Source organism: Mus caroli, unplaced genomic scaffold (assembly GCF_978045245.1).
Source record: "Mus caroli unplaced genomic scaffold, Mus_caroli_1 scaffold_18, whole genome shotgun sequence".
Lineage (NCBI taxonomy): Eukaryota > Metazoa > Chordata > Mammalia > Rodentia > Muridae > Mus > Mus caroli.
In genome coordinates, this window is record NW_028227273.1 from 78,897,421 (window position 1) to 78,968,140 (window position 70,720).

The window sequence follows — 70,720 nt, forward strand, 5'->3', positions numbered from 1 at the left end:
TACCAATGTTACAAATTTTTAATCATAACTAATAACTTATGAGCCACTAATCTATAACCAAGACATATAAAAACATATTTATACTTTTGAAACTATTTAGAAACAAAAATGAAATGGCCGCATACATTTGCTCATTTAAACCAACCAAAATTCTTAATTTTTCTAGCTGTAACTTCAAGAGAGGAGCACCTTGTCACCTGATGAATCTAATTATCACAAGCACAGAGATTTTTGTAGAACTTGAGAAGCTGCTGGTCCCTATAAGAGCAGCATTTATAATCAGCTCCTAGCAGGACTTCTCTAGCCACACTAGATTCCTAACTACAGGTGCAGGGCTCCAAAGACCAATTAATACTGTTTATTTTATTTTATTTTTTACCAAATTATCCCCAGATAGTCGGAGAGTACTGCTTTTCTCAAAACCCATTCTCTCACATCTCAGGTGTAAACTATCTCTAGTCAGGGTATAAAGCACCTATGAGAATTACCTTTGCTTTTCTAGATTTTCACATAGCTCTAAACACATACACAAAAACACATAAAACAGAAACCAACAGATCCAGACACATTCGACCCTTTCTTGTCCTCTACAAGCAGGCAAGAGAATTAGACGATTTTGGAGGGGGAAGCTTCCGCTTCAACAGAACTCGGTCCCTCTGACCGATCCGGAGACGGCCAGGCGTCCCTGGCTCTCCTTACCTCCCAGGGCGTCCCCCAGGGCCACAGCCTGTGGTCCTCCTAGCACGTCTGCCGACCACAGTCCTCCGGTCCTTACGGCCCAAAAGGACAGCTGCAAATACCGACCGCGCGCGCATTTCAGACCCCATCACCCCATCGTCTACAAACACCAGCATCCATTTCTACCTAGACGACCAAAACCAGAGAAGCACACTTGTTCCTCACTCTGCCAGGTGTAAAACCAAGGCACAAGGTGGGACTCGAACCCACGATCTCGCAACCCGAAAACCAAGACACAAATTTCACTCTGCCAGGTGTAAAACCAAGGCACGAGGTGGGACTCGAACCCACGATCTCGCAACCCGAAAACCAAGACACAAATTTCACTCTGCCAGGTGTAAAACCAAGGCACGAGGTGGGACTCGAACCCACAATCTCGCAACCCGAAAACCAAGACACAAATTTAATAAACTCAGATGGATCCGAACTCAGACTTCGCCATGCTTCAGAAACATAGGACAAGACACAAACAACCCAACACAACAAGCACATGTTCCAATGTTCGTTTCAGAAAACAGACACTCAAAACAGAGACACCGGCCGGCACACACACAAGAGGGGATCCCCATACCTCCAAGTCGGTTCTTGGGTGTGAGGGGTGGTCGCGTTTCCCGGCCAATGCACCAAATGAAAGACCCACAACGTGAGGACTCCCTCACGTTCTGACTCAGGAGAGGCGACACCCCAAAATCACCCACAAGAAACGATCTTGCTGCAACTGCAAGAGGATTTTTATTCGAGAGCGTTCTCGGGCCCATGGTCATACACCATGCAGGGGTAGAGGACCATGGCGCGCTGAGTAGCTGAGTAAGGGGGTATTTAAAGGAAGAAACCACAATTCATGGAGGTGGGGAGGGCGTTGTTGGAAAATACCAAAAATACCAGTTAAGAGTCACAAGGAAGTATAAAGTCACAAGTGTCAGGTTATCTCTCAAGACAGTTTCTAAGAGCCCCTAACAATCTAAGAGCCCCTAAAGATAGCACATTTGCATTGCAGGTTCCAGTAATGGTCAGGGTGCCATTCTTTGAATTGAACCCAGGAAGCGGGTAGGTGGAGGAATGTCGCTATCTGTTTTATGACCAGTACCTGGAGCACTAAGCCACAAAGGCTACACTCCCAAGCCTGGGCCCAAAAGCCTCGAATTTTGTTTTTACTTTGCTATACTTTTTTAATACTTCTTCAGATTCTAACAACATAGAATGTAGTGTCTGCCCAGCTCGTGTTGTTTAAGGCTTACTGTAAATATAAAGGTAGTGTGTGTCTTTCATCCAGGAACTTAAATAGCAAAGATGAGGTAGAAACCTTAGGCTTAGGTGATGCATTCATTTGATCTTAGCACTTAGAAGGCAGAGGCTGGCTGATCTCTGTAAGTTCAAGGCCAGTCTGGACTATACTGAGTTTCAGGCCAGCCAGGGCTACAAAGTAGCTTGGTGGGGAGGGGATTCAAGTTCTTTTGTGTTGCTTCTGGTCTGCCACCCACAGTGGAACTACTGCCAAAATGCAGTTTCATTAAATACTTGTATACGGAAGATCAGCATGCTTGGGATAGAATCTTGAAACACTATAGGAAAATATAAGGGCCAAGATGTTGGATAAGGAAGGAGTTCTTCCTAGTTGGTAAAGTTGATCTTTGTAACTGGAAAATGAATACACTTTGACTACACCTTTCAAAAGGAGCTCACTCTTCATCTTGTGGTGAGACTTTGTGGCGGTGCTGAGAAAGGAAAGAAGCTGCATACTACTAAGGAGAGTGAGAGGAAGTTAAAATGGCTATACTGAAATACTGTCAGGTGGATGAAATGGAAAATTCACTGCCTTCATGGACAATGCTCTTCAGATGAATGCGGCTATGGTTCCCCACTTGGAGAAAATTGTTGTGGCCAAGTGTTGTATGAGTTACTGCAATTACAAAAGACAATTGAGCATGAATTAATAAAAAGCCACCAACACCCCCCGAGAGGATCTCAGATGGGTATGACACAAAAGCTTGTGTACAGCCTTTAACGTTTTCTCTTTCTCTTTCTCCTTCTCCTTCTGTGAGGTCTAGACTGTGAAGCCATGGAAATAGGGTCACTGGAAACCTACAGGTTGAAAAATGCAGGGACTTATAAGACAGTGCAACATGCTTTATTTACTGGGACAAAGGTATTTATTTACCTTTGGTCTCTGGTAGTGTGGTGGTCTGAATGAAAATAGCCCCCACATACTCAGGAGTGGCATGATTGGAGGTTTGGCATGGTTGGAGTGGGTGTGGCCTTGTTGAAGGAAGTGTATCATTGGAGTGAGAAATTTGAGAGTTTTAAAGCCCTAGCTAGGCCTAGTGGCTGTCTCTTCCTGCTGCCTAAAGATCCAGATGTAGAACTCTCAGCTACCTCTTCAGCACCATGTCTGCCTGAATGCCGCCATGCTTCCTGCTATGACGGCAATGAACTAAATCTCTGAACTGTGAGCACACCCCAATTAAATGTTTTCCTTTGTAAGAGTGCCATGGTAATGGTGTGTATTGGGCCATGGTGTCAAGAAGGATCTTTAAAAAGCACATATTGAGCTGGGCAGTGGTGGTGCACACCTTTAATCCCAGCACTTGGGAGGCAGAGGCAGGTGGATTTCTGAGTTTGAGGCCAGCCTGGTCTACAGAGTGAGTTCCAGGACAGACAGAGAAACCCTGTCTCGACCCCCACCCCCCCAAAAGAAAGCACATGCTGCATAGGAAAATATACAACTCAGCAACAGTGGGAAATGCGCCGAACCTGGTGGCAGCTGATGACATAAGTTGTTGGCCCTGAGTTGCTGAAGGCTGGGTGGGAGAGTGGTCTCCTTTGTCTTCAGCTAAGATTTTAAGATGTAAGCTGAGCATACCAGGAGTTATACATACAGTCTAGAGATCTTGATCAGGCCTATTTTCTCTGCTAGTAAAGAATTAAAAGGCAGGAAGAATCTCACGTGTAATGAATCTCAATCAGGACAGTAGACAGAAGAATCAGCAGTTGAAGAGAGCAGTTTTATTATGGGTGAGGAAACACACACATACAGTAGGTACACAGAGGACAAACTCTGTAAAACGTAGAGAGGGGGACTTTAGGAACCAAACAACCCTGTCTCCTCCTCCTCCTCCTCCCCCTCCTCTTCTTCTTCTTTTTAAAGATTTATTTATTTTATGTATGTGAATATACTGAAACTGTCGTCAGACTCACCAGATGAGAACATCATATCCTATTACAGATGGTTGTGAGCCACCTAGTGGTTGCTGGGACTTGAACTCAGGACCTCTCTAAGAGCAGTCACTGCTAAGCCATCTCTAGAGCCCCCCAGTATCTTTTTGAAGTCTGCTGCTGCTGCTGTTTCTCCTTCTCCTCCTCCTTCTCCCTCCCCCGCTCCCTGTCTCTCTGTCCTTTGGAGCTTCCCCACACCCACAAACAATTGTTGTGTGGACTAATCTTGATCTGGCTTCAAATTTGTTAAACCAGCCCATTAGCAGGGAGCCTACTAGCAGAAGAAAAAAATGCTTACAAAGCCTTTGCTTTAAGCTGCCAGGCTTTTGACTCAGGTCAGGAGGGTGAAGCTGGCCATCTTGAAGTTTGATACCTTTATTGGTTAGCTATGGTCCCTCTCCGTATCTGCCTGCCTACCAGGGTGGTTGTCTAACTTGCAATCCCTCAGAAGCATTACAAGACATCACCTTTTCTTGTTTTTGTTTTTGAGACAGGATTTCTCTTTGTTGCCTGGCTGTCCTGAAACTCACTCTGTAGATGAGGCTTTGAACTCAGATATCCACTCCTTCTGCCTCTCGGGTGCAGACATTAAAGGTGTGCATCCCCACACCTGGCCTTAACCTTTTACTTTTCACCTGTCCTCCAGGACTTTGAGCTGAGCATGGCTCCCTCCACCCTCCCACCGAGGTCAAAGGTATTTATACCTTTCTTTTTAAACTTTATGTAAATAGATGTTTTGTCTGCATGCATATTTGTATATTACTTGTATACCTGGTGCCCAAGAAGGCCAGAAGAGGGTGTTGCATCTCCTGGAACAAATTAGAGGTTGTGAGGCACCATGCAGGTTGAACCAGGTCCTCCAAAACAACTAGTGCTCTTCACTGCTGAACCATCTCTTCAGCTCCTAGCTTTTCTTATTAAAGGCAGGGTATCGTGGCCACGTCTTTATGTCCTATTTATGTATGTTTTGCTTCTATACACTCATATCAGCAGAACACCTCCCTCTTGGTAAGAAACAGACAATTACAAAATAACTGTTCTAACCTCATAGTTTCTGCTTCTGTAAATATGGTTGCTCATGGGCCTTAGTCATGTAGCTAAAATTCAATCCCATCTCACCTCACCCATTGCCTTTAGTCACAGGCTAAACTCACCCATAACTCAGAAGGTAGAAAATAATGCTGGGCTATCTATAAATGTAAACTCTGCACCAGGGCTGAGCTCCTCAGAGCAGTAGATTTATGTGTCTGCCAGGTAGACCTGCCAACATAATAAAGACAAATTCTCCAACTTTCCAAGTGTGGTTTGGTTTCAAGGTCTGACTTATACAACACGTGGAAACACTGTGTCTGAAAGAAAAAGGGAAGTGGAGGAGGGTTTAAAGTTACCTTAAATTGAGCAAGATCAGAAGTGTGCTCTTTAACTCAGCAAGTTCAGAAATAGGCGGACCCCTCTGAACTCCTCAGGAATGAAGCCTCCTATTTCACATAAATAAAATCTACTTGATTGTGTTGTTCAGCAAGGCCACTGCTGTGCTCACTCTTCTGTCTTGGGTGGGCTTTATTTGGCTCTGCACGAACCAAGATGGGAACCCACTTCATTCAGTTCCATTACGAATGTTGATGCAAAAACTACAGCTCTCACCTCAAAGGGAGTTAAAAGTTCATTCGAAGCCAAATTTGAATGATCATAGCCGGGGAACATATATTCATGTCTTCCCACGTACAGTGTTCCAATGTGGAAGCACTTTCATGGAGTTTTTATAGTAACAGAACAAAGGAAATTTGAAATCAAGGTATTTTAACAATGAATGCATTTGTGGAAACATTAAGTGGTCAGTTACAGAGGAATCTCAGTCAAGACCTCAGACACCATTTGGTAGCATTGTTAGCCTTTTGATTGGTGGAGAATAGCATTTTGTTAATACAGTCTTTATCTGTTTATCAAGGTGTAAGGTCTGACACAAAAGTGGCCACTAAGGGATCTTTAAGGGGCTAAAGACAACACAAGAGAAATAGTACCATTTCTAAAGATTCTAAGCTCTTCAAAGTCAAAAAGTTTTATTAGTTGACCAGACTTTGTAGACAGCTCCTTTCCGGGAATTCTTGTTTACACTAGCCAATAAAACACTTTTGTTTTGTCTTTTCATCTTGCTTTCTGTCTAAATCCAACACACAGGGCCCCGAGTATGGGAGCACCCAACTGTGTGAGGCAGAGCGCTATGATTTACGTTTGTTTCAAGTGCTCCTCCTTCATGGTATCCATTCATCTCTCTCCTCCAGCCCAGTTTTTTTTTGTTGTTGTTGTTGTTGTTGTTTTGTTTTGTTTCGAGACAGGGTTTCTCTGTATAGCTCTGGCTGTCCTGGAACTCACTTTGTAGAACAGGCTGGCCTCGAACTCAGAAATCCGCCTGCCTCTGCCTCCCAAGAGCTGGGAATAAAGGCGTGTGCCACCACCATGACCGGCTCCACCCCAGTTTTGAACATCCTTTAACTGCATGAGGACAGGTTTCAAGGGTCTGTGTGGGTTCGCCCCCAACCTCAATTCTTCCACAGGAGAGCAGACCCTCCCTTTGAAAGAGAAGGTGAAAATAGCAAACTTCAACATTAATTGTGATTGGCGACATTACTTAGGATGTATTCAGTTTCATAAAACTAAGATAAGAGAATAAGAAACTGTCTCTGTTCTGAGACAACAGAATAAACTAAACTGCTAACTTCTGCTTTGGGAAGCCTACTTGCCCCTTTCTCTTCCAAAGGGAGCACGCATTTGTTCTCCCTTAAGAAGTGACCACCACTTAGCAAGTTCCATTTGCTAAAGATAAAACTGTCATAATAAAAATCTGAAAATTCAGCTTCTGTAAAACTTGCTCAGCTCCGGGAAAAACCTCTTTTGAAGCAGAGATTTTAAAAGACCACTCTAAGATAATCACAAAGATTATGACAATATCTAATGGCATAAACCATGAAATGTTTCTGATCCGGGCTGAGTCTCTTACCCAATAGCGAAAGGCTACAGCTGCGAACTAATTAAAGTTTGTCTTTTGTCCCCGAGTGCTGAGAATGCCCCCACTCCCCTCACTCCAGCCTGAGGATCTACAACTGACACCCTAATCTCAGAGGTCTGAAGAGCTTCAGGCCTTCGGATCCCCAGAAACAGTGACAGTTCGATGGAGGTAGTTTTGCTCACCAGCGTCCTTTATTCACTTTTGCTTCCTGCCTATAGGGTTACCTCCAGTCGGGTCCCAGCTCGAGATCTGACCCCGCCTCCCGCCTTCCGGCCCAACACGTGACCGCCCTCTTCCGGCCTGGTGGCAGAGTCCTGCTGCGAGCATGGCTGCAGCCGCCCCTGTTCCGGTGGAGTTGGGCTTCGCCGAGGAGGCACCGGCCTGGAGGCTGCGCAGCGAGCAGTTTCCCAGCAAAGTGGGCGGGCGGCCCGCGTGGTTGGGCTTGGCGGAGCTGCCGGGGCCCGGGGCGCTGGCGTGTGCGCGCTGCGGCCGCCCGCTCGCCTTCCTGCTGCAGGTGTACGCACCGCTGCCGGGCCGGGACGACGCCTTCCACCGCAGCCTCTTTCTCTTCTGCTGTCGCGAGCCGCCGTGCTGCGCGGGCCTGCGAGGTGAGCGGCCGCCGGGACAGGACCCGGGCGAGGGTTGCCACGGGGGCTGAACCCTGGACGTAGGACGATCGGTTGGCGCGAGTGGTTGTATTCAGGTACCGGAATTGTCTTAGAATCGTGTCCCTTTCATCCTGGGCACGGACTCCTTAGAGCCAGTTTCTCTTGTCAGACGGAACTCTTCCCGGGTTTAAAAGCTCTTTAGCTTTTATTTTTTATTCCCTTTCATATAAAAACCGCCCCCCCGAAAGCAAAAACGTTAGTTTTTCCTTAAATGAGGTTTTATGAGGTGAAGCACCGAAAACGGTTCAAATGTTTCAATTATTTTGTTTCACTGAAAGATACTCTCCCGTACCCCTTTCTCCTCTTCATTTCAGTTTTTCGTAATCAGCTACCAAGGAACAACGCATTCTACTCCTATGAGCCCCCTTCTGAGACAGAAGCGTTGGGTACAGAATGTGTGAGCCTCCAGCTCAAGTCTGGAGCCCATCTCTGTCGGGTTTGTGGTTGCTTGGCCCCTATGACATGCTCGAGGTGCAAACAGGCACATTACTGCAGCAAGGAGCATCAGACATTAGACTGGCGGCTGGGACACAAGCAGGCTTGTACACAGTCAGGTAAGACCCTGTTTTCAACTTAGCTTCACCGTCTCTGTCAACTGAGGTACTCCAGTTTCTAGTTAAACTTGAAATTAGAAAACATACTTTAAAAGTTTTAGGAACTGGTAACATGAACACTTCACTAATCTAAAACACAACCAGCTTTATTTTTTTTATTAGATATTTTCTTTATATACATTTCAAATGCTATCCCGAAAGTTCCCTACACCCTCCCCCTAACCTACTCCCCTACCCACCCACTCCCACTTCTTGGCCCTGCCTTTCCCCTGTACTGGGGCATATGAAGTTTGCAAGACCAAGGGGCCTCTCTTCCCAATGATGGCCAACTAGGCCATCTTCTGCTACATATGCAGCTAGAGACAGGAGCTCTGGAGGTACTGGTTAGTACAACCAGCTTTATTAACAGGGAAAGAGTAGTTAACCGTGGTCATACAAAAAGCGTTACAATCACATTCATGCATCCCTGATCTGAATAATGAATTCTTAATTGTTCAGTGTCTTTGTAGACTGTATCTCTCCACTTTATTCATGCTTTTGTTGGTGTAAACAGATCTTTAGTGTTAGGTATTATGTATAATATCTAATACTCAAGAACAAGCAAGTGTTAACAGTTGTTACTCAGCATGTAGTGGTGGTGCCTATCTGTGGTCCTGGCACTCGAGTGCCAGCTGTGGGAGGACTTGGAGTTAGAGGGAAATCTAGGCAGCATAGTAAGAGCCTGTCTACTGACAGTAAGCCATGTTATATATGCAGCAGTGTCACACACACATTTACTGTCTATCACTTCATGTGATGGCTTGTGTGAGGTTACAGTGATGCCCTATTCCATAGCAGCTCTGATGGTCAACTATGATGAATTCACTCAACAACACAGATCTCAGAACTTAATGTCTTAGAAATGGGAAAATTTTAGGTCCTCAAAACTCAATGTTTATTAATGATGCTAATAACTTTATTGTAGACAAAATAGACCATATGGTTCCAGACCACAACTTCCTGTTTCCAGAATTTGAAATTGTAACAGAACCAGAAGATGACATTTTACCCGAGGTTGTGGAAATAGAGGATTATTCTGAAGTTACAGGAAGCATGGGTAAGGAGTCTGTGCATCAGCTTTACAGTACTGTGACCAAGTATACCTTAGGGGGAACCGGCAGGGAGGAAAGGCGCCTCAGTGTGTATCTGTGGGGAGGCAGAGAACGTCTTGGTAGAAGATTATAGAGCCTAAGTCACTACAGAACGTCTGACAAGAGAGGTCCTTTGTAATGTAGTCTTTTAGCTCCACTTTCACATACATCCTTTGGTTACTTTCTCTAGAGTCCATGCGTAGGGGCTGTGTCTTTGGTGGCCCACACAGGTGCTGATCATCAGTCCAGCATTCAGCGTGCCCCAAGATTGCTTATGCATGGGCTCAAACACCCAGCGACACACTTTGCCTCATGCTTCCAGTGAAGAAGCTGAAGTTCTAGGTATCATGTGTTTGAACAAAGAACTTAGATCTTACTCTAGAATCTGAACTTTTAAACCATAAAGTCAGGTTTATAGAACTAAATTAGAGTCTCAGTTTATGGCCTTATTTGCTGGAAGCATTACAAAATGAAAGAGACTTTTGAGACCCCGTTCATTCTTGGTAACAGATATATACATCAGGAAGAATGGTACCCAGTAGTTGGGGGGAGGGCTTATTCTCAGAAGGGAGACCATAGAAAGCTTAGCCAAGTAAAACGTCTTGTGACTGACAGAATAATGAAGGGCTGGAGAGATAGATCAGAGGAGAGCAATTACTAGTCTTGCAGAGGACCTAGGTTTGGTCCCTAAAACCTACATGACTCTTTTCTAATTCCAGTTCCAAGGGATCAAGTGCCCCCCTCCAGCCTTGACGAGCACATACATACTTATATACGTATCGGCAAAATATTCTCTCAAAATACATGTGCCATAGGAACTACCTGGATGTAACTACACTGTCTGCTCGGGCATGTACTGTTGCTCATGTTTTTACAATTGGCAAGTCATGAAAGTGGTTTCCTTCAGAAAGGATGTTAATGGGAGGGCTGGTGTACTCAAGAGTTGAGTGTAAGACTCTGCAATATAAGTATATAAGTAATCATTATATAAGAAGCAACCCAAAAAGTAAGTATTTGGATTACAGAACTACTTAATCCAAGCCAGTGACTTGACCGTAGATTCCTAGTAAAATATATTCCATGAATGAAGAAAAAAGCTGAAAAAAAGTTAAATGCACATGTTTTTCTTTCAGTTTGAGACAGATTCTCATGGAGGCCAAGCTGGCCTTGAACTGTCTTCTGCTTCCACTTGCAGAGTGCAAGCATTACAGGTCTTAGTCACATCATGTTATACCTGACTGCTGCTACTTTACTGAGTAATTTATGTCTTGGGTCTGGGAAAAGAGTAGTGCAGATTTGCAAAAAGATGAAGGTCCAATTTATACTGGAAGATGCCGGCAACTACATTTATCTACAACAAAGATTTAGAAATAATGACCGTCTTATTTGTAGTTAGACTCCATATCTATAAAATGTTCTATTTAGAGAGGTGATTGATTCTAGAACTAGGAAGGAAGTAGTTAAATTATAAGAAATCGAAGAAATTAATAGTTAAGAATTCAGTTATCATGGTTTTAATCTCAGCAATAGGGAGGTAGAGGCAGGATCTCCGAGTTCAAGGCCAGTGGGTCTACAGAGTGAGTTCCAGGAGGGCTACACACATTGAAATCCTGTCTCAAAAAATAAAAGAATTGAGTTACTATTGGATCCACTGATAGACACATAATCCCAGCGACTCAGGAGGTTAAAGGCAGGTTTGAAGTTCAGGGACTTCTAGGGCTACCAAATGAATTCAAGGCAAGCCTGAACAAATTTGTGAGACCCTACCTAGAAGAATAAAGGCAATGAGGGTTGAACCCAGCATAGAGCATTTTGCCTAATGTGTACCAGGCCCTTGATTGAATTCCTGGTTCTGAAAAACAGAAATCTCATTGATCATCAAAAATTACTTGTAGATAAAATAAAGGGACTTGGAGATCTTGAATTTGATCTGAAGCCGATTCTTGGTATTTGACAATCAACTATAGTACACGTTCAACATTTACAAGATAAATTTTAAAATGCTTCCCTGAAGTTACTGTGCTGTAGCTGAGAACTGGTTTGGACTGCAAGGAGAAAGGGGTTAAGAGGGAGGACACACAGGAGGGTTTTTGCCTCTGGGAGTTTCCTAAGGTTCCCTAAATTATTAATGCATTGCTTTCACACTTGAGAGAACCTCAGTCTCCGTGCCTCCTGGCTCTTTATGGCAGTTAAGTGCCATTCGTTAGTGCCGCCTCACAGACAGACTGCTATAGTCCTGAGCCATCAACCATATTTTGTTTTGAAACCTTAAAGACTAGATTTACATTGATTACATGTTACCCAAAAATAAGCACTAATGTTACTTGACTAGAGGAAGCTGTCTAATTAGAACTAGCTTCCCCAGACGTTTGAGTTGTGAAATTATGGGATCATCCCAGCATTCAATAATTATTGTGTTGTTTTTTTTTTTCAGGGGGAATTCCTGAGGAAGAACTCGATTCCATGGCAAAGCACGAATCCAAGGAAGATCACATATTCCAGAAGTTTAAATCTAAAATAGCCCTTGAACCAGAGCAGGTAAAATGGTATTTATACTTCCTTGTGTTCCCAGAATGACAGCCACCTTATCAAACCTATATGATTCACATGTTTACACACTGTACACACATAAATGTCTACACAAATATTAAGAAAAAAATCCATGACATGTTAATGTCAAGTTTTCCTAAGTTGCTTTATTGTAAACAAAAATTACTAAAGGCAGCTTCCCAAAAACATGGGCTCAACTAAGTGTCCAGGATAATGGGAAGCTTTCTGGAAATGGTGGTAAGTCTTAAGTAAGACAGGAAAAACACTCGGAAGCCAATTATAGTGAATTTACTCTTTAAAACAATTTAACCAACCCCATGTTGGTTGTTATAATCCTGACTATATATGAAGACAAGTGCTAACTAGCTACCTTGTGCCACGTTTTGTATGCAGACTCCAGTAATGAGTTAGTACAGTGTAGTGATAGGACTGACATTCCAGTGTGGGGTCAGTGCCTGTGGCTGAACCTGATAACCTGAGTTTGATCCTTGGGACCCACACAGTGGAAGAAGTTGACTTCCACACTTATACTTCAACACGAGTGCTGCCATGTGCATGTGTGTACACAATAATTTTTTATTGTTTTAGAAGATTCTGACATTTTAGGAGAGGAATATCACTATTAAGGAAATCAGGTGAAATAATGGCTTTTGAGGTTTAGGGGTGTTGGCAGTGTATAGGAGCCCATGTGGATCTTTTCCAGACAGTCCTCAGATCATGGTTCTATTGGAAATTCTTAGATGAGATATATTGATTTTTAGATTCTCAGGTATGGAAGAGGGATTAAACCCATCTGGATTTCTGGTGAAAATATTCCTCAAGAAAAAGATATTCCAGATTGCCCGTGTGGTGCCAAGAGAATATTTGAATTCCAGGTATGGCCTTAAATAATTACTATTTTTAGAAAAATTGATCTAGGTGGCTCAACATGCCAGAACAGAGGGGCTATAAAGTCAGAACAGACAAAAGTGCCCTTCTTATGTTGTCCTCTTCCCAGGTCATGCCTCAGCTGTTGAACCACCTGAAGGCAGACAGACTGGGCAAGAGCGTGGACTGGGGTGTCTTGGCTGTCTTCACCTGTGCTGAGAGCTGTAGCCTGGGTATTGGCTACACAGAAGAATTTGTGTGGAAGCAGGATGTGACAGATACACCTTAAAAGGGGTTAAATTCTTGCAAAAGATATAAAATAAAAACTTAAATAAAAACTTATGCCTCAGTACCTCATAACTCCATCTCTAGGACTTTATCTTAAGTAAACAGTTACCAAAGACATAAAAGTATAAAGATGTTGGTTTACAGTGTCTGCATTACTAAGACAAGTATCCAGTGACAGGAAATTAAACTGAGGTATATCCACAGCGAAGGGCAATGGTATAAATAGTACATAGACACCAAGAGGGGTGTAAACTAACATCAGGATACCATTGATTTTCACGGCATGTTTTATAGAAATACTCATGTGTGTGAAGAAAAAAATCTGCCAGAGAGATGGCTCAGCTGTTTGATATTATTACTGTCATTTTAAGTCTCTTTATGTTTTGCCTGAATGTATGAGCACCCCAAAGTACTTGGTGCCTTCAGAGGCCAGATGATGCTGGGTTCTGTGGGAGTTAGACACTTGTGAGCAGCTGGGTGAACACTGAGAATCAAACCGGGGTCTTCTGCAAAAATAGCTTGGGCTCAGTTAACCTCCCAGCCAGCTCTCCAGCTCCAGCTCAGCTAGTAAGAGTGCTTGCTACTCTCCAAAGGACCCAAGTTCAATTCCTAGCATTCACACCAGGAAGCACACAACTGCCTGTAACACCAGCTCCAGAGGATCTGTTGCCCCTTTTCTGGCCCCTGTGGGCATGCATGCATATGTGGCATAACTCCCAGATAACAAACAGAAAGTAAAGTCTTAAGGGTATCTGGAAAGGGAAGCTTTACAGCTATGTTTCCTATAAACCTGCACCCCCACCGCATTTCCCCACCTCTACATTTACACAGCCACAGAGGTGTGTAGGTAAAACTGAAGGAGACAAATTCTGTCTGGTACAGAACAAAGAGAAAGTGAGCTTTGTTAGACTAAGTAGGATAAAGGAGAAGCGCCAGGGATGGTGGGAGCCTGGATTTGAGGGAGGCCCGACTTCAGCACTGACTTTGAAAAGCTAGGGAACCTGCTTATAGAAGATTGATAAACTAGACCCTTGTCTTCCCTTTGTACAGACTGTCTTCCCAGGTTGACAGAGGCAAGTGAAGAGAGAAGAAACTGGCCCTGGCAGCAGTAACCTGAGTAGAGTGGGCCTGGGCCATCTTTCAGGTGTGAGGTGTTCCATAGGGTACACTGCCAAGCAGTGACCAAATCTTAAAAGGTTAATGGTGTTCCCAGTTGTCACTCAAAAGTGAATTCTCAACATCAGAGATCCACACTAAGACAAACCTGAACAGAGCTGTTGTATCATGTTACCCTAGCATTCTTGTTCACTCTGAATTTTAAGAGGCCACATCACACTCTACTACCATTGACTTTCTGACTACAGCATATTACACAAAGTCCTGGCCTATGAGTTCATACCACCTATGTGTACATTAAGATATATGGGATCATTTAGAGATTCCTAGGAGGAACCAAGCTACTTTTAAGGGGGAAATGCTGTTCATTTTAACTTGAAGCTAAATCAGTAAGAACCACGTAGAACTAGTATCCTAGTCCACAGCTGTGGAAGGAATTTACAGCAATTAGTGGCAAACATGTAGAAACTGACTCAGAAAAAAGACTCAGACAGAGGTGTGAGTGTGGCTTCACATCCCAAATGACCAGCAATGCTGTCTGCTCAGAATGTATTACAGAAAGTTCTAAATGCCGAGGGCTTTAAAAGTAAATGCGCTAAGGCATTTATAAACGGCAAGGGCTATTTGAGGATATCTCTAGGAAGTGTGGACGTGAATGTACCCAGCTAGGCACTCACTTGATTACATCTGGGTCAATCTTGGAAGTCCACAGATTCAAGGCTAAGTGGCTGCAAGATCCCTTCTCACTTAAAACCACTGTCTTGGTTTGTTTTGTCAACTCGACAGACCTAGAGGGAATCTTGAGAACAGGCTCTGTAAGATTGGCCTGTAAGCAAGTCTGGGGGGTATTGACTGATGTTGGCAAGCCCAACTCAATGTGTGGGTGGTGCCCCCTGGGAGTATAAGAAAGCAGGCTGAGCAGGCCAGTAAGCAGCATTCTCCCATACACTATAACTATGCTGAAATAAGCCCTTTCCTCCACAAAAGTTGCTTTTGGTCATGGTATTTTATCACAGTAAAAGAAACTCTAAGACAATCACATTCTCAAAAAGTCTGCTTCATGTATAATCTAGGTACAGTACACATAACATTCTAGTACATGCTAAGGGCTTTACTCTGGATGTAGGTCATTCCCTGCAAGCACGAGATCCTGTGTTCTATCCCCAGTAAGGATAAAAGGATATGCATAATACAGAACCAGTTTAATGGAGACCTTGGTGAGCTCTAGTGGCTTATAATCCCAGCTACTTGGAAGAGTAAGGCAGAATCACTGAGTTCATGGTCACCTGGGTCATACAACCCAAACCACAACATCCTGTCTCAAACAAAAGAAAGAAAGAAAGGAAACAAGCAAGGTACATGCATTAAAGCCCCAGCCATTGAAATATTGAAAATAAATACCAGAAAGAAAAAACAGAATTACTACTTATCAACCATTACATGCCTAGAACTTAAGGGTTCAAATGCAACCAACTCTTAATAGTAGTTAAACAAATAGGGCTGGAGAGATGGCTCAGTGGTTAAAAGCACTGACTGCTCTTCCAGAGGTCCTGAGTTCAATTCTCAGCAACCACCTGGTGGCTCACAACCATCTGTAATGGGATCCGATGCCCTCTTCTGGTGTGTCTGAAGACAGCTACAATGTACTCATAAACATAAAATAAATAAATCTTAAAAACAGTTCAACAAATAGATTGGAAAAAGTTAAATATACACCAACATTTTCTCTTCAAGTGTTACGAACAATTAAAACAAGAAACCATGATGAAATAATTAATTTTTATGAATTAGAAATGCCCCATATAAAAAGAATTATAAACTTTAAAAGAAACATGGAGAATACCTGTTTACACGGGGAAATAATCTTAGAGAGCAATACTAGAATAATGCCTTTCCCAATAGTTCATACATTACTGATGTCAGTAATGCCTGGGGTGTGCAACAAAGGGTACTTTGGGCTGGAGAGATGGCTCAGAGGTTAGGAGCACTGACTGCTCTTCCAGAGGTCCTGAGTTCAATTCCCAGCAACCACATGGTGGCTCACAACCATCTGTAATGGGATCCAATACCCTCTTCTGGTGTCTCTGAAGAGAGTAACAGTGTACTCACATAAAATAAATAAATCTTAAAAAAAAAAAAAAAGGGTACTTTGTACACTTTTGGGAGGGTTGTTGAAATCTAGTATTGATTTGTCAAAATTTAAGTCACACAAACTGTCTATAATACAGAAATTCCTCTTGTAAAAGTATACTATAGGAATCTATGTACGTATTCAAAACACATACAGGAATACCTGGCCCAACACTACAGCACTGTGCACTGCCACCACTAGGGGAGCTGTTCAAATCAAGGTATCTAAGAGGACATTACATTGCATCTTGGAAGTATAGCTGATACACTGACTGCAAAAGTCACAAGAAAACGTATGTTTCGGTATTTTTCCAAAAAATGAGATGTAAAGCAGCCCCAAAGGACAGATTTGCACGTTAAAAATTAGAGAAGCAAAACAGCTGGTAACTTTACATCCTAGTCCACCACCTCACCACACTTCACAAGTCAGCAAGGCAAAAAACCCACCCCCCACTCACCCAGTCCACGGTTCCTTCCCACACTTTGTCCTGAGTGACAGGATAGTTGGCAAGTACTAAGGACTAAACCTTATCCTCCCAGCTGCTGGCATTCAGTGGCACTCTTCTCAGTCTTGTTATCTCACACAGGACTCTAGTAACCCTAAAGGCCTGCTGCCACCGTCAGGCACACTGGAGAGCCAGGCATAATTAGCAGAAGATGGAGACACCCATTCACTAATCTGGAAGCTACCCGGGAAGACAGGGAAGGCTGGGGAGAAAAAGACTTCCTTCTGATTACACATCCTTGCAACTGTGCAAAATGTACTTTTAGAATTTAAAAGGACAGAATGCCCTCCAAAACAACGCAAGGCTTTAGAAGTGTCCACCTGATATTTCAAGAGAAAACCGCCATGACAAAAATATAATGCCAGAGAATTAGCTATCTGTGGATAGGGCATCAACTTGTATACTTGAATTACTAACTTACCCTCTGTCTCTTACTAGCTATGGAACCTTGGACAAGGCTTTGGCAAAGGCTGAAAAAGGAACAAAACAACTAAGTTGTTAAAAATCCCAGACACGGTGGACAATCTAGGAGACAAGAGGGTGTTCAATGGGAATCATAAAATCAGTGGCGTGTCCATTCTTACTGCGACAGTTATAAATGTTAACCAAAAATCAAACAGACAAGCAAACAAAACAATGGTCTCAGGCATTATATCTAAAATAAATTTCTTTGACAGTATGATCACATGACTTACAAGGTATCATTTATAACAAAAATCTAACAATTTACAAGCTGCATTTTTGTGCAGAGTACTCTGAAGAAAGAAAAGTATGTACAGCCATTGTTTTGATTAATACAACTATTCAGTCCTGCAATACTGGGAAGGCGGAATGTATCTGGCACAAAAATAACTCCTAAGAGTTACAAACTAGAAAAACAACACTTTTAAAAAAGATTTTTACTTTTCTGGTAGAAATATAAAAACTGGCTTGTGTGGGAAAGATTAAAATGAAAAGTCCAATTGTACAGGTGGCTTGAACACTTAAAGTTCTGTCCCTTAAACCAACAATCACCAACAGCAGTGCTTAAAATCTAAATATAAATAAATGGGCAGTGCCGCCCAAGTAGCAGCACAGAGCAAGCAACTCACAGTAGTGCTGCAGGGTGATTTCAGTGCAGAGGAGGGAACCTTTCCAGTATCCTGCAGTAGGACACACAGTGTCACTTCATGCTGCCACCTGTAACTGAGTGTCCTTACCAACTGTACCATCAGTGGTACCAAAACTGACTGGTTTTAAAAAACACGTGGATAGGGAAGGCAGGAGAACATGGCAGAAACTATGTGGTCTTCCTGAATCCCTTTAAGATGGGGTAGATGTTTTCAAATGCTTCATAAATCTCTGCTCTAACTTTAGCACCTACAAAGACACATGGAACAGAAACGAGATGGTTAAGAAGTAGCATCATTACCTTAAAGCATAGATACAGTTCTCTCTATACCTAGTTAAGACAAACAAATGGTGGAATCCCCTTATCGCCATCCTAGCTGTACCCACTACTCTACCCCCTTTTTTTGAGACAGGGTTTCTCTATGTAGCTCTGGCTGTCCTGGAACTTTCGTAGACCAGGCTGGCCTGCCTTTGCCTCTGCCTATGAATTACTAGGATTAAGGGCCATGCCCAGCTAGTTCTCCAGCTAGGTTTTTAGAACAGTATTTTCTAAGTGTTTTAAAAAGTGATACACTTAGCGACTTTTAAACACCCTAGACCATCATTTCCTCACTATATAGTTGGTCTGAGATCAGGATCCACAAGTCAGCGAGACAATATCTACTTCCTAGTCTAGTTCCTTCCCATACTTGGTCCTGAGTGACATGGTATCTGACAAGCACTGAGGACTGAAATCTTATTCTCCCAACTGTTGGAATTCAATTGAGCTCTTCTCAGTCTTGTAATCATACTCTACTAACCCCCAAGGTGCAAGGGCCAACTGAAAACATTCAGTGTCCCATCCCTGCCTGCTCCCACAGTCAAGCTTAATCTAGCTGACGGCTACAGCAGCAGCAGGACTCTGCAGTTCTTCTCATTCTTCTACCCTTCTCAAGAAGGTTAGAATGGGGTGCAAAACTTAAAAAGCATCCTTACACATGGCTAGACAACTGTTCTAACACAGAAAATGCCACCCCAACATCCTTTGCAGTTTCGTCCACTTCCCTTTCAACTTACCTGTTAATACAACTTTTCCAGAAACAAAAATAAGGAGAACAATTCTGGGTTTGATCATCCTGTAGATTAATCCAGGAAATAATTCTGGCTCATAGCTAGAAAGAAAATGGGAATACAGTTTAGAAATCACCAGCTTTGTGTGTTTCTGAATACAAGAGGCTTTGTGCCAGAAAGTCCTGAGTAAAGAATCCAGGTGTGCACAAGTAGGACACACAGGAAGAAACCCTTCAATCAGCCAGGAGCCGTGTGTCATGGACATAGTCACCAACTACTAGCTACATGTCCTCCTATCACTTAATGCTATCTTCAGACTCTAGAGTTTCTGTGATTAAAAACAAGAGTTGTATACTCATGGTCTGATGCAGTTTAAGCTAGTCTAGATATAGCACCTTATCAAAATCTCACCATTCACTCCTAAGCTAAGAGTGACAGTCAGCCTTGTAACCATCTCACCCTCCTGAGCAGAACTCTTCCTGGAGATGCCTGCTTTTCTAACAGGTGCCTTAACCAGAGTGAGAAGCCAGACATGAGCTTGGGAATGAACCGACTCCCTGGTCATACCATCTACCCGAACGGACATTAGTTAACATATCTAACACAGTCATTTCAGATTTCTTAGTTCAGTCTACAAAAGGATCTGTCTTTCTTCTGAGTGATCCAGAGATAAACTCAGAACAGGTCTATATGAGGAAGACAACATGAGTGAATTCCTGAAACTCAAACAGGAGTTTCTATGTTGAAAATTGTACCCAATATGTCAGGGTTAAAAGTGACATGGGCAGAGGCCATGGAGCAAGAGGAACCTGGTGAGTATGAGACAACTGGTAAGCTCACTGGTGTGGCTGCAAAGAGAAAACAGATGCCAAGATAAGGATGTGAGTAGGGATGCTACGCCAATATTCAGGCAGAGAAAGGCAAGAAATAATACTGGGCAGTCTACCTCTGCTGCTCATCTTTACACTGTATTGGTATGCTGACAAAAAAAAGATTCAAATTAGGAGAAAAGTGATAGAAGAAACTACAAATTCATGTATTTACATCTATTTACTGACTAACAAAATGGTGAGGCATACATACAGAGGTGAGCTAAATCATTCCAGTTAAAGAGTCTGGGTGTCATGTGACTAAGGAAATGGGGACTGTAAGGACAGTGGAGAGTGCAGTAGCTCAAATGTAGCAATACCTTAACTTAACTTGCAGTTATGTCATACATGCTTAGAAACTGCACGTCTTTTATGTACGTCATCTGAAATGATGCCTGAGTGGGTTATAAATGGACTGTTGGAAAACTACTCCCCATACTACTTAGACCTACCTACTGAACTGCTGGTGGGTCAACACAAGGCCTTCCAGCCTTATGGGGAACTTCACATCACAGCTCCCCACCATGTTCTGGATCTTGAAGTCTAAGAACTTAGCTGGGAAGCCCAACTTCTGCACAACTCTAGCATATTTTCTTGCTGCTAGTCTGGATTGTTCTTCACTACAGAAAGGAAAATCAGTGAGTTATATATGGAAGCCTAATAGAGTGATTTAGATGAATAACAAACAGAGTATAAGTTAGGAAAATAATTAAACTATCTCCGTGTCCTCAACAGAAACCATAAACCTACCAAAACATAAGCCTTCTATGTGGCACATTACTGCCAAGCCCTCAGATTTAAAGGACTCGATGTAGTGTGTGGTTCAATTAGCCTGGCCACCGTCATTACCACATTATGTCCTATAAATCTCTACTGAAATGAAAACTTCATCTTTATAAAAAAAATTAGTAAAATTTATTATTGGGAAATACAAATTCTATCTTCCTTTACATCAAATCTCTATCCATTTTTAGGACACCACTATTGGATAAAGCTATGATTTTCCAACTCAAGAGTTTTCATTTGAATATCAGAATGCAAATGGCAGTGCTACAACCAGAGCACAGGAGATCAGGAGTAACAGTGTGGGGCACCAAAGCTATGCAGAGTAATTAGAGCAAACCATTCAAAAATAACATGAGAAGTGCTACCTGATAGCAGAAGGACGCTAGAGCCTTTTTTTCTTTCATAATACACCCACTAGAAACAAAGCATTCCTTAAGGATACCTCTTGGCTCCCGTGCACACCATTTTTCCAGAACTGAAAATCAACGCAGTTGTCCGTGGCTCTCTTATTCTCATGATGACTGCAGCAAATCGCTAAAATGGTCAGAAAGAGGCATTAAAAAGGTGTGAACAAAGGGTAAAAAGAAAAGCTGTCTTCATGATGACTGAGGAAACACAGCCTGTGTGACTGAGGAAACAGAGCTGTGGTGCTGTAGGTCTCAGGTCAGACTATCTTTGCTACATCTTTGTTACCAATGAAATTAAAAAGTATCATTTAAAGTGGTTTTTTAAAAATTCTTTTTCTTACATTTATCTATTTTTTGTATTTCTTTATAAATTTCTAAAATTTATTTTTAGAAGACTTGATCTTTTTTCTACCATTTTCTAACCTTTTCCTCCTTCTCTTTTGAACTGTCCAAGTTTGTCCAACTAAAGCAACCCACGAGTACTGAAGTCACCACTGCAGAAAATACTTATGCTACACACAAAGGAAAAAAGACATGAAAGCTCCGGAAAGAATAATCATCTTATGGGGAACAGATGAATAAATGAGAACCAAGAAAGAATCAATCCTGTCAGACTCAGTAAACCAACTAACTCCTAATAAGGATAGGAGAGAAAGCCAGCCAGAAAAATCAATCAATAAAATTTCAGGAATCAGATGTTTTCCAATAATAGTTCTAAATGTAAATTGTCTCAACTATCTAATCAAAAGACAGAGTCTCGTTGGCTTTTCTAATCCCACCATCTGCTGACTGTAAGAAACACACCTCAATGGCAAAGACATGTACAAACTGAAAGTGACTGCAAATGAAAATAATAAAGTAAATAGACACAGAAAACAAGCGGGGTAACTACACTCATTATCTAAGAAAGCAGGCTTCAAGCAAACATGTGATGCGGCTACTACATCTTAACAAGGGGGAATGTCCACCAAATAGATATGGCGGTTGTAAATATTAAAAACAACAAAAACCTGATTAGCTAAAGTGAACAGTGACCAAACTGATTCTTTAGAGTCAATCCTCCGATTAGCCTTATACTCAACTAAAAACAACATGAAATAGATCCCACATTTCCTATACTTAAGACCATTCTTTCCCTCAATCTCTAGATACTGCTCCATTGCCAGTTTCAGGATGACATACAACTAATGAAATTATAGTACAAAGCTGGGAACAATGACACACAGTTTTAATTCAGCATTCAGAAGGCAGAGACAGAATGAGTTTGAGACCATAAAAAATGAAAAAAAAAATCATACTATAAAGTATCAGCCCTATTACGGACAGAAACATAAGGCAGGCAATGTCTATATGGTAGGACTCCACTGGGTTTGGGCTAGGAATATACCCTTCTACTAATAATGAAGCTGGCAGCCTGAGAACCTGACCTGCATGCACAATACACATACAGCCCTCTCCAAACCCAGAAACCCAGGACCCACAAACCAGGATCCAACCTACACAGATACACACACACACACACACACACACAGAGCACTTAAAAACAATGGAATAAGTCTCTCCTTCCTTTGATGATCATCAAACACAGATATTCAGTTATGTCCAAGTATAAGTTGAATGTGTTGGGGGAGGCTGATTGCTTAATTCTGATTGCTTTGGATGCAAAAGGCAAACTATGCCCTCTGAGTAAACTTTTAAGGAGAATATCCTATTTATCATGCAAAACTGGGTATGCTTATCACTAAAATCAGTTTCACCACGACTTCACAATAGACAGGTTCTATAACCTAAATCTGTTTGTCAAAGAGAAAACCATACCCTAATAACCAGACTCCTCTCTCCTTTAGTTCTATAGTAGCCCAGCAATCAGGGGCCCTTGAGTCTGTTCTCATTCACATAGCACACCCTCATTTCTAACAGTGTATTTCTTTCTGATCTGTACTAATGCCTATAAAGGAACTGTTAAATTTTGGAATCTGTGTGGACCTTTAATTCCTTGAATAAAAAAGCCAAGGAGCTCACAGGAGAATGCATAAGGCACTCCCACAGAAGAAAGTAGCGGCTCTCATGGCCAATATTAACTAAAAATATACAAAAAGGGGCAAGGTGAGGGACTGAGATTAACTGGTGAAGGAAATGGGGCTATCCCAGAAAAACTAAAATACGGTACTGAGACTAACGGCCAGGTTGTGGTATAGAAAATTTCAAGGTGTCTGAAGAATTTACAAATAACTAGAATAGTGTGTTCCTTAATGACCTATCAAGTTGTAAAAGGACAAAAGCCTGATTACCCTCTTCCTGGCCACCAGCTAGCAGTAGCTGTCCTGAGTTCTTTTGTTACCTTTTCTTTTTCATTAAGAAAACTTATATACATGTATACGTGTGCGCACACCCACAAACATCTTCTTTTCCTTTATTAAAAGGAACCTATGAGGTACTGGTTTCCACATTACAGGTTTACAGGTACCCTTGGGTGAACACTTCCCACCTTAGGAAACTGTTTCTACAAATGTTCTCAACCTAGCCTTCTCCTTCACCACTCAGGCACCCAGGCAGCTCTCTATCTACACCTCTCAACTGTCTGCTCATCTATCAGTGCAGATGCCCCCTATGGAAAAAAGAAAAAAAACCTTTCCTACTGGTGCAGGTTAAAAAAGGAAAATGAAAGAAAAGAGAAAAAAAAGAAAAGCCTTTTAACACACCATAGGCTGTCATCTTGGAAACTGGTGCTTTCTCCCTCGTACTTCTTTTTTTCTTTTAAATTCCAATGTTGTGGCTTGAACAATGGAGCCCACAGGCTCATATATTTGGATGTTTAGTCACTAGAGAACGGAATTGTTTAAGAATGAAGGATTAAGAAGTGTGGCTTTGGGCTGGTGAGATGGCTCAGTGGGTAAGAGCACCCGACTGCTCTTCCGAAGGTCCAGAGTTCAAGTCCCAGCAACCACATGGTGGCTCACAACCATCCGTAACGAGATCTGGCGCCCTCTTCTGGAGTGTCTGAAGACAGCTACAGTGTACTTACGTATAATAAATAAATAAATCTTAAAAAAAAAGAAGTGTGGCTTTGTTGTGTTGCTGAGTCAGACTCTGAAACCACAAAAGCCCACTCCAGGCAGTGTGTCTCTGCCTGCTGCCTTCAGCTCAGAAAGTAAGGCACTCAGTTACTGCTCTAGCACTATGCCTAGCTGGGTCTGGCCATGGTGTCCATGGGCTAACCCTCTAAAACTGTAAGTGAGCCCCCAACAAGCAAATGCTTTCTTTTATAAGAGTTGCTTTGGTTGTGATGGTTCACAGCAATACAACAGTAACTAAGACACATGGTGATAGAATCAAGTCTTTGAGCTTGCTAGGCAGTGCTCTACCACAAGCCATACAGGTCCTGCAGGTTCTGTATTAGAAAAGCCATCTGTGGCCATTCCACCCAGAACACACTTGATCTTAGTGATGGTTTGTATATGCTTGGGCCAGTGAGTGGCACTATTAAGAGGTGTGGTCTTGTTGGAGTAGGTGTGCCACTGTGGGTGTGGGCTTAAGACCCCCATCCTATGTCTGGAAGCGAGTCTTCCACTAGCAGGCTTCAGATGAAGATGTAGAACTCTCAGATCCTCCTACACCCCATGCCTAGGACTAGATACTGCCATGTTCTCTTCTTGATGTTAACCTCTGAACCTGTAAGCCAGTCTCAAATATATATATATATATTGTCCTTTATAAGATTTGTCTTGGTCATGGTGTCTGTTCACAGCAATAAAACCCTAAGACAGAAGTTAGTAACAGGAGTTGGGCATTGCTGTGATAGGCCTGACCATGTTTTTGTTTGGAGGAATGTGGATTTTTGGGACTTTGGAAAGCAGTGCAATGCTTTAAGTTGGGCTCAATGGGCTCTCCTAGTAGGAATATGGAAGACTTAGTTGCTGAGTATGATTTGAGCTGTGCAGATCTGGCCCAAGTGGTTTCAGTGGAGAATGTCAGAATGTGGCCTAGAGACTGTTTCTGTGGTATTTTGGTGAAGAATGGAGCTACTTTTTACCCTTGTCTAAAGAGTCTACCTGAGTCTAAAGTAAAGAGATTTGTATTTGATTTCTTGGACAAAGAAAGTCTTAAAGAGGCTCAACAGAGACTTTGTTCTCTGGCTAAGTCTCATGAAGAACGTTTTGAACAAGTGTAGCAAGCTTAGAAAGGAAAAATATAAAATATATGGTTCAAGTATTAAAGAGGCACCAGGAAGTGAAATGGAACTGAATCCTATGTTCTGGGAAATAACAGGTTAAGGGATTTGGGGGCAAGAGCCTACCCCACTAAATTTAGATCCAGGCATGGTGGTACACACCTTTAATCCCAGGAGACAAAGCCAAACAGATCTCTGAGTTCAGGGCCAGCCTGGGACAAAGCAGATTCTAGCTTAAAAAAAAAAAAAAAAGCTTAAATGCAGGCTTGATGGTACATGCCTTTAATTTCAGCATTACAGGAGACAGAGCCATGTAGATTTCGGAGTTCAAGGTCAATCTACAGAGCCAGTTCCAGGAAAGCCAAGCTTAGGCTGAGAGGGAGTCTGAAAACAGGAAGCTGGTAATAAGGGGGCCATGTTCCAGCCCCAGCAAGCAGTAGAACACGGCAGCGTTGGCCACGTGGCTTTGGCTTTAGAGTGAAAAATAGAAGGGACTACTGGGATAATTGATGCTGGTTAGCTTCAGCTAAGAAATTAGTGGTAATTAAGAGACCAGCATCACTGAGGCGAATCTTCTGGAAAGTGTTTTCTGAGAGCATAAAGAAACTGTGTTCAAGAGATAGCCAAGGTTGTACCTCGTCCTGCAGCTGTACTTGTTAATGTGTTAAGAGTCTCCCAGATGGCACTGGTTTTGAAGGCATGAAGGAGTCAAGAAGAGCCGCTGAGGCTTGGCACTGTGAGAAGCCATAGAAGGTCATTGGTGAAGGTGCAGCCTCAGTTGCAGCTGACAGCCCAGGACTGAAGGGGTCATGCAAAGGAGTTGAAGCTTGGCACTATAAAGAGAACCTTGCTATTGGTGAAGCCTAGTTGCATCAGAAGACCCAGTTTATTGTAGACACCGGCATCATGGGTTGATCACCAAGAATAGATCAACCTGAGCTTAGAGTGCTACAGAGGGCAGTGCTGGAGAAGTGATACTAGCCCTTTGAAGGAGTCCAGAAGATTATGTATGGATTCCAGACATTGAAGTTGCCTTGGAGACCCCAAGATGTCTGAGATGCCAGAGTCATCGGCATCTGTTGAGGAAAGCTGCTAATAGGGAGTGGAACCAACCCAGAAGAAAGAAGTTTTTTGTAGTCAACAAAGATGAAAAAGGACTTGGAGATCTGAAGACCGCTTTGGCATCAGATATGGAGATGCAGTTTGGAGTTTGCCCAGCTTGCTTCCTGTCTTGATTTGGGGATTACAGTTAAGTGACTGGATGGATTTCAGAAGAAACGTTGAACAATGAACTTTTAACATTGTTGAGACTGCTATAGAGTATCAGGACTTTGGAAGTTAGACTAAATGTACTTTTTAATTATGCTATGGCTAGATATGGCCCCCATAAACTAATGTGTTTGTATAGGCCTATGGGGGCCAGGGAGTGGAATGTGATGGTTTATATATGCTTGGGCCAGGGAGTGGCACTAGACCCTCATCCTATCTGTCTGGAAGAGAGTCTTCAGATGACGATGTAGAACATTCAGCTCTATGTGTACCATGCCTGCCTACATGTTGCCATGCTCCCACCTTGATGATAATGGACCTCTGAACCTGTAAGCCAGTCCCAAATATATGTTGCCCTTTATAAGACTCGCCTTGGTCATGGTATCTGCTTACAGCAATAAAACCCTAACTAATCAATCTTGTCTATCAAAAAACCTTAAAAGTTATACAGAAGTAGGAAAACATGTAAAAAACTTTTTGTACTTATAGCCAGCAATTATTACTGACCCATCTTTTACCCCCATCCCAACTCTTCCACAGCATTACTGAAGTAGATACCACAAGTATGTCACTAGGTATGCTTCAGGATCTAAATGGGATATTCTGTTTGCCAACTTCATGCTGGGTGTTCACTACAATGTGAGTGTATATAAACTTAGTTTATTATATGGATTTCTACATTTAGAGGGCCACATATATAGTAGGTATTTAATAAAATACAAGTTACAGAACTGAGGACACAGCTTAGTGGACAGCTCTTCCCTAGAGTGGTTAGGGTCCTAGGTTGAAACTCCAATACTGAGCCGGGCATGGTGGCGCACACCTTTAATCCCAGCACTCGGGAGGCAGAGGCAGGCGGATTTCTGAGTTCGAGGCCAGCCTGGTCTACAAAGTGAGCTCCAGGACAGCCAGAGCTATAAAGAGAAACCCTGTCTCGTAAAAACAAACAAAAAAACAAAACAAAAAAAACAAAACAAAAAAAAAAACTCCAATACTGCAAAAACAAGAAAATCAAACAAAATGAAAACATCCCAGAATAAACTTTTTCCATGCACTTAACATTCAAGATACATAGGATACATACTCATTTTGTTGATATCTAGAAACAAGCACAATATAAATTTTCTCACCAACATTTAGGAAACATTTTCTGTTTATCTCATACAGTATGGAATGCATGAAAATGGGTCTGACCTTGGGATTATATTCAGCATTTCTTGCACGAAGTGCAATGGTCTTTAGGTCAAGTTTACAGCCAAGATTCACGGTGGATACAATATTTCTGCAAGAAATTTGAAAACATGATTACTGAAAATACATAACTTTTACAAAGGACTTGGAGATCTGAAAAAGGACTTGGAGATCTGAAGACCGCTTTGGCATCAGATATCGAGATGCAGTTTGGAGTTTGCCCAGCTTGCTTCCTGTCTTGATGTCTTTAGGTAAAATTTACAAAGGCAATGTCTTTAGGTAAAATTTACAACCAAGATTTTCTATGAATACAGTATTTCTGCAAGAAATTTGAAAAGAAAATATGGTTAAGATTAATTGATAATTCATTGTTTTTTCACCAAGCTTTAATTTAAAAAAACATAATAAAACTCTGCTGACTTTAGTCTAAAAAGTGCTCCATACTAGATATTCTCACTTATACTCAAAATGTCCTATGAGGTGGTAACTACTCCTCCCATAGTCAGACAAACCAGCTGAGCCTCTAGGGAATGTACTATCGTTGGCTTGGGATGCACATGATAACTAGCCAGCTTAGCCAAACTAGCGAATTTCATGCTAGTGACAAATCCCATCTTAAAAACCAGGGTGGGAAGCCAGGCAGTGGTGGCGCACGCCTTTAATCCCGAGGCAGAGGCAGGCGAATTTCTGAGTTCGAGGCCAGCCTGGTCTACAGAGTGAGTTCCAGGCTAGCCAGAGCTATACCTGTCTCGAAAAACAAAAACAAACAAACAAAAAAAAATTAAAATTAAAAAATAAAAACCAGGGTGGGTAGTGTCCTGAGAAAGAACACTTCAGACTCTCTACTGACACACAGAGGGTGCATGTACACACACACAAACATCACCATTTTCCACCCAGGTCTAAAGGACTGTTTCATGACACTATATCCTGCTCTTCAAGTTGTCTATGAAATACTTTGTTTTCCATCTTGAGACCAGGTTTTTCTTTGTAGCCCTGGCCATACTGGAACTTGCTCTGTAGACCAGGTTGTCCTAGAACACACAGAGATCTGCCTGCCTATGCTTCTTCAGTGCTGGGATTAAAGGCGTGTGCTTCCACCACCTGGCCTAGAACTTTTAATAAAAACCGAAACATAGCAAACTCAACCTTTTCTGTAGTTTTCTAGGTCTTTCAAAGTAGACAGACCTGAAATGAACAATGCCATCAAATGCAATTAATAGACCATCAACTGTTACACAAGAACTCCAGACAACCAGCTCTAGTTCATTGTTGCTCCCTGCTCTCTTTTCACTCTCTACAAAGAATACTTTTGAAATCTAGTGACTCAAAGTCTTGCTCAACAGCAAGGCAACACGGTGGGAGGCTTAGGCAGGAGTATTCTCAAGAATTCAAAGCAGCTAACTTATATTCCATAGACAGCACCACCCTAGCCAGCTTTATCAAGTGAGACAGTCTCAAATATACCCCCAAAAATTTAATTTAAAAATTAAATTTTGCCGGGCGTGGTGGCACACGCCTTTAATCCCAGCACTCGGGAGGCAGAGGCAGGAGGATTTCTGAGTTCGAGGCCAGCCTGGTCTACAAAGTGAGTTCCAGGACAGCCAGGGCTATACAGAGAAACCCTGTCTCAAAAAACCAAAAAAAAAAAAAATTAAATTTTACTGGACTAGTTTTCTCTAGTACATAATCAGAAAGTGAGGTAGATCAAATGTTTTCAATTTTCCAATATCTATTTCCCCCCAACCTAGGAAATACTAAGAAAAAATTCTTGTTTTACTTAAAAATGGGTTTGACTCAGCATGCCCATACGTGAACTGAATTTTCAGGTACACTTTGGTGCGCCTGTCACAAATTTAGTCATGCAAATAATAAATGTGTTATTTTAGAAAGTTAAATATTGGGAAGGGGATAACATTTGGAATGTAGATAATAAAATAATAAATTTTTTAAAAAAAGAAAGTTAAATATTTACCTGAATTCTTTATAAGGCTGCTGCACTGACACCTAATAAGGAATGTTTTTAGATAATGGAAACAGTAATGTGGTTGATTGCATGCTCTGTGGATATGGAAATAAGTGTATGTCCTAAGCTGGCTCTCATAAATGACTTTAATCAGAAGTATGAACCTGAACGCCTGTGGACGTCAAGCAGGCGTGAAGAAATAGTTTACAGCAGTACAAACAACAGGAGTGCTTATAGGGCTCTTCTCCTTAAACTCAAAAGTCACCTTAACATTGTATACAGCCAAGGTCGAATCAGGCTATGCCACGTAGCTTAAAAATGAGGTGGCAGGGCTTACAAATGACGGTATGTATGCAGAAAGCTAAGTGTAATAGGAAACAACGCTGAAAGTAGGAAGGTGGAGTTACTAAACACAAAACCCAAATAGTGTTGTCTGCAAAGAACCCTTTAATCAGCCTTTAAGCTTTCTTAAAGTAAAGCTGTATTCTTGTTACTAAGTGGTATCTGGACAGTTTGGGCTGTTTGAGGAAGAAAAAAGCCTAAACCTCCCACCTTTTTACATGTGGGAAATACTTTACTTAGGCAGAAAAATTCATCAAGACAAGAACTGCTATCCCTACTCTGAGAGTGACATAGATCTCCAAAGATATAAATACAGCCCTCACAGCCAAAACTGAAGAGAATCCTGGACCCCTAAGACCTGTGCTGATACTCTGGTCAAAGCTGTGATCCAACTGGCCAGTGACTCAGCCAATTAGCTACAAGGAAATGTCCCAGTATCAATGAAGCTCAGGTTGCGTTTCTGTGGCCCAAATACACAAACACAAGCAACTCCATTTCTAAGGGAAAGTCTCTGCTCAGAGTACTGACCCACTCTGTAGCTTCAATTCCTACAAGAACAGATAAAGTCACAGTATAACAGAATTACCACTGGGCCACTTCCTTAAGTAAATCCAGTGTCTGGATGCAAACAGTACAATAACACTGAGCGCCTCCTTTGGTGCAGAGACATAGGGCAGGGGACGGAGGACAAGGAACACAACAGAAAACCCATGAATACATACGCGCACACACTCACTGTTACGCACAGGGGCTTGGGGTGGTGAGAGAGGTACTCACTGAAGCTGCGGTACAATCCCAGAGCTCTCAGAAGCTGGTGTGGCAGGAGTGATAGGGGTCATAGGAGTCATTGGTGAAGGGTACAAGGGGGTGGTGCCTGGCAACGGTGCAGTGGTCAGAGTTTGAGAATGGAAGAGTTGTGGGGTCTGGCCTGAGGCGCCCTGTGTGGGTTGCTGAGATGTTGATTGCTGTACGGAGGCTGCTGCAGTTGCTACTGCCTGCTGTTGTTGCTGCTGCTGCTGCTGTTGCTGCTGCTGCTGCTGTCTTTGTTGCTCTTCCAAAATAGAGAGACTGTTGGTGTTCTGAATAGGCTGTGGAGTAAGTCCTGTGCCGTAAGGCATCATTGGACTGAAGATGGGAATTCCAGGAGTCATGGCGCCCTGTGGAAAGCAAAGAGAGCAATGATTAAGATACTAATGGTGGGTAATTTAAGATTTTCCCTAGTGAAACCCAAGTAAAGTAAAAAGACTAATGTTTTCTGAATATAATAGGTCATTAAATACTAGGGAAGAATTTGTATTCTGAGATGCACCACTATCTTCTGTAGTACCGACCACAGCAGATGAGCACTTAGGATTTGAAAATGTTATTTATGATATGCAAGAAAGATGTTTAGCCTCTCATGCATATCTAGACCATAAAGAAAAAAGCCTATGTCCCTATTTAAAGTACTGCCCAGTACCCAGGCATGGTGGCAAGACTTTAATCCTAGCTCTGGAGGCAGAGGCAAGTGGATCTCTGTGAGTTTGAAGCTAGCCTGATTTACAACGCAAGTTTGAGGGATGTTGTTACATAGAGAAACCCTGTCTCAACCCCACCCCTACCCACAAAGTACTTTTTAATATATGACGATTATCCACTGACTAAGCACGTGTCAATTTTGGACGACGGATCACATGGATGACGGATGACAGACTCATGGATGCCTCTATCATACTATTTAATAAAAAGTAATTTATTCTACTAAAAACAAAAATCAACAAAGCTTGTAAAATACTGTCAACTGCCTTTTCTATAATGCTTCTATGTCTTACATAGATTTAATTATAATTTAACATTTTATTTATAAAAATAAAGTAGATCTAGTTATTTATGTGGAGGCAGAGGAACGCTGGAGATGGTCAAATGTATATGGAATTGGTAACAATCTAGGTCTAATTCTATTGCAAACACATACACACATATGTGCACATGCATACACACATATGTGCACATGCATACACACATATGTGCACATGCATACACACATATGTGCACATGCATACACACATATGTGCACATGTTTAACATCAAACTAATGTTTAATTTTGAAAGCAGATTTGGTAGTAATCAGGATAGGAAAGTGACTGCAACAGGAGCAATACATTTATTTATTGCAGTAAATAAGATAAATGTTCTACAGCTCATATAAATGGAACAGTCTTCTAAATAAATTAGGTTCCAACTAAGCTTCCCAAACAAAAGAGCATCATAGCTATCTAACTCAGAAATCTTCACAAAGTAAAACAAGCTTAAAAAACTTAAAAATCCACGTTCACTGCTGCATGATAAATGTCACTGTCTTTTGCTTTCTCTTAAAGGGAATATCAGCCCTCTCTGCCTCTCCCTCTTGCTCTATTACCTGTGGGGAGGCCAAGCCCTGAGCATAAGGTGGAAGGCTGTTGTTCTGGTCCATGATTCTCCCTTTCTTCAGTACTCAGATCTTCCCTAGAGCATCCTCTGAATATCTCCTTAGAAACGTCTTCAATGTTCTGGGTTATCTTCACACACCATGAAATAGTGATGCTGCTTGGAAAAATATGTTTTAAGTTTAATAGATGGACATAGGTTTCATGTTCACACAAAACAAACACCGAACTATTTTGGAGTGTGTGTGTAAATACATACACACACACACACACACAAACACATGAATATACATATCTTTTACTCTCAAAGCCTAGTGACTCATGTAAAATCACCAACAAAGACAAAAACTTTGTTGCTGTGTGCTTAAATATTCTAATAGTACTGAAAATTAAGGTGTCAAGACCAGTAATAAAAACTATTGGAGAAAGGGCTGGCAAGAAATGGTGCAGCAGGTAAAGGTGTTTGCTGCTAACCCTAATAATGTGCATTTACCCAAATGGTGAAAGGAGAGAACAGACTCTCACAAGCTGATTCCTCACATAAATGTAATTCATTTTTATGTGTGAATATTTTGTATACATATATGCCTGTACATCACTTTCATGCCTTGGTGCCTGCAGAGGCCAGAAGAGAGGGTCAGATGCCCTGGCATTGAGCTACCATGGGGTCATATGTATCCTTAAAATAAACACGGTCTTTGGATGTACAACTGGTAACTTTGAAACCTGTGTGTTCTTTGAGAATTTAGACAATAAATGTTTATATTAAGATCAAATTGTAGCCAGGCAGTGGTGGCCTTTAATCTCAGCACTAGGGAGGCAGAGTCAGGCAGATTTCTGAGTTCAAGGCCAGCCTGGTCTACAGAGTGAGTTCCAGGAAGGCCAGAGCTATACAGAGAAACCCTGTCTCAAAAAAACAAAAACAAAACCAAAAATCAAATTTAGGGTGTGAGAGATGGCTCCAACCTGGTTCTCTAGAAGAGTTGGCAGTGCTCGTAACCTCTGAGCCATCTCTCACAGCATCAGGGGCCAGCCCTTTGTACAACCTTCACCCTCACTTCCCATCCCCCACCCCCAGCAAAGGACTTGGGGTTGGGGGAAAGAATTCCTAAGCAAACTATACTGTTAGAAGAAGAGAACACTTATCAGACATGATTTGCACAGTCTATTAGGTCAATTCTTGATTTTAAATATGCTGCTCAGTTTTATACCATTCACAATACCTCAAGCATAAAGCGCCATAAATATTGAACTGGACACAATATGCTTTAGGTAGTTGTTTTTTTTGTGTTTCAATTAAAGGCAGACTAAACAATAGATGAAACATTATCTCATCAGAACATATTAATGAAAACTATGCCTAGAACTGGGTTTCTTTAGTCCTCATCTCTTTGGAGGTCATGGACATGGAGTATGAATAAGGATTAAGAGACTATGAAATGTGTTGTTTTTCCTTTGTAATGGTAGGAGTGAGAGAACCCAGATCCTCCTAAATGGTAGGCAAATGTCCACCCTCAATTTTTTAAAGATACTTTAAAAAAAAAAATCAGTTCAGTTCATGTCGACAGTAACTTGCTCAGAGATGCCATAAGAACTGAATGAATCAACACTCCAGATACAATGATAAAGAGGATACAGTCCTTATCAAACAGTTCAATACAAAAAATATGCCAAGACCGATAAATATTTAGCAAGCACTAAAACTGCAGGCATTTACTAAGCAAGACAAAATGTTGAAAAGCTGAAACCTAGGACAGGAGTTGGCATTTGTGCTCATGAATGGATGTCATGGAAGAGAAAATACAAACTAAAGTCAAGGGGCTAGAGAGCTGTTCTGCAATTAAGAGCACTGTTGCTCTTCAGAGGGACTGAGTTTGATTATCTCAGCACCCACATGGCTACTCACAACTAGCTGTAAATCCAGTCCTGGGGAGTCCAATGCTCTCTTTAGTCTTCCATGGGCCCGGACAAGCATGTGGTGCACATATAGACAGATAAGCAAAACATTCACATATGTAAATCTTTTAAAAAGTTAAGAAAGACATAACTAAAGTCAAGTACCCTTCTGAGAGGCCAGAACTCGCACAAAGCAGGGGCAATGTAACACAGGTCTAGCAAAAGGAACAAAACGACACAAATCAGCACTATGGGCACAGCACAAATCACAGAAGGGAAAGTGGGGGACAAAGCCTTGGAAGAGCATGCAATGTGTGACAGGCTCAGTATGTAAAGTTACTACAAAAGATGGCAAAGCAGCTGTAGGTGGGGTTGCATAATTCAGAGTGTAAGATGTCATTACACAGGCAACGGAAACAGTTAAGGATTTTAAGGTGCAGTTTGAGTATCTCCTGTGTCAAAGAGCAGATAAATCTGAGAAAATTGAAGACTGAAAATTCAATTTAAATCACTGCTTTGGTTGAGAAAAAAAAAAGTTGGATTTCATGTCCAAAGTATAACCAGATATTTATCCAGATCACTTTCTGCAAACGAAGTTTACTGAACGCTTGCTTATACAGACTGGGGAATTTGTAGTACGCTTCACAGAAGTCATCTCACACCTGCAGACGATATAAACCACCTTTTCTCATCTGCAATCTTAAAATCGCAATAATCGCGGCACAAACTTATTTTTAGGCTGTTTTCTGGGTTTTCATCTTTTGGAAACTGAGTATTTGGGAAACCGATTCCGCACAGTCTTCAAGGGTCTGCCTCATCCGGTCCGGCATCTTTTCCCAGAGAAGCCCACCCGGAGTTTTGGAAAACCACCTTAACTTGAGGCTAAAGACCGACAGCGTGTAAATAAAGCAGCATACGTTTTTATGTTAATCTCGATTAGCTTGACTCTCAGGCTTCTGGCGAGATGCTGAGTCTCGAGAACCGCTTCCTAACAGAATTATTCCTACTGGGGACAAAACGGGCGGCTGCAGGCCTGGGTAAAACTCTCCCACCGGGGGAAGCGGCTGAGACGTGCGGTGCGCGGGGCTGTCCGGTGCCAGCCCCTCGGAGACGCTCACCCTTGGTACTGGGTTTCAGGACCCCGCCGAGGCGATGGTCCAGAGACTGGTACTCGCGGAGCCGCCGCAGCGCGCGCGGAGGACCGTTCCCAGCCCGGCCGCGCGCCCACTCGCGTCTCCTCCGGCAAACTCCGGGGACCCGCTGCAGAAGTCGCCTTTGTTAAGGCCTCCAAGCAGAGAAAAGGATGAAAGGACCGTTACCTGGGCACTGCGGAGAAAATGACGCGACCGCAGAAACCTAGCCAAACCGCCAGCAGATACCCGCCACCGCTACCGGACTCGACCCACCGAACGCCTGACGCACATCTGATGCCGTCACTTCCGCCAGTTGCGCTCTTGACTGGAGTCCGATTTGTTGTGTGTGCTTAAGTTGTGAGACACTGGCGGAGGAAACGAGCGGGCCCGGTACCAGCAGTTCCGGGGCGGGGCCTCCGACGGCCCTTTCTAGCTGTCAAAGAGAGATCTATTGAGTGTGTAGCGGGAACAGTTGGGGATGTGGCAATGGCGATCAAGCCCAAGCAAGCGTTCTACCACTGAACTATATCCTCAGTTTTCCATGATTTGTTTTTGTGAGAAAGAGTTTCTCTGTGTAGCCCTGACTCTCTTGGGACTCACTCTGTAGAACTGGCTGGCTTCGAACTCAAGAGATTGCTTGGCAAGCTCACTGGCTCCTCCCCTTTGAGATTTGTGAGGTGGCTAAGGAAAATGGCAAGCAGACGCTCCTCATCATGTTCTCAGTGGATGTTAACTTGCGTTCAAGGAAGAACAACAAAACAAGCGACTTTGTAGTCACAGAGTCTATTTTAGCTCGGTCACTACCAGCTCTCTTCCTTGCTGCCACAAGAAAACGTCAGCTGTTTCTTAGGCTGGTTCATAATGCTTGATTGATTCCAACATATCTTAATTTTTTTTCCTTCTGAGGTTCATCTAAGGCATATACATGTTTTGTTCTGCCTACTTCCTTTCCCTTGTATTTTGCATTATCAACGAGGTAATGAGCTCCTTTAGGTTAAGGTTAGCTCTCTCTCTCTCTCTCTCTCTCTCTCTGTGTGTGTGTGTGTGATGGACAGTATCTGTGTGTGTTATGTGTGTAGGTGTTGTATAGTCTATTATACACAGACTCTAATAAGTACAATAGTACTGTGTATCTATTTTCCCCTAAAGGAAACATTTTCTCTTGAAAGTACAGGAAACCTCAGAAGACTGGGGAATCGAGAAAACTTAACAAAGGCTTGTCAAGAGGCAACATAAGGGAAGCGGGTTTTATTTTGTCCTACTGTTTGAGGGGATACAACCCAGGGGGAAGCATGCCACCTGGATTGCATCCACAGACCGGAAACATAAATAGATAAATGTTAGTTCGCTTCTTCTTTATTTAGTCGGGAAATCTAGGCAATGAGGTGGTGCCGCTTATATTTTGGTTGGGTCTTCTCTCCTTAATTAAAACTCCTTGAAACACTCGCATAGACGCATCCATGGGTTTTACCTACGTGATGCTAAGTTCTGTGAAGTTAACAATATTAACCATCAGATTCTGGCTACAGAAACCTGGTATTGCTTCCTGGGTCTCGTGGCTGCCTACACCACACAGTTGACTATGGGTCCTGATTGGCCTTGAATGCAGCATGAACGACTAACCCGTCTCAAACGCTGTGCCACTTCGCCAATGTGACATCCGAGTTGTCGTTGCTCTGTAGTTGGGTTAATTTTTTTGGTATGGTCAGACTTTTAATTTTCTACCCGCCATGAGTAAATCCAAATGTTTTCTTGGGGTTATAAAACAGGTTTCTCTGTTGGCGGGATTGGCGGATCCAGGTTGTGCGCTAGCAGGACGCAAGCGTAGACCTCCAAGAGCAACGACGAGTGCAGGCTAGAGGAGCCCAGGAGGGCGGGGCGAGGGAGGCGGAAGTGGACCGGTCCCGGCGGCCATTTTGCCGTGAGACAGCAGGAGTTAGGCGCGATGCTTTCCACTGCCGCTTACCGAGACGGGGAACGAGTGCTGGGAATGGGGCCTCACGACTCTGCCGGCCCTGTGCAGCTGCGTTTTTCGCCTTATGCCTTCAACGGAGGGTAAAAGTCCGGGTCTGCTGCCCTCACCTGGGTCGATCCTGGGGTCGCGACGGGCGGGTGTGGGAATGGCAGGGATGTAGCCTGCAGCCCAAGCACTCAGTTGTGCATGGACGTCCTTGGTGCCGTTTGCTCCAGCAACCGGGCTCCCACCTCAACCCTCCGCCCTATGGCCTGTCGTTTGGTAGGGCTTGAACATGTTTCTAAAGCCAACGGGCGAACATGAAGTTATGATTTGTCTTGGTTGGTAGACGAGTAGCTGCTTCTGTCGCTGGGCCGTCTGATCACTTGTTGTTTTAAAAGGAAACTAACATGATTAACCAGACTTAATTTCAGGGATGAAAGTGAAGGTTGTTTTGTTCTGCTCTTGAAACGTAGCCTGCTGGGCAAGGTCTGCTGAGCTGCATCCCCAGCCTTAGGCAGTCGGACCCTTGTGTGTATTTATTTTTACTCTCAAATTACTTTAGCATTTTAATTATCCGCTTTATTCGAAGGGATATTTTTCCTTCGTATTTAGGACCGTTGACAGTACAGGGGTATTCTTCATCAAATTAGAAGTTGAAACAGCTAATTGTCCAAAAAAAGGAGGCGGGGGGGGGGGCTTGTTTAAGAAAAGCAAGACCAGCCAGGCGGTGGTGGAACACGCCTTTTCTGCTAGCAAAGGCAAGTGGGTCTCTTAAGTTCGTGGCCAATCTGGTCTACAGAGCAAGTTCCAGGACAGCCTGGGCTACACAGAGAATCTTTGTTTCAAGAAAGAAAAGCAAAAACGTTAAATATGTCTTTATGAAGAGCGTTGATCATACAGAGAGTGAAAGGTTGAGTTTAGCCTTGGTTGTACCTTTTGAAGAGCAATTGTGAATGTGTGTACTATGTGGGCTCCTTTCAGTTACTTGAGCTGCTTTATAGATTGGGGAAGACTCAAGGTGGTTTGCTTTTTGTTTGTTTTTAATTTCAAGCAGTTAAGTGAATAATTTCATAGTTTTACTTCTTGACTCTTGGCATCTAAACAGCCCAGGCTATAGAGCTGGTGTGAATTAGAACCGGTTTTAAATTCATAGCGTTCTCAGCCGAATCCAGTTTCAGTTTGCTTTTCCAGCATGCTGCTTCACTCTGCACGTGAACACTAAGTACTTACTTTGTAAGATGTGTTAATTTCAAAGTGTTCCGAATGCAGTGCTCATGATTCACTTCTTTTTTAGCCTCCTTTACTTCTTCTTATCCATCACTTTGTTCACAGTTACTTACACCTATCCATTAAATCACTTTTCTCCTTTCTCTTTTGTACCTTTTAGCATTTATTGCAACTAGCCCTGCAAGCAGCCTCTGATTCTACAATATATTAATTTCTCTTTGTAGCTTCCAGGTTTTTGTCACTTTAGACCTTTATATAATTCCCAATCTTATATAATTCCTAAGTCTGTTTCTGTAACTTTCTCTCTCTTTTTTTGTTTTTGTTTTTGTTTTTCGAGACAGGGTTTCTCTGTATAGCCCTGGCTGTCCTGGAACTCACTTTGTAGACCAGGCTGACCTTGAACTCAGAAATCCGCCTGCCTCTGCCTCCCGAGTGCTGGGATTAAAGGCGTGCGCCACCACCGCCCAGCTGTAACTTTATTTCTCAAAAGTTCCTGAAATTCTGGCCTCTTTGGGAAACCGTATCTAACTGCGTTTTCTGTTCTCTCCATAACCCATGTTAGTAAACAAAACGAGCAGGGTAATTGTTCCTTTCAGTTACTGCTGCTCTTTGGAAGTCTCTGCTCAGTTTAAAGGGGTGGGGATATGTTGTTTTCCTCAGCAGACACATCTAGGGAGTTGTAAAACCTTGGATGCATACATAGGTGTTGTGTTTGAATTTGCCCTTCTTCCCCCTGTCATCCTGTGTTCCTTCTGTCACACCACTCTTATTGGAGCAGTATTATGTCCCATTTCACATTGTACTATTGGGAGAATTGTATTAAAACCTCACTTTGCAAATGGAACATTCTCATTTTTGTTCTGTGTAACTCTGCTAGAATTCTAAACTCTAGCTTGGCGCCTGGGGTCTTCTACAGCAGCCCATCACATGAGGGGTATGTATGTCTCTGGTAACCTTAATTAAGTTGCTTGAGTGGACTGTGGTAATATTTTTTCCCTTCTGTTGCTGTTCATGGTATCTGTAATGCCATTCTTTTTTGCTTTGGAATTTTAGTGCAAAACTTGCTTCAGTAAAAATAGTAGGTAATGTTTTCTGGATGTTTATTTTCTACAAGGAAATCGGTACCTATGTGAATTATGTGTTTAATTCTCACACTCTGTAACAGAACAGGGACTGTAGTACCATCAGTTTGAACATGAAAAATTTATCCAAAGTCACACAACTAATAAGTGGCATGAATAATCCCAGTGCCCAGGTGCTTAGTCATCACATAGTGCTGTCCTACTGTGTACACATAGTGCTGTCTTACTGTATTCTACAATGGTTATTGTTCACTTGCTAGAAGAACTGGAAAGTGTCAGGTGGATTTTATAGTTAACTAATTTAATCCTTATATACAGCACACTGATATGAGATAGTTACTGTTAAGTAATCTCATATTTTAAAGAAATTGAGGTTTTTAAGAAGTACTTTGCTTGAGAAAGCAACGGTAGTGTCTAGGTTCTACTTTTGTGGTTTTTCTCTGGTGCTCTTCAGTAAGTTATCAGAAATTGTGCAGGAAGAAAAGAAAAGCTTGCTTTTGACTATGGTATGACAACTTTTCCTGGGAAGGCACACGCACACACCCCACACATACCCCTACACGATTTATGAAACATCTATGTGACCCTTGGGTTACTGCAATTGCTCTGCAATGGGTTAAAGTTTAATTGGAGAACCAATGTATTTTTATTGGGATTGCTATGTCAGGAGTATGTGTCGGGAGATACTTAGAGATGCAAGGATGACACAGAATCAACTGTATCATAAAAAAAGTCCACTCCAGAACAGTTGACAACGTGTAAAAGCTGTGGCTCTGGATTTCTGTGCACTTATAGGTAGCTCACAAGTTGGGAAATCTCTTCTTACAGCTTGGCCAGTCAGTTTCCACCCCCAACAGTTAAGACAATGTCTCACTATGTAACCTTAGCTGGCCTAGAACTCACAAAGCCTGCCTTTCCCTCTCAAATACTGGAATTCAAGGTGTGTATAGGCCTGTGTTGCTGTTGGTGGGGGTGGGAGAGGCTGCTCCAAGAATCTCACGAGTGTCCCCTAGTTATAACTTGGTTTCTCTCAAGCCTCCTACCCCACAAGGGATGTTTCAGTTCAGAGGAGATTGCTGTAGACACTGACAGTTCACTTAATGACGTATTCTAGCAGCTCTTGGGTAAGGAGATAGAGATCTTCGGAACTCAGCTTGCTTATAGGACTGTTATCTATACTTGGTCTTCAAGACTACAGACAGGTTGCTTTGTAATACCAGCGTTAGCTATACGTGGATGTTTTTGTTCTTTAATGGTGAAGGTTTGATTCAGTGTCTTTCCTATGACCTCTTCTCAGTGAGGCACTGGGACAATGTGTCCCATTTTACATTCTGTGTTCCATAGCTGAGAAACCTGAGGCCTTCAGGGGTTTATTTGCGCACTGGCTTATACCTGCTTAGTGGGGAGGGCTCCATTAGGCTCTAGGTTAGGGCTCTTCCAGGATGACATGTAGTCAGGAGTCCGGTCCTCCAGTCTTTTGTCTTTCATTTGAATTCTGCTTTTATGTTAGTAAATTTACCCAGGAAGGGCCTGTAGGACACACTACCATTTGAAGGGACAGAATTGCAACCCTGAAGAATTAATGTTCTTTCTTTCTTTCTTTAATTCATTAGTACTGTATTGGCAATTGCTGGAGAGGATTTTTCCATCGTCGCTTCAGACACTCGGTTGAGTGAAGGATTTTCAATTCATACCCGAGATAGCCCCAAATGCTACAAACTGTAAGTAAATCTTTCTTTGGTTTTTTGTTACTTTTATTTTAAGTATACGTTTGTTTTGTGTGTACATATGTTTGGATACTGGGAATTGAACCCACCTAGGTCCTTTGGAAGAATAGCCAGTACTCTTAACCATTGAGCTATCTCTCCAGCTCACAAGTAAATATTCATAAAGACATTTCACTTGCTTTCTTGGTGGCAGCTAGGAAGATTATCCATGTAGCTAATCACAAAACGAAGTGGAAATGGAACCAACAAGGCTTGAGTTTTTTGCAAAGAAGTTTAAGGTGATAAGGAATAGAGAATAAGGAAGGCAGCTTTGCCATGTGTTGGTCCTAGGCATGGTCTACATCTGCCATAAAAAGCAGTGAAGTTTTGTCTTCCTTGTTCCTAGCTACCCAATTTTTCTACTCATTAACAGTTCTTTCATAAGGAAATTAGAATTAGACTTTACTAGTCATATGTTCATATAGTTTTAATTTCATATTTTTTTCTGTAGAAGTAGTCAGATTTATGAAACATCTTTATGACCCTTGGGTTACTGCCCCGACCTGCGGGATAGTGGAACAGGGTCTGAGGAACCACCGGTGGAGAGAATGGGGGGGTGGGGGTGGGGGGGCGAGAAGCATAAAGAACGGACAGCAAGTCAAAAAACCCTGATCAAGCTGATAGATTTTCTTTTTCCCAGGCAGGTTTTATACCCATAGAAGCAGGATATAGGGAGAGGGGTGATGCAGAATCACTTTGTTTCTGGGGGAACACACCTGTTCCCAAAAGTAGGATATTGGCTAGATAAAATGTTCAGCAGGAGGAACAGAACAGAATGGGTTGCTAGGTACCTGTCCACAAGATCTATAGCTATTTGTTCTTAACTGGGGGGTAGTACTTTCCCACAGAGGCCTCAACTCACAGAAATTTTGCACAGAAATCTCAACTAAGCTAATACTTTTCCACTAAGGCCAAGGCTTGGTAAATAAGCACTTATGGCTGACAAGGCAGTTAACATTCAAACAGGGTCGCTCCTAACAGATTACATCATACTTCACCTTCTCTAGTACTAGATTATAAGTAGTAACCCTTATTTTCCTTAGCCTAATCATAGTATATCTTTGGCCCACCTAAAATTTAATTTGGTATAAGGAGATGTTGGTATGTCTACTCCCATGCCTCAAAAGCACTGGCTGGTTGTCAGTTTATGAGCCTTGCTTTATCAACTCATTTTCCTGAAATTAACTTTTTACAGAACAGACAAAACAGTAATTGGCTGCAGTGGTTTTCATGGAGATTGTCTCACTTTGACAAAGATTATTGAAGCAAGATTAAAGGTAGGTGCCTTTGAACATGTCTGCTTTGTTGAAACAATTCACAGCACAGCTGCATTTAGAGAGATAGCAAGTTAGCAGGTGCAGTTAGCATATCCTAGAAATAAATCAGAGCCAGCCCTGGCTGTGGAGGTCATTCAGGTAACAGGAAACTGCAGCACAGTTTAGAGGTCTGCTAACGTCTCTGTGCTTTGGCAGGGCTGTCTACTGGATAGAGGGCTCTTCTGAAGTGTGTCAGATCTGGCTGTGGCAAAAGACAGCCTGGGCAGCGTATAGGTAGAAGCAGGACCTGGAACTCTGTGCTCACCTTTCTCCTCCTCCGCAGCTTTCCACTCTAGTAGACAGCACAAAAGGAGGGAAAGATAATTCTGGAACGTGGTGAACGGTGGTAGCCCGTCACTTGGCAGGCTCCGGTGGTGGGGATGATGTGATAGGGATGTTTTTGGGGGTGGGGGTGACCACATTCTCTGTTGCCTACTTAGTTCACTTAAGGGAATACGTCACATAGTCATGGAATGTTCACTTACACTTGCTGTGGGGCTGTGGAGAAATTATGTCACAGTATTTTAGAACGTTTCGCATAGAAAGCTTCAGAAATTTACATTTACTAGCAGATATATCATGCCTTCTAGTTTATATTTTACTATAAGTTATCTTAGAAATTATCCTGTATTTGTCTGCTTCTAGTTATATAGCTTTTTGTAATTTTTCAGTGTTCTGACCTTGACTTACAGTTCTTAGGTTTTGCTTTAGAAATGCTTGTCGGCTGATTATGGGATGGATCCCCGGGTAGTATAGTCTCTGGATAATCCATCCTTTCGTCTTAGCTCCAAACTTTGTCTCTGTAACTCCTTTCATGGGTATTTTGTTCCCTATTCTAAGGAGGAATAAAGTATCCACCCGTTGGTCTTCCCTCCTCTTGATTTTCTTGTCTTGCAAATTGTATTTTGGTGTTCTATGTTTTTGGGCTAATATCCACCCAAGGAGCTGAAGGGGTCTGCAGCCCTATTGGTGGAACAACAATATGAACTAACCAGTACCCCCCCCCCCCCCCCCCCAGAGCTCATGTCTCTAGCTGCATATGTAGCAGAAGATGGCCTAGTCGGCCATCAATGGGAAGAGAGGCCCCTTGGTCTTGCAGACTTTATATGCCTCAGTACAGGGGAATGCCAAGGCCAAGAAGTGGGAGTGGGTGGGTAGGGGAGCAGGGCAGGGGGAGGGTATAGGGAACCTTCAGGATAGCATTTGAAATGTAAGTAAAGAAAATATCTAATAAAATAAAATGTGAAGTCAGATAAAAAGAAATGCTTGTCATGGAATACCTTTAATCCCAGTCAAGAGACAGGCAGGCAAATCTTTGTGAGTTTGAGGCCAGTCTGGTCTATAAAGTGAGTTCTAGTGCAGCCAGGGAGAGAGGTTATTACACAGAGAAACCCTGCCTCAAAAAGCAAACAACAAAAATGGTGAACTTAATTCATTTTATACTCAAATTTTTGTGGAACTGTTTAGCCTGATTATGTAATTTCATTTATTTTATTCGTATGGGGGTTTGGTCTACACATTTGTACACCATGGGTCTGCCTGGTACTGGGAGGTTAGGAAATGGTTCCAGATTACTTAGAATAGGCTGTAAATGCCGTAAGCTGCCATGGAGGTGCAGAACCAAGCCTAGGTTTGCAAAGCAAGTGTTCTTCACTCTTCTGAGCAACCCCCCCAGTCCCCATGGTCGTTCTTTTTATACTGTTTTCCTTGGTAGACAATTTGAGAAGTAAGACTGCTTCCCCTTGATAATGTGGACCCCAAATGATGCAGTCAACTGATTTCTGTTTGTAAGATACTAGATCATAAATATTTTTAAAACTCAAGGGCCATTTCATTTCTGTCACAGCTGCCCCGTGTGATTAAGAAGGCAGCATAAGCAACATGGTTATACTCGAGGAAAATTTTATTTGTAGAAGCAGGTAGCAGGTCAAGCTCCTGGTGCTGATACCATTGTAGTGCACAGTGCAGAAAGAGATAGATTTGGAGCACCTTCCCCAGGCCCACCTTACATGCCCTGCGTCTTAAATTGTTGTTGAATTAGTAGTGTCCGAAAGGAAGAGGGGAGAGTAGAAAGGCTCTTTAAACCAACCTTCTTGTCATTCTTCCTCTTAAAAATCTTTTTGTTGGTTTTAAGACTGGGTCTCTCTGTAGTCATGGCTGTCCTGGAGTTTGATGTGTAGACCGGGCTAGTCACAAACTCATTCCTTGAATGCTGGGACAACCGTGTATTCACTATGACCACTATAGGACAGAACAACAACTCGACAAACAATGAGTTCACTGGTTACTTAGAGGAGCACGGTGAGGGCTTACTTCCGGAGCCTGAGCTCCTGCGCGCAGTTGCATCATCCTGTGCCCATCCAGCATAGACAGCAGTCAGAAAGCAGCCTTCCCCTGAATCCTTCCCATCAGAGTGATAAGTTTTTCTCAGCAGCTGTTCACTGTTGTATAACCTTGAGGAAGGCCCTCTTGAATTTTGTTGGTTTCAGCTTTCCTGGCATGTGTCAGGTGTAGTCACATCCTGAGTTTTGCTCTTCTTTTCCAGGAAATGTTTGTGATCTGAAAAACGAGCTACTGAGCATCTCAAATATATGTAATAAAATATTATTTTATGTTAGTACCATTGTATTACTTGATCATGAAAGAAATAAGCTTTTGTGTTTCACTAAGGAATACCTATAGTGTGTACTGGTTGTTACTGAAGCTTGACAGATTCTGTTTCTCCTCTACTGAATCTCTCTGTTGTCTCTCTCTTGTCATGTCTCCCCCCCCCCCCCCATCCTACTAAAAATAACCCATGAAGATGTACAAGCATTCCAATAACAAGGCCATGACAACGGGGGCGATTGCTGCAATGCTGTCTACCATCCTGTACTCACGGCGCTTCTTCCCTTACTATGTTTACAACATCATTGGAGGACTTGATGAAGAAGGTAACATCTTGATTTCTGGCAAATACAAAAGTGTTATTTCATAAATGTGTGTGCTTCTGCCTGGAGTTACGCTATCTAGCCCAGCAGCTTTGCTCTTTGATCACGAAAGTAGAACAAACTGAAGCTAAAAGAGATAAATACCATTCAGAGACATATAGCAAGTATGGGTATCCTGTGCCTGGTGACCTGGTAGTTATTTGTTTTTTCAGGATCTGGCATTGATAGTATTTTCTTTCATCTTACAGCTTACATAAAATAGTTAATTCAAATAGTTCTTTTTAAAAACATATTTTTATTTTCTATGCATTGGTGTTTTGCCTGCATGTATGTCTGTGAGGGTGTGAGATCCCCTGGAGATAGAGTTACAGGCAGTTTGGGGCTGCCATGTGGCTTCTGGGAATTATACCCAAGTCCTCTGGAAGAAGAGTAGCCACTGCTCTTAACTGCCAAGCTATCTCTCCAGCCCCTCAAACAGTTCTTGAAAAGGAATTTCAGGGGCTGGACGAACTAGTGGTTAAGAGTAATTCTGCTCCTACACAAAGGCTTGAATTTAGTTCCCAGCACCAACGTGGTGGCTCTCAACCATTTGAAACTCCACTCTGGTTCCAAGGGGTCTGATGCCCTCTGGGGATCTGATCTGACCTCTGGGGATGTCAGGTGTGCACGTCGTGCTCATACAGACACCCACAAAGGTAGCCCACAACAGACCAAAGTACAGATATCACCAAAGTCCAGCCTAGTAAACCAATGAGTCTTATTGGGGTTCCTTACAGGACTGTGGGTGACGGGTTACTTACAGGAACAGAGATGACAGCTGCATCACCAAAGCTGGAAACTTGCAGCACACAGCCTGCAGGGTGGACAGTGTCCCTTCTAGTTAGGTGGTTTAGTTGAGCGACACATTTCCCAGGCTGCTTAGCTAATCTCTCCTTTTTTGCAGCTTGGCTTTTCATGAACATGACTGGTGGTAATATTTATTGTTTACTCTTGAGAGAGGGGGGTCTTATAAATCTGGTTTGTTTCAGGGGCTTCCTGAAGCTGTTTTAAGTTGTTTACTTCTGTCTTAGCTTCCCTGCAGGATAAAATGTTTTATCGGGAAGGAAACTGTTACACAACACATTCATACATTTAGGCAAAAGACATAGACTCCTTAAGTAGAAATAAATCTGTTTTGTTGTTGTTTGTTTTAAAACATAATATGGTAATCTGTGCCTATAACCCCAGTGCTTGGCAGCTGAAGAGGAAGGGTAGTATCCTTCGTGGACTATTCAAGACCCTGTCTCCAAAAACAAAGGTGATTTGAGTGAGTTAGTACCTGTAGTGCTCTCAGTGTATGTATCTTTTTTTTTTTTTTCCTGTCAGAGTAAGATAGGATATATTTTTAAAGACTTCAGCTGGATCTGGTGGCACATGGAATCGCAGCACTTAGATAGGCAGAAGAGTCTCTGAGTTTGAGGCTAGCCTGGTCTACATAGCCAGTTTTAGAACAGCTAGGACTGTGTAGAGAGATCCCATCTCAAAAAAACCAAAATAACAACAAAAGATTTTTGCATGTCTGTGTGTATTTGCTCCCTGGTCTCATTTTTTTTTTTTTTTTTTTTTTGGTTCCTGGAGAATTTTGTGTTATTTTGATCATGGTCACCCATCTGCCATTCCTCCCAGATATACCACTCTCTAATTTCCTTACCATCCAACTTCCTAGCCTCTTTGTTTTCATCTTTAAACCATCAGGTACAGTTGTTGTTACTCATATTTTTGGATGTGTGGTCTTCCACTAGAATGTGGTCAGCCTGCTAGGGGACTCACCCTTAAAACTGACTCCCTCTACCAATCCCTGTCAGTTGCCTAAAGCTCCTTGGCTAGGGTGGTACTTCTTGTCCACTTCTCTATGCTGGCATGTTTGTCTGGCTTGAGCTTGCTTGGGTCTTGTACACAAATCACAACTGCTGTGAGTTCTTGTGTGCAAGTGTCCCTCAGTGTCCAGAAAAGAGTTTCTTTGTAGTCACCACCACCTCGTGCAATCTTTTCACTCACATAAATACGTATAATGGGGGCTGGAGAGATGGCTCAGTGTTTAAGAGCACCGACTGCTCTTCCGAAGGTCCTGAGTTCAAATCCCAGCAACCAACCACATGGTGGCTCACAACCACTCGTAATGAGATCTGATGCCCTCTTTTTTTTTTTTTAAAGATTTATTTATTTATTACATGTAAGTACACTGTAGCTGTCTTCAGACACACCAGAAGAGGGAGTCAGATCTTGTTCAGGATGGTTGTGAGCCACCATGTGGTTGCTGGGATTTGAACTAAGGACCTTTGGAAGAGCAGTCGGGTGCTCTTACCTGCTGAGCCATCTCACCAGCCCCTGATGCCCTCTTCTGTTGCATCTGAAGACAGCTACAGTGTACTTAGATATAATAATAAATAAATTAAAAAATATGTATAATGATAACTAAATCTCAAGAAACCATTGTAGGGGCTGGAGAGATGGCCCAGTGGTTAAGAGCACTGACTGCTCTTCTGAAGGTCCTGAGTTCAAATCCCAGCAACAACCACATGGTGGCTCACAACCATCCGTTAAGAGATCTGATGCCCAGTGTACTTACATAAATAAATAAATCTTAGAAATAAAGAGAGGGAGGGAGGGAGGGAGGGAGGGAGGGAGGGAGAGAGAGAGAGAGAGAGAGAGAGAGAGAGAGAGAGAGAGAGAGAGAGAGAGAGAGAGCGCACTGTAGACTTTTTCATTGTGTGTGGAGATGTGATATGCATGTAAGTAAGTGTGTGTGCCTTTGGAGACCAGATGTGTCACAGCTGCTGTTTATTAGAAGCTGTTGTGAGCTACCCAGCAGGTGCTGGGAATCCTAACTTCTGTCCTTTGATGAGCACTAAGTACAAAATCTTAACTACTGAGCCATCTCTCCAGCCCAGATATTTGTTGTTTTAGGATTGAATCTAAGACGTAAGAAAAAAAATCAGTCTTTAGGAGTGGTAGTATAAAAACAATGCATTATATGCATGTATAAAATTATCAAAGAAGTAATTTATAAAAATTACACAACCAGTATCTACAATAACTTTTAAAATAGCAACTTTAAAGAGAAACCAGTCTGTGTGACTCAGCTGTCTGTTTCTACCCAGATCACTGCAGGGAGCTCGGATGATGGAATGGAGGTGAAACTCAGGCCTTTCACCCCTGCCTTTCCTCTCTCCATGGTGGATGGCTCCTCTGAGCCTGATACATGGTGCCTCCTGGATTGTTTCTGACCATCACAAAGAAGTCCTTTACCTTGCCCCTTGCTTTGAATCCGGCTCCCCCCCCCCTTTTTTTTTTAAAGATTTGTTTTTTGTTTGTTTGTTTTGTTTTTGTTTTTTGTTTTTCGAGATAGGGTTTCTCTGTGTAGCGCTGGCTGTCCTGGAACTCACTCTGTAGACCAGGCTGCCCTCGAACTCAGAAATCCACCTGCCTCTGCCTCCCGAGTGCTGGGATTAAAGGCATGCGCCACCACGCCCGGCTGGATTTATTTATTTTTAATGTATATGAGTACACTATCACTGTCTTCAGACACACTACAGATGATTGTGAGCTACGATGTGATTGCTGGGAATTGAACTCAGGACCTCTGGAAGAGCAGTCGGTGTTCTTAGCCACTGAGCCATCTCTCCAGCTGCCTTGAGTTCGTTTGTTAAGCTTTCTTTTTCTGTCTGCTTTGGTGGTGTATGTCTTTCCCCTGGTCTAGTGGAGGGGTTATGATTTTTGGATCTTTGCTGAGTCCTTTTGCTTGGTTCTGACACTTCACAGTGGCCCTCCAGGTTGTTCCTCTTCACTGTTTCCTCGCTCTTGTCCTCGCTGTCCTTGCTTGCCTGTCCTGATTTTCTCCACAACTGCAGCTTATTTTTTTTTTTTAAAGATTTATTTATTTATTATATGTAAGTACACTGTAGCTGTCTTCAGACATTCCAGAAGAGGGCGCCAGATCTCGTTGCGGATGGTTGTGAGCCACCATGTGGTTGGTGGGATTTGAACTCTGGACCTTCGGAAGAGCAGTCGGGTGCTCTTACCCAGTGAGCCATCTCACCAGCCCACTGCAGCTTATTTGTTCCTCATTCTTGTTGCCTGTGGATAGTCCATCTTTTTGTCTTGTGTAAAAGTAACTTTTATTCTCTCGATGTCAGAGGGTTGCTGCCTCTGTCTGCTAACCTGGGCTTAGTCCTGGAAGCTTGTGGCCTAGGCCTAGAATGTTTTCAGCCTCTGAGACTTGTTGCTGAGTAAGCTCACCCTTTCTAGTTGTTTCTGAACTTGGGCTGGCTGATTCATCTCAGCTGTTCTGGCCCAACACTGGCCTCTCTATGCTGACTGATTGAAACTGGCTTTTCTCAGCTTCTGACTGAATTGCTCTGCTTGACCTCATATTAACTTTGGCAATATGTTCTAATCTTCTGGCTCCTTCTCAGTCTCTGGCTTGTTCTGTCCTCACCTGTGTCTGGCTTGTACTCTGCAGCCTGTCTCTGTACCCAGTAAAACTATCTTATGTCTCCTCTCTTTCCCCTCTTCTCATTTCCCTGCTCGTCTCATGAGAGTTGGGATATCCTGTTCTGTCAGATCTTATTCGTCCTTTTCTGCCATTCACTGACATCATTTTCAAATATGGGTGCTTTCTTCTAAAACTAACTTTACCTTTATTGTTTGAGATTAAAGATGTATGCTAAGGCTGAGCCACACTACAACTAGAAGTAGGTTTTCCCAGTAAACAACAGAATCATGGGATTTGCCATGTGATCAGATTTCCTGCAACAATCTTGTTCTGATTTTTTAAATTCCCTCCTTTATTTTTTAAATTCTGTTGTTACTTTTATTTCTAGTGTCTTTTAAGTTTTTTTTTTTTATTATATTTTTGTTCTGCGTTCTCTACATTTTTTTTAATTCTTGTATTCTGTATTTTATACTGGGGCTCTTAATTATAATGGGGTGTTAATTTAGGGCTCTTCCTTCATCATGAAAAGTGATGCACCAGTCTGATTAGCAGTCCTAAGCAGTATTCTAGTATACATTATTACTACTATAACTTCTAAACATTTAGTTCTTTGATAATTTCATACATACATATAGTACATTACAGTTCCCATATACCTCAAGATGAGTGATCTTTAGTCTTCTAGGCTTACAGCTGGAGCTTTTTGTTAGTCAGTGTTTTGTCTCTGTTTTATGCTTCTGTTCTTTCCTGTCCACTCAGCCAAGGTCACCAAGTATGCTAAAATCTCAAAAGACTTACTGGCTTTTAGGTAGTAGGATGGGTTTTAAGTATAGTTTTCTTACCTTTTAGGGTTTGAAATAAGCCTTCTTTGCTTTCAAAGTTTCATTTGAATAATCTGATGTTTGTCTGATGGGTCTACCTGTTTCTCTCTTACCACTTTCTCTGTGCTCTTTATTCTATATACTGCTGTGCCAGGGAAATGTTAGTGATCCCCCAAAACACACAGAGGAGCCAATTTTTTTAAAAAAATATTTATTTATTATATGTAAGTACACTGTAGTGTGTCTTCAGACACTCCAGAAGAGAGCATCAGATTTTGTTATGGATGGTTGTGAGCCACCATGTGGTTGCTGGGATTTGAACTCAGGACCTTTGGAAGAGCAGTCGACACTCTTACCCACTGAGCCAGCCCCAGAGGAGCCAATTTGATGCAACTCACAGCAGGGTCTTTATTCTATTTGAGCTAGCTTGGGGCTTCCCAGCAACCCACCTCAGGACGGTTTTCGTGGTGGTAGAGCCCTGAATGTCTGTCAGGGCAAGACTTTATAGTAAACAGCAAGCAGGGAGTACATGTGCAAGCATCTAATTAGAAAGCTCCTGTGGCCTTTAACATGATTGGCTGGTGCTGGGAATCATATTATAAACTTAACTTCTGCTCCCCTCTGCATTGGTGGTCGTTAGAGAGGGGTGGGCTTGTAACCTGGGGTGCAGGTTTGTTGGGGGAATAACCTGGAGACACTGGTCTGGTTGAGGGTGTAACCTGGAGATACTGGTCTTGTTATGGGTGTAACCTGGAGACTAGAAACATCTTCCTGTCCTTGGAAATATATAATTACATAAAAAGAGGAAAGATCAAGGACAGGAAGATGTAGGAATTAAAGGGGGAGGGTGTATGAAGTGTGGCTAAAGAGTAAAAAATTGCCTTTGGGGCCAGCCTGCTCTACAGCTCTGACTGCTTGGACTAGACAGAAAAACCCTGTCTTCAAAAATCCAAACAAAAACCCCTAAATTGTGTACAAACAAAAGCAAAACGACTATGAAACATATGCAAGAGTAGAAATTAAATAATAGAGAATAAGAGATAAAGGGAATATTTACAAAATTAATTGCTGGCACATCTGTGCTGAGTTGAAAGTGAGGTGCTCAAAACACCCTTGTGTGCTGGAAGGGATACTGGGACACATTTTTCCCTGCAGTCTGTGTTCTCAGGGGTTTTCGGGGGCTGTTGAAGCTAGAGGCCTGCTTCTGTGGTCACCTCCGGTTTCACCAGGGATCTTGATCCATAGTTTCTTGTGGTTTGGGTTTGAGTTTTGTTTTGTTTTGTTTTTTTTAAGGTCTCAGTCTGTAGCCCAGGTTTGTTGTTATCCTCTTATTTCAGCTTCTCAACTGACAGTATTACAGACACTCCACAGTTGGTTTTGTTTTGTTTTTTCTTTTTTGTTTTTCGAGACAGGGTTTCTCTGTGTAGCCCTGGCAGTCCTGGAACTCACTCTGTAGACCAGGCTGGCCTCGAACTCAGAAATCCACCTGTCTCTGCCTCCCAAGTGCTTGGATTAAAGGCGTGCGCCACCACTGCCCAGTTTTTTCTTTTCTTCTTTTCTTTCTCTTTCTTTCTTTCTTTTTTTTTTTTTTGTTGTTGCTGTTGTTGCTGTTAGCACAGTTGTTTTTAAAAGACCTCTTCTAGGGGCCGGAGGGATGGCTTAGTACTTGCTACTCTTTCAGAGACCCCAGGGGCTAAGTTCCCAGCACCCATATGGCTTCTCACAAAGGTCGGTAACTTAAGTTCCAAGGGAATCCTGCCCTCCTCTGGCCTCTTCAGACACTATACACATCATGTACCTACAGGCAGGCTGCAGGCAGGCAAAACACTCAGACACAGTTTTTAAAGACTGTCTAAAATTGTAGTTATGTGTTCTTTGATAAAAATTCCAGGTCTATATAAGCATATGGTACTGTCTTAGTTAGGGTTTTACTGCTGTGAACAGACACCATGACCAAGGCAAGTCTTATAAAAACATTATTTAATTGGGGCTGGCTTATAGGTTCAGAGGTTCAGTCCATTATCATCAAGGTGGGAGCATGGCATTATCCAGGCAGGCATGGTACAGGCAGAGCTGAGATTTCTACATCTTCATCCAAAGGCTGCTAGTGGAAGACTGACTTCCAGGCAACTAGGGTGAGGATCTTAAGCCCACACCACAGTGACACACCTACTCCAATCAGGTCACTTCTATTCCAACAAGGCCACACCTCTAAATGGTGCCACTCCCTGGCCCAAGAATATACAAACCATCACAGGTACCTTCCAGTGTTTCTCAATAGTAGAAATTTTAAAAGTTCTGTATTAAAGTCAGTTCCTTGGGTGGGGTGTGTTTGCCCTGGTGCAGATATGAAAGTCAGAGGACAACCTTCCAAAGCTGGTTCTGGCCTGTCACCAGGTAGGTTCTGGGGATCAAGTTCAAGTCAGCAGGCTTTGCAGCAAGTGCCATTACCAAGTGCCCTGGCCCAGTCTCATCAGTGTGCTAACTCACTCTGAGGCTCTAAGGAGGTTAAGTATATTAACCTCTTCAGTAACTGAAACCAACACCCTGACCACACAAGGTACAGCAGAGTGCAGCAGTTGGCTCCAAGATCTGCTTTCTTTAGCTTTTAGACAGTGATGTGGTTTTATGAATGAGTGCCACCTTTCTAATAACTTTTTTTTTTTTTTAAGATTTATTTATTTATTATATGTAAGTACACTGTAGCTGTCTTTGTCTTCAGACGCACCAGAAGAGGGCATCAGATCTCATTACGGATGGTTGTGAGCCACCATGTGGTTGCTGGGATTTGAACTTCGGACCTTTGGAAGAGCAGTCGGGTGCTCTTACCCACTGAGCCATCTCACCAGCCCCTCTAATAACTTTTAAGATGCCTTTTTTTTTTTTTTTTTCTATTTTGAATACCGCAGAAATACCTACCTATGTTAGAAACAAACAATAATTTCAGTATTTCACAAAGAATTCACAAAGTCAAAGTATCAAACCAGGCTGGCAACACACCAGGGTTGTTATCCTGATATTTTTTTCATCCTTGGTGATAGTACCTCATCCCATTAGTGAAAGCTCCGGGTCACTAACTGGCACAGTTGGCTAATGGGCATGAAGATTCAGGAAAAGTGATTCCTTACCAGGCTGCTTTAATTTAATTTTTTTTCTTATAACTGTGTAATAAATGTATATATTTACAATTATCTTTTAGGATAAATCCTGCCAAAAGGCATAGTTTGATTTCAGTGGAGTCTGTAAGGACCGCTGGTTGGTTTTTTTGTATTGAGTTATGTTTCTCTTACAGGAAAAAAAAATTTCTCTTGGCCTAGAGAGATGGTTTAGCATTTAGAGTCCTTCATGCTCTCAGAGGACCCATTTGGATTCCAGCACACACACTGGGCAGCTTACAGTTGCCCGTGACTCAGTCCCAAGAAATCTCTTGGCCCTCATGGGTACTATACATGTGACGTTCACACAGATATACACATAAATAAAAATAATCTCTATTTTTAAAGTTATTCCTTATTCCAGTAATTCAAAGCAAGCTGTAACATTTTGGGCAAAACAAAGCACTTAATAGTACACATTTGTGTTTTGCTAAAACTCTTTATTAAATATTAAATAAAAATTAAATAATTCCATTAAATAGAAATTGGTGGTATTTGGCAGGGATGGTTCTCACTCTGTACCTGAGTCTACCATGAATTCACTATCCTCCTGCCTTAGCCTAGAATGTGGTGTCTTAGTTCGGGTTTCTATTGCTGCAGTGAAACACCATGACCAAAAAGCAAGTTGGGAAGAAAGTTTATTTGGCTTAGATTTTCATACTGTTGTTCATCATTGAAGAAAGTCAAGATGAAACTCAAAACAGTAGGAACCTGGAAGCTGGAGCTGATGCAGAAGCCATGGAGGGGCGCTGCTTACTGGCTTGCTCCTCATAACTCGATCAGCCTGCTTTCTCATAGAACCCAGGACCACTGGCCCAGAGACGGCATCACCCACAGTGGCTGGGCCCTCCTGCATCAATCACTAAGTAAGAAACAGGTCAGGCTACAGCCTAGTCTTATGGAGGCAGTTTTTCAGTTGAAGTTGTCTCCTCTCTGATGACTCTAGCTTGTGTCAAGTCAACATAAAACTAGCTGATGCAGGTGGTTTTTTACAGTATATTGTTAAAAGGTATGTTCATCGAATACTAAAATGATAGACAATAAGTCTGTGGTATTATTACTTAGATTTAGCTCTAAGAAAAATTTAAGCTATTGGGTTTATTCTAAAACTCTACAAGCTTATTTGTTAGGAATAGCATGAAGATTTTGGTTAGAACTTCAAGTAAGGCCTGTGATCATTACCCAATGTGTCTGAATGGCCTGCCTGCCCAGGGCCATGAGACAGTTGTCAATGACATTAGTTTTAGACAAGTTGACCACAGTGTTAGGTCACTAAGATATGAACCTCTTGTCTCTGACCTCATTCCATAAAGACTCGTCTGCTGGGGTCCACTGCACCACAGTAACTGTGTTCTGACCTTTGTTTAGCTAAGTGGATAGATAACACTCTGCATCATGTTTTGACTTCCTTTTTACAGTGTTGTATGTACTCTTTCTTCTTTAAGGAAAGGGAGCTGTGTACAGCTTTGACCCAGTGGGCTCTTACCAGAGAGACTCTTTCAAGGCGGGAGGCTCAGCAAGTGCCATGCTGCAGCCGCTGCTCGACAACCAGGTAACGTGCTTGAGCAGAGCTCTGCCTGTGGCAACCTGGGCAGCTGTGGTAGCCTCCAGTTTCTCATTCTGCTGAGATGCTGCTGAGGTTTTCTGACACCGCTCTTTTCTCTGTTCTGTCAGTGCCCTTTAGCCCATGGCTCTATAGGCTCTGTCTGCAGCCATTGGTCATGTCTCGCTTATCCCATGCCATCTTTACCTTACATCACACAATGCCTCCTTCATTACCCTTACTGTTTCTGGGTTATAGTCAATTCCCCAAACTTTTAATTTGCGCCCCCCTCCTTTTTTTTTTAATACCACCTTGATCCAGACCTGCATTTACTGGGTTTTCTCAGAGGCCTTCAGCCTCCAAGCTCAGTAACCCAATCCGTGCTGCTCGAGGTTCCTGTGCTTGTGGTTTCTGCTGCTGTGTGTTCATCTCACCTGTGCTACACTCTGCCTTCTCCTATCTGATCCCGAGCTTTAGTTAGAAATGTTTGATGCTCTTGTAGTTCAGTGCCTTCTCCTAATTTTGATCCTACTGCCATTACAAGAATACCATGACCAAAAGCAACTTGGAGAAGAAACTCAGTTCATTTCAGTTTAAGAGCTGGTACTCTGTAATGGAGGGAAGTTGAGGCAGGAACTGAAGCAGAGACCCTGAAGGAATGCTGCTTACTAGCTTGTAATGGCTGACTCAAACTCCTTCCTTACCCACCTGCCCACAGTGGGCTAGGGCCTTAATCTGGAAAACATCCCACAGACTTGCCTGCAGGCCAGACTCATGGAGACATGTTCTCAGCTCCTAGATAACCCTGCCTAAATTTTTCTGATGGAGTTGCCTAGGCCCCCTCTTCCTCCTTGTTATATTTTTTACAGTATCTGTATCTGCCTCCATGTGTGCTTTTGAGAAATTGGGAGCATTGCCCCATTTCTGTTGTATTTAAGCTGGGGCTAGAATATCCTTAAACTGGAAGACACCCTGATGTGACTCGATACATCCAATTCAGATCCTGGGACATGGGGATGTTGTATGCTGTGGGCGGTTGGGGCCTGAGGTCTTGGGGACAAGTGATGCTCCATGGGAGTTTCTGTCTCTCCAGGTTGGTTTCAAAAATATGCAGAATGTGGAGCACGTCCCCCTGACGCTGGACAGAGCCATGAGGCTGGTGAAAGATGTCTTCATTTCTGCAGCCGAGAGGGATGTGTATACTGGAGATGCTCTCAGGATCTGCGTCGTGACCAAAGAGGGCATCAGGGAGGAAACCGTTCCCCTGCGGAAAGACTGATGTGTGGGTCATATATTGGAGCTGTGGCACAAGTTTGTTTTATTAAAAAGAAATGTGAAGTACTCATTTTCTTACACTGTGTCTTCTCTAAGCATGGCAAATTGGGAAGAATTTCTTCCTTAGGGGTTGGAGAGAGAACTCTCAGTTTAAAAAGTTTGGCTCTTGCAGAGGACCTGAGTTTAATTCCAGCACCCACCTGTAACTCCAGTTCCAAGGGATGCAGTGTCCTCTTCTGACCTTGACAGGCACATGCAAATACCCACATACAAATGTATGTAATGAAAAATAAAACCACTAATAAAATTTCTTTTTCTTTATCTGGATATATTAATTTATTTAGAGATTTACTTTTCATCATGTGTGTGTTTCCGTGAGCATGTGCCACGTGCATAAGTATTTATGTGAACAGGGTATGCAGGTGCCCAGGGAAGCCAGAAGCAGGCATCAGTTCCCCTAGAGCTGGAGTTACAGGAGCTATGAGCTGTCAAATGGGTCATCTAGAAGAGCCACACACGTAACTATTGAGCCATCCCTCCAGCTCTATATTTTTGTATTTTAAGAATAAGGAAAGTGGGACTAAGGAGGTGGTTCAGTGGGTGAAGGTGTTTGCCACCAAGCCTGACAGCCTGAGTTCTGACCCTTGGATCTCTGTGGTTAATTTGTTCTCTGGCTAATACATACACATCTTGTGTTTTAAGATTTGTGTGTGTGTCTGTGTGTGTGTCGTGTGTAACCATGTATCCGTATGCACACAGAGGCCAGATGATGGTGTTGAGCTCCTGGATTGGAATGAGAAACCCTATATGGATATCTTCAGCATTAGGATTTTACATACATTTACATCCACACTTAGATACAATATTGTGAATACATGTGGACATGCAAGTATCTCTACTGGGATATAAGTTTCTTTGGGTATGTGTCCAGGAATGATGTTATAGCTGGGTCCTATAAAACCTGTTTTTGCTTTTTTTTTTTTTTTCTTTTTGATAAACTTCTGATTTCCATAGTGGCTGCACTAGTTGACACACCAACAATGTGTGACTTTACCCAAGTCAGTGTCAGTACTTGTCTATTGTATTCTTGATCATTTTGTTTGTTTGGGTTTTTTAAGACAGGGTTCCTCTGTGTAACAACCTCTGGCCGTCCTGGAACTCATTCAGAGGACCAGGTTGGCCGTCCTGGAACTCATTCAGTAGACCAGGTTGGCCGTCCTGGAACTCATTCAGTAGACCAGGTTGGCCGTCCTGGAACTCACTCATTCAGTAGACCAGGTTGGCCGTCCTGGAACTCACTCATTCAGTAGACCAGGTTGGCCGTCCTGGAACTCATTCAGTAGACCAGGTTGGCCGTCCTGGAACTCACTCATTCAGTAGACCAGGTTGGCCGTCCTGGAACTCATTCAGTAGACCAGGTTGGCCGTCCTGGAACTCATTCAGTAGACCAGGTTGGCCTCAACCCCAGATCTGTCTCCCTCTGTCTCCCTTCGCGTGCTGGGATTAGAGATGTGTGCCACCACTGTCCTCTTATCTTCTTGATGATGTTCATTCTGACTGGTGGGAGATGGAATCTCAAAGTGGTTTTAACCTGTATTTCTCTGAATGCTAAGGATGCTAATTTTTAAAGTGATTACTACCTGTTTATATTTCTTTTGAGAAACTTTGCTTATTGTTCCTGTCCTGGTTAGTTTTGTTTTGTCACATTGACAGCCTGGAGTAACATGGGGAGAAGAAACCATTATCACAGACTTCTATGCAACCAGATTGGTCCGTGGTCATATCTGTAAGAAATCATCTTGATTGATAGAGGAGGCCCTAGCCCACTGTGGACAGCACTAACCTTAGGGAGGTGAGGCTTGGTCTGTATAAGAAAGCTATCTGGGGCTGGAGAAATATCTGACCTGTTGAGTCTGTTTCTAGAGGGCCTATATTTGATTTTCAGAGCCGGTATTAGCCGGCTCACAACAGTCAGTTCCAGTGGATGCAACACTCTTTTCTGGCTTCTGTGAGAATCTGCACACATATGGCACACACAGAGGAACATGCATGCACACATAAGTTAAAAAAATATTTTTGAAAAGTGCTTGCAGCAAAGAAAGGAAAAGAAAAGCTAGCTGAGCTTGAGCCTGTGAGCAAGGCAGTAAGTGGAATTTTTCCAGGATTCTTGTCCCAGGCTCTTGCCACCTGGTCTTTTCTCAGTGATGCATTGTAACCTTGGAGTGTAAGCCAAAGGGTTCTTTCCTGTGGTGCTGTGGTATCACAGCACTGTAATGAAAGGAGAACAGAAACTCGCACCAAGAGTGGGGTCGTTGTGATGAACCTGCGTTGATTTGGAGGAGTGGGGAAATGTTTGGAACTTCCAGCTGGAAAAGCCATTGAGTCCTAGGAACTTAATGAGTTGTTCAGTAGGAACTTGGAAGATAGTGTTATGAAAAACATGGAGGCTATGAAGGTGGATTGCGATGCCTTCGAAGGGAGAAAGACGATCGGGGCCATTTGGATTAAGAATCTGTGGTTGCTTTTTAGTTAGGGTTTAAAGAATCAGCTGTGATTAACAAGATAACCAGCATCCATTAGATGAAAGCTTTGAGTTTTACTAAGACTTGGATTCTGGTCATCTGGGACTGAAAATCAGCTGTGGTTAATAAGAAATCGTTATCATTGAAATAAAATCTGGAAAGAATCTATTAAAGGATAAACACACAAACTGATCTAGTGGGGTCAAGTCTATCTCAAGCTGTTAGCTGAATTTGGCAAAATATCTGTAAGAGTCACCCACCTGTTACTGGTTTTAAAGGCAGGAAAGCTCTTGATTGAAGGGGTCATAAAGAGAAGCTGAGGACTGGCACCCTGTTGCAGGGTTGGGGTACCTGCAGAGAGGCCCAAGAAGCTATTGGTGAAGGCAAAACATGAGTTGTAGCAGATACTGGAGGAGCTCAGACCTGGGATATCTGCCAAGAACAGTGGTAAGTGTAGGATGAATCTGACCTGAGCCTGTACTACCTCCATGTGTGCTGAGGACAGCAGAGTTGGAGAGCCCTTTAGAGCCCAGAAGAGTGTATTGTAAAAGGACAAGTGGACATGATAGACATTGGTCTATACAGCTAGACTTCGGTTTTGCTTAAGTGTGTTGTTTGTTTATGTAATTTTTTCCGCTGAAGCCCACATTTAAGAGTCTTTGGGTTTATGAATGAATGAATGAATGAACTTTGTGACAAGGTCTCTCTATGAAGCCTTAGTTGACCTGAAATTCACTATGTAGACCAGACTGGGCTCAAACTCACAGAGATCCACCTGCCTCTGCCTCTTGAGTGTTGAGATTAAAGGCATGTGCCGCCGCCACTCCCAGCAAGAAAGAGACTTTGTACTTTTTAAAGAGTTATTTATTTTTAATGTATACGAGTACACTGTCACTGACTCACCAGAAGAGGGCATCGGATCCCATTACGGATAGCCGTGAGCCACCACGTGGTTGCTGGGAATTGAACTCAGGACCTCTGAAAGAGCAGCCAGTGCTCTCAACTACTGAGCGATCTCTCAAGCCTGAGACCTTGTACTTTTTTTGTTTTTGTTTTTTTTGTTTGTTTGTTTTTCGAGACAGGGTTTCTCTGTGTAGCCTTGGCTGTCCTGGAACTCACTTTGTAGACCCGGCTGGCCTCGAACTCAGAAATCTGCCTGCCTCTGCCTCCCGAGTGCTGGGATTAAAGGCATGCGCCACCACGCCTGGCCCGAGACCTTGTACTTTTAAAGCATTGGAATTTTAAACTTTAGTTTTATTTGTAAGAGGGAGGCAGAGGGAGGTGTGTGCACATGTGTACAGGTGCCCTTGGAGACCGGAAGCATTCGCTTCCCTGGATCTGGAGTTCCATCTGACATGGGTGCTAGGAACTGAGCTCAGTTCCTCTGGAAATGCTCTTACCTGATGAAGCAGCTCAGTTGAAAACTTTAAAGACAGGTTTTTAAAATTCCTTTTTTAAAATTGCATTTTACTAACACGAGAAAATGGTGACAAACAAGTAGAAGGTTGTGGTTTAGCAGTGGTTGGTTTGTGTGCTAAGTTGGCAAGGAGTGAAGCATCCTGACTGTCATCTGGGAAGAGGGACTCACAGCTGAAGAATTGCCTTGATCAGACTGGGCTGTGGCCATGTCTGTAAGAGATCGATAAGTAAGGGGCCAGACCACTGTGGGTAGCAGCATCCCTAAGTATGTAGGCCTGAGCTATATAGGAAACGTAGCTAATTATAAGGCCCAGAACAAGCTTTAGAACAAACCAGTAAGGAGTACACTTCCATGGTTCCTACCTTCAGGTTCCTTCCTTGAGTTCTTGCCCTAACTTCTTCCGAGAGACTATGACCGGGAGGTATAAGCCAGATAAGTCCTTTCCTCCACAAGCCTTTGGTCATGATGTTTAGGAAAGCAGCAGAATGAAACTAAAACAGTTCCATAACCAACTTTTTAAAATTAGCATATGGGGCTGAAGAGGTGTTAAGAACACTTCTCAGCAGTTAACACCTGCTCTTCCAGAAGACCCGAGTTTAGTTCTCAGCCCCTGCACGGCAACTCTCGACCATCTCTAACTTCAGACCCAGCGGATCTATGCCACCTTCTTTTGGGATATGTGGGCAATAGGCATGTATGTGGTATATGGACACACATATAGGCAAAACACCTGACAACATAAGCAAGAAAAATTTTAAAAAAGGGTTTATTTTAAAAATTAATGGGTTTGTGTACACACACACACACACCTGTGCCATAGTGCAAATGTAGAGGTCAGAGGACAGTATATCAGTTCTCTCTTTCTACTAGATGGACTCTGGGGATGGAACTTAGGTACTGTTGTGTGGCCATTTCCTTATTTGATACATTCCACCCTGCCGGTAAGTAAGTACTTTAAGACAGAAGGTAAACAAACAATTTAAAATCCTTGAAGGGAGTCCCTGGAACTGACCAGATTCACTAAGATCCGCCCTCCATGATTAAATAATACAGACTGTTGAAAGTTACTCTCAGACAAAGCAAGCTACAAAGAAGACTGAGACTAGACCAGTCACCTGGAAGCAGAAACCAGCAGATCTTCCTGGCAGAGGTTTAGGCCTGAGACACCTAGAGAGGGCACTCCAACCTGTCGAGCTGCCTGCAGGCTCTACAGTACAGTATGATACAAGTGTCCAGCTTCTCTGAGCTGTCATCTGTGCTGGAGTGGGCTTTGGTTATGCAGCTGTCTTTGAGTCATTTCTCCCCCTATAAGTAACTCCTCACCCATATTCTCGTAAATATCCTCAATAAAATTCATTGGTTCACCAAGTTGGACTTGGGTGGTATCCATACTTCCGTCTACTGAGGGCTTCCTTTGGAGGGTGAGATGGTATGTTGCCCCTCCCTAGGGAAAGTTTGCTCCATAACAGTGGTGAGCACTTTTACCCATCATTTTCTTGGTGTGTTTTTGTTGTCACTGTGCTCTAGTTAATCACCCTCTGTCAACTGTATAGCAGAGAGTTTCTACCCTGAGCTGCTCTTCACTTGGTTGACTTTTCTTTGTTGTACGGAAGCTTTTTGTTTTCTCAAGCTCTCGTTTGTTAATATTTAGCCTTATCTCCCATACTACTGCCGTCCTAGTCATAAAGTTCTCCTCTAAGCCTATGTGGTGACGTGTACTCTCTTTAAATTTTTTTATTTTGTGTGTATGGGTATTTTGTCTGCATGTTTGTCCATGTACTACGGAAGCCAGAAGGCATCAGGCCCTCTAGAATTTTATTTACACAGATTGGGAGACACTTTCTGGATCCTGGGAATCGAACACAGAGCCTCAGGGAGAGCAGTCAGTGATCTTAACCACTGAATCATCTCTCTAAGCCCATGCTGCCTACTTTTTGCTCTAAATGTTTCAGAGTTTCAAGATTCTATGGTGAGGTGTTAATTTTTGTGCAGGATGAGAGAGAGAGTCAAGTTTCATTCTATATACATTTCCCAGCAGTATTTGCTAAGAGATTCTTTTCTGCAATGTATAGTTTTGGCATCACTGTTGAAACCAGGTGGCTAAAGATGCATGAACTTAGATCTGGGCTTTCTATTCTGTCCATCTAGATGTCTGATGCTGAGCCAGCACCATGCTGTTTTTATTACTGTGGCTCTGCAGCATAGCTTGAAGTCAGGTATGGTGATGCCATCAGCTGTTCTGGTTGTTTTGGCAATCTTTCGTGCTTCCATATTAATTTTAAGATTTTTTTTTGTACTCTCTATCCCTAAATAACGGTTTTAGAATTTTTACTGAAATTGTATTGCATCAGTGTTTTAGGTTTAGGTTAGAGTTTCTATTACTGTCATGAAACATCATTACCAAAAAGCAAGTTGGGGAGGAAAGAGTTAATTCAGTTTGCACTCCTGCAACACTGTTCATTATTGAAGGAAGTCAGGAGCTCAAACTAGGCAAGGATCTAAAGGCAGAACTGATGCAGAAGCCACATGGGGAGTGCTGCTTACTGACTTGTTCCTCAAGACTTGCTCAGCCTGCTTTCTTATACAACCCAAGCATGGAACCACCCACAAGGACTTGGGTTTTCCTACATCAATCACTAATTAAGAAAATGCCTAGGGCTGGAGAGATGGCTCAGTGGTTAAAAGCACTGACTGTTCTTCCAGAGATCCTGAGTTCAAGTCCCAGCAACCACCTGGTAGCTCACAACCATCTGTAATGGGACCTGAAGACCTCTTCTGTCTGAAGACAGTTACAGTGTTCCATTCATAAAATACATTTTTAAAAAAATTCTTAAAAAAAACAAAGAAAAAGAAAAAGGAAAGAAAATGGCTTATAGCAGGGTCTTATGGGGACATTTTCTTAGCTAAGGTTCCCACTTTTCAGAAATTTAGTTTCTGTGTCAAGTTGACATAAGACAAGCCAGCACACATCTGTATTTTGCTTTTTGTAAGATGGCTATCTTGACAATTTTAAATTCTTCTAATCCATATACATGGACGGTCTTTCTATCTTCTCACCTCCCCCTTAGTCCCTTTCTTCGATATCTTTAAAGGTTTTCTTGTAGAAGTTCTGTTGTTTACTTAGTTAAGTTTATTCCAACCAAAATAGTATGAGTGGAGTGGATAGTATCTCTTATATTAAAACCATTTCATCTACAAACAGGAATATTTTTACTTTCCTATTTATATCTATTTCTTCTTACTGCTCTGAGACTTCAAGCACTGTATTGAACAGGAATGGAGAAAGTTTTGTTTCTTTGTTTTTTGGGGTTTTTTTTTGTTTTGTTTTGTTTTGTTTTTGGTATTTTTTCGAGACAGGGTTTCTCTGTGTAGCTCTGGCTGTCCTGGAACTCACTCTGTAGACCAGGCTGGCCTCGAACTCAGAAATCCGCCTGCCTCTACCTCCCAAGTGCTGGGATTAAAGGCGTGCGCCACCACCGCCCGGCGTTTTGTTTCTTATTTTAGTAAAAATGCTTCAAGTTTTTTTTTTTTTACCTTTACCATAATGTTGTTTGTGGCCTCGTTGAATATTGACTTTATTATGTTGTGAATTATGTCCCCTATATCCATAGATTCTGTAGCAAATATTTCATGAAGAGATACTGGACTAGTCAAAGACCTTTCCTGAATTTATTTGGTTTCTATCCTTGAGTCTGCTTATGTGGCAAGTTACATTTACTGATTTATATGTTGAATCTTCTCTTTAATGAAGTCAACTTGGTGCTGAATGACGGGATGTTGAATTCGTTTGCTAGTATTCTACTGAGAACTTTTGCATCTGTATTGATCAGAGATATCAGTCTATAATTTTCTTAATGTTGTCTCTGCCTGGTTTTGGTATCAGTATGATATTGGCAAAAGAAAAAAAACAAAACAAAACAAAACCAAAAACCAAAAAGCAAAAGCGGTTTGGAAGATTCCTTCCTTTTGTACTTTATAGGGTGATCTGCAGAATACTGGTCTCCGTTCTTGAGTGCAGGGTAGAGATCTATGCAGTGAGTACATCTGAACCTGGGTTTTCTTCAGTCAGGAGATTTTTATGACCATGTCAGTCTTGCTGCTGGATATAGGACTATTTAATTTTTTTTTCATCTTGATTTGATTTTGGTAGGTCATATACCTATCAATTTCATCCATTTCTCTTAGATTTTTAAAATTTAGTGGAATATAGGTTTGTAAGGTATGTTCTTATGCTTTTCTTAGTCTTGGTGGTATCTATTGTAATAACTTCTTTTTTCATTTCTGATCTTACAAGTCTTCTCTGTCTTTTAGTTAACTTATCTAAGGGTTTGTCTGTCTTTTTAAAAGGTTTATTTGTCTTTTTAAAGAAAGAACTCTGCATCTGATTCTTTGGATTGTCTTGTACTCACTATTTCTATTTCATGAATTTCTGCCCTTAAGTATGTCGCCTTATATACTGATTTGGAGTTTGGTTTGTTCTGACTTTTCTAAGGCTTTAAGGTGCATCATTAAGTTATTTGAGTTTTCTCTGTTTTTTTTGTTTGTTTGTTTGTTTGTTTTTAAATTTTTGGGCGCTTAGAGATATGCACTTTCCTATTAGGGCCGCTATTTGTTCTCGGGTGGATCTCTAGAACTTGTGAATCATCTTTAGAAAATTTTTCTTCCATAACAGGCAAGTATTTAGAACTTCATTTGGAGTGTGGGCTGATGACTGTAAGGCTGATTGTTTGGTAAACACCACTGTTTTGAACTGGGACTCCGCTGTAACCTCAAGCAGACCCCTGACCTGACTCCTGCTTTGAGATGTGCCACAAAGATGGCTGAGGCCTGTCAAAGGATGGTGGCTCATCCTCATTCATGAATGCCAGGTTCTGTGTCACTCTCTTGGAGGCCACCAGGTGGCACTGTGGATTTACCTCTGGTGCCCCCACTTTGTGGCAAGCATTTCCCAGGATAGAGTTTAGTTTGTGGTAGGCAGGAAATAGAACATGACCCCAGTAGTAAATATTGTTCTTCCTTAACTTGGAAAAAGGACATTTTGTGGTAACTTGTAATCTCAGTTAATGTACATATTAAACTGCAGAGGACAGAAGAAGATAAGCTGGTCATCACTGTACTGGATGCATGCTAGGTGTGTGTTTGATCTGGAGGGGAGAGAAAAGAAGACAGAAGGAGGAGGAGAAAGGGAACTGACTTTGACACAAAAAGACAAATGTCAGAACATTGGATTTATTTGGAGCTATATACTTGTAAAAGATGGGTCTCACTAGGTATATAGCCCCCGCTGACCTGGAACTTTCTATACGTACCAATTTCAAACTCTCAGAGATCTTCCTGCTTCTGCCTCCCCAAGTTCTGGGATTAAAGGCATGTGTCATCAGGCCCTGTGATTGTTTTTTATTTTAATTATTTCTAAAGCAATGGACAGATCCTATTTTTCTTCTACATTCTCAACTCTCCCATTGGTATTGTACCTGCTTTTTAGACTAGATTGTTGAGAATCAATTGTAACACCAAGAAGGTAAGGACATGGCTGGGCTGTGGTCGTCTTACCAAATTTTCATGCCATTTAGAATACTAGGAACACACATCTACAGAGCCCAAACATGGGCTAGCTCCAGGTGGCAACTATACCAGCCTGTTCCTCTGCCCTTGGGAGTACAGCTTTCTTAGTCTGGAATTTTCTCCCATCATGGCAAAGCCTACACAGGACTTGCCAGCATTTTGCACTCCAGGTGGGGCTCAAATGTTTTAGACTTAGTACAACATCCCCTGGAAATTGTACTTTTTTTATAAAGCTTCTCAGTAAGATGGCTTACTGTTTGCAGAGACTCTCTACGAACCACTATGATCCATGAGGAGAGACTAGGAGGAGGTTCTAAGCAGCGATTGTGGAATGTGAACAGCAAAGCTGTTGACACGATGTTTCTGTTCTATTCTGTAAAGAATGTGTTCGTGCATATAGACATAAAGCAGATGCTTGTGTTTTCGTTCCTCTATTTCTTTATCGTGTAACATAAACTGAGATGGTATCAATAGTAATTATCATATGTAACCTACAGTCACAAAGAGACCAAGTGTTCCTCAAGGGACATTGCTACCTTTTCTAAAATACATAATGCATTTTCGGTTGTATTTGAGAAAGTTATATCATATTAGGTAGAATTGTGACCTGATTATAGCTTTCTTTTGGAAATTAAGCATAACAGAAGGATATGTAATTTGTGTGTCAAGTTGACCCGGGGTATACTTGTGATAGCTAATCTTGGGTTGTTAACTGCATCTAGAATCAATTAAAACCCAAGCACCTGGGCACACCTGTGAGAGTTTCTTGATTGGATCATTTGAGGTGGGGAGACCAGGGGTAAATCCGTCCCATACCTTCTGGTGGCAGTGCACATACAAGGCCACAGCTTTCCCCTTTCCCAGGCTTGCCCCCACTCTCCCTGGCTTACCACCTACTTCTTCCTGATTCCAATACTGACTGAAAACCAGCAGCTCTCCAGGAATCCTCAGGGACTAGGTTAAAGCTACCAGATTAGGACTACCAAGATATGTAGAACAACAACTGGTATGTACACACACACACACACACAGGCCTGATATACTGACCAAATGTTGGATAATTTTTCAATTTTATAGTCCATATATCATCTGTCTTTAAATTTTAGAACAGCTCATAAATAAATGTAGTAATATGTTTATTAATATGTAATATGTGTATATATTCATTCTTTTATCAGTGCTGTTCCCTTAGAGACTCTGACTAATAGAATGACAATAGAAATGGCTGAGTAACTAATATTCACTACATGGAATATTGCTCAGCCATTTGAGGCAGAGGCTCTGAGGGCCTTAAAGCTACAGTACAAATATTAAGACACAAGAGGAATAAAAATATTCAAAATTGTAAAGAGTGATCACAGGTGTATGGAAAATCAATGTGTTAACATAGGAGTAAAAGACCACTTGAATTAATAGAGCGCCCTAACATTGGATGAATTTTTCTTTTATAGGCATTGCATGATAGGTCTTTATTACTTATTTTTAAATTTTAGTATAGAAGTTCTTAAGTGGGGGCTGGTAAGATGGCTCAGCAGTTAAGAGCACTGACTGCTCTTCCGAAGGTCCTGAGTTCAATTCCCAGCAACCACATGGTGGCTCACAGCCATCAGTAACGAGATCTGGCGCCCTCCTCTGGTATGTCTGAAGACAGCTACAGTGTACTCACATATAATAAATAAATAAATCTTTTAACAAAAAAGCTCATAAGTTTAGAATTTCATACTTAAAAGTTCAAACTTGTATGATTCCAAAATAATCAACCAAATTTTATAAAATATTTATAATCATTGTGGCTATTGTCGATTAATCAGCTTGAAAAATACAGCTGGCACTTGGCTTGACTTGATAGGAGATGCATTTTAAAGAATAAGTATTCCACTTATATAACCGGTATATAAACCTTCATTAGAAGTTTATTCGAGCAACACTGTCTCCTCTTTAACACTGAAATGCCACAGTACTTGATTTAAATCATCACTAAGCACAAGCGACTTTTCCTTTGAATTTCTCTAAATCTTTATTTGTTCACCATCTTTTATCATGGAACATATAAGATACATACAGATGGCATAGGCCAGCACAGTAACCCCCAGGTACCGCTCACACGTCATTGACTACTCGTAGTTAGCCTTGGGTCACTGTCCACTGCATCCCCACCAGATTATTTTGAAACCAATCTCAGAATACCTATGATTTTATCTTGTAAACATTTTAGTGCCTCAAAAGATCATGACTATGTTTTATAAAAACATCAAAGTATCATAATCACACCTCCAAAATTAACTATAATTCCTCAGTATTGAATATCCCATCTGTTAAAATTCCCTTGATTGTTTCATAAGTGTTTGTAACAGTTTGTTCAGATTTGAAGCCCCGACACCTCCCCTCCCCCTACCCCATCCCGCCCCCTATCCCCCCATCCCACCCCCACCCTTGCCAAGTCATTCACTCACTTGAAATTTACTTACTAAGGAAACAAGGTGGTTTTTCTTGCAAGCTGCCCGTGTTCTGGTTATCACTAATTTATTCTCGTAGTTCTTGTCCCTCTTTTCCTATAAAGGCCTAGATTTGGGGCCTTGATTACATTTGTTCAGTTTTTTTTCACCAACTGAACAATTTAAATTCATGTAAGTCTCACTGCTTAGAACAGCAGTTTAGACCCATTTCTACTAGTTGAACAGTAATGTAATGGGATGGAAATCTTTAAAACAAAATTTCATTTATTTATTCTATGTGTTATGAGTGCTTTTGCCTAAATGTATGTATTTTCACCACATGTGTGCTTGGTGCCCACAGTGGTCAGAGAGGGCATCATATCCCTTGGAATTGGAGTTATAAATGGTTTCACCAAGTAGCCGCTAAGAACTTAACCTGAGTGCTGAGAGATCTGCCTGCCTCTGTCTGCCTCTGCCTCCCACCTCCCTCCTGCCTCCTGCCCCCTGCCTCTGCTGGGATTAAAGGCATGTACCACAACCACCTGGCCAGAAACCTTTTGTTTTTATTTTGGTTGTTTTTTTGTGGGGAGGGTCAATATGAGCTAAACTGCAGTCTCTAGCACTTGGCCTGCTCTCTCACAGGGTCTTCCTGCCCCTCTGGAGGGTGGCCCCCACTCTAAGAGGAACTTGAGAGGGCTTGAGAGCCCCTGGCATACACTTAGGCAGTACTGAGTGAGGTTTGGAGGGGGTCATGTATCTCACCTCAGCTTCTACGAGGCAATTCATTTCTCTTTTATTTTCTCTTTTTATTTTTCTATTTTTCTATTTGGCATCTTACCTCAGTCTGTGTTAATATAAACGTCACTCAAATTCTCAAGTAACAGGTTTTCCACACTTATTGGTTATGATGGTTAAGGTTTTTAAAGATTTATTTTTGTTATTTTAGGGTTTGGTGGTGGTTTTTTGTTGTTGTTTTGTTTTGCTTTGTGCCTTCTTTTTTATTTATTTGGTGAAGGACCAGTGTGCACACATGTGTGGAGATCAGCAGACAGCCTATAGTAGCTGGTCCTTTCTCTCCACCGTGTATACCCTGAGCATCAAACTCAGGTTGTTAGGCTTATAGACAGCTGTTTTACCCACTAAGCCATCCCATCAGCCCTATTTTTGTTATTTTTTTTAGTTACATGTTTATGTGCCCAAGCATGCCAAAAGAATATTGGATTACCTGGAACTTAGCCATAGACAGTCATAAACCTCTAGACATAGGTGCTAGTAACAGACATAGGTAACTCTGCAAGAGGAGTTTGTGCTCTTAACTGCTAAGCCACTTCTTCATGGTGATGGCAACGATGGTTACTTTTGTCGACTGGAAACAAGATGAGACCACTGGAGAAGAGCATCCTTGTGAGGGATTGTGGCTCAGTTCAGCCTTTGGGTGTGTCCATGGGGACTATCTTGATTCCTTGGTTGATGTGAGAAGACCTGTTCTAAGTGTAGGCAGCACCACACCTTGCTTTTGGCGTGCTTGGGCTCTGTAAGAGCAGAGGAGGCTCGTGTGCTTTCTGCATGAGTGCAATCATCTCTCTGTGGTCGTTTTTGAAAGTACTTTTTAGATTTGTATGTTTCCTTTGTGGGTCTGGGGGCTGGTGTGGAAGTCAGAGAACTTAACGGGAGTAGATTCTCTCCTGCCGGGTGGGGCCCTGGGGTGGAATTAGGATCCTTTGGCTTGTCAGCAAGTGCCTTTACCTGCTTAGCTATTCTCTCGGCTCTTGACTATGAGTGTGGTATAATATACTGCTTTAACTTCCTGCCACCATGGGTTCTCTGAAATGATGGGCTATACCCCAGAATTGTGAGTCAGAATAAATCC

At 42.3% G+C, this 70,720-nt stretch overlaps 3 protein-coding genes across 9 annotated transcripts; 2 read left to right on the forward strand and 1 right to left on the reverse strand.

Moving 5' to 3' along the window:
- Positions 1-7,251: 7,251 nt before the first annotated feature.
- Pdcd2 (programmed cell death 2) lies at positions 7,252-22,479 on the forward strand. 2 transcript variants are annotated; one of them, XM_029471238.2, is made up of 6 exons: positions 7,252-7,566; positions 7,941-8,180; positions 9,145-9,276; positions 11,745-11,848; positions 12,622-12,735; positions 21,444-22,479. In XM_029471238.2, the coding sequence occupies exons 1-6, from the start codon at positions 7,284-7,286 to the stop codon at positions 21,525-21,527; spliced, it is 957 nt and encodes a 318-aa protein (XP_029327098.1). In that variant the 5' UTR covers positions 7,252-7,283; the 3' UTR covers positions 21,528-22,479. The 2 variants fall into 2 exon arrangements, with proteins under 2 accessions (XP_029327098.1, XP_021004882.1); XM_021149223.3 differs by lacking the exon at positions 21,444-22,479 and adding an exon at positions 12,858-13,065.
- Tbp (TATA-box binding protein) lies at positions 15,713-35,647 on the reverse strand. Of its 5 annotated transcripts, none has more exons than XM_021149749.2 (8): positions 35,549-35,647; positions 32,327-32,490; positions 30,706-31,085; positions 27,624-27,711; positions 21,025-21,116; positions 20,249-20,416; positions 18,934-19,028; positions 15,713-18,126 (listed from the first exon to the last, which is right to left on the reverse strand). In XM_021149749.2, exons 2-8 carry the CDS (start codon positions 32,378-32,380, stop codon positions 18,047-18,049), a joined length of 957 nt encoding a protein of 318 aa, XP_021005408.1. In that variant the 5' UTR covers positions 32,381-32,490; positions 35,549-35,647; the 3' UTR covers positions 15,713-18,046. The 5 variants fall into 5 exon arrangements, with proteins under 5 accessions (XP_021005408.1, XP_085689115.1, XP_085689116.1 ...); XM_085832989.1 differs by having other exon boundaries at positions 32,327-32,493; positions 35,549-35,641; XM_085832990.1 differs by lacking the exon at positions 35,549-35,647 and adding an exon at positions 35,348-35,484.
- A 1,601-nt stretch (positions 35,648-37,248) lies between these two features.
- Psmb1 (proteasome 20S subunit beta 1) lies at positions 37,249-57,229 on the forward strand. 2 transcript variants are annotated; one of them, XM_029471556.1, is made up of 7 exons: positions 37,249-37,417; positions 39,424-39,480; positions 41,242-41,349; positions 42,590-42,671; positions 45,514-45,643; positions 55,536-55,642; positions 56,727-57,229. In XM_029471556.1, the coding sequence occupies exons 1-7, from the start codon at positions 37,308-37,310 to the stop codon at positions 56,910-56,912; spliced, it is 780 nt and encodes a 259-aa protein (XP_029327416.1). In that variant the 5' UTR covers positions 37,249-37,307; the 3' UTR covers positions 56,913-57,229. The 2 variants fall into 2 exon arrangements, with proteins under 2 accessions (XP_029327416.1, XP_021042179.1); XM_021186520.3 differs by lacking the exon at positions 39,424-39,480.
- Positions 57,230-70,720: the final 13,491 nt, after the last annotated feature.

Excerpts from the sequence above, each read along its gene's own strand:
- Pdcd2 (XM_021149223.3), top strand. The coding sequence starts at position 7,284 with ATGGCTGCAGCCGCCCCTGTTCCGGTGGAGTTGGGCTTCGCCGAGGAG. Across the intron at positions 7,567-7,940 it reads GTGCTGCGCGGGCCTGCGAG|TTTTTCGTAATCAGCTACCA; the intron begins GTGAGCGGCCGC and ends TCTTCATTTCAG. Across the intron at positions 12,736-12,857 it reads AGAGAATATTTGAATTCCAG|GTCATGCCTCAGCTGTTGAA; the intron begins GTATGGCCTTAA and ends TCCTCTTCCCAG.
- Tbp (XM_021149749.2), bottom strand. The coding sequence starts at position 32,380 with ATGGACCAGAACAACAGCCTTCCACCTTATGCTCAGGGCTTGGCCTCC. Across the intron at positions 31,086-32,326 it reads AGGGCTTGGCCTCCCCACAG|GGCGCCATGACTCCTGGAAT; the intron begins GTAATAGAGCAA and ends TGCTTTCCACAG. Across the intron at positions 20,417-21,024 it reads GTGTGCACGGGAGCCAAGAG|TGAAGAACAATCCAGACTAG; the intron begins GTATCCTTAAGG and ends TCCTTTCTGTAG.
- Psmb1 (XM_029471556.1), top strand. The coding sequence starts at position 37,308 with ATGCTTTCCACTGCCGCTTACCGAGACGGGGAACGAGTGCTGGGAATG. Across the intron at positions 37,418-39,423 it reads CCTTATGCCTTCAACGGAGG|AATTCTAAACTCTAGCTTGG; the intron begins GTAAAAGTCCGG and ends TAACTCTGCTAG. Across the intron at positions 39,481-41,241 it reads AGCAGCCCATCACATGAGGG|TACTGTATTGGCAATTGCTG; the intron begins GTATGTATGTCT and ends TTAATTCATTAG.